The sequence below is a fragment of the Mangifera indica genome, chromosome 18, assembly GCF_011075055.1.
Source record: "Mangifera indica cultivar Alphonso chromosome 18, CATAS_Mindica_2.1, whole genome shotgun sequence".
In the NCBI taxonomy this organism is placed as follows: Eukaryota; Viridiplantae; Streptophyta; class Magnoliopsida; order Sapindales; family Anacardiaceae; genus Mangifera; species Mangifera indica.
Window position 1 is genome coordinate 6620981 of NC_058154.1, and position 72089 is coordinate 6693069.

Sequence of the window (72089 nt, forward strand, 5' to 3'; positions counted from 1 at the left end):
GGCTTCCAGGTATAGATGGCCTTTCAACAGAACAGAGAAAGAGGTTGACAATAGCTGTAGAGCTGGTTGCTAACCCCTCTATCATCTTCATGGATGAGCCAACATCTGGTCTTGATGCTAGAGCAGCTGCCATTGTCATGCGTACCGTGAGAAATACAGTGGATACGGGAAGAACTGTTGTGTGCACCATTCACCAGCCAAGCATAGACATTTTTGAAGCGTTTGATGATGTAATGCTAAATTTTTTATAGACTTTCCTTAGGGTTGTTTTATTCATCTATGATGATTGTATTTAACATGCAAGTGGGATTTATGCTTATTGCAGCTACTCTTGATGAAACGAGGTGGACAAGTCATTTATACTGGACCCCTTGGTCGCCATTCTCACAAACTCGTAGAATATTTTGAGGTGAATATTTCTGTTATGTTGTCTGGAAGATTGGTTCTGTTAACAGCCAACACACCGAAAACAGACTCTAATCATTTTAATTTCATGTCCCCTCACGTAATTTTCATTTTACTTTAGGAAAATTTCTTAAAGAGTTCTTGGATTCTTAATTGCACTGATGCCTAATATTTATTACCTGTTTCAGGCTATCCCAGGGGTTCCTAAAATTAAGGATGGATACAATCCAGCGACATGGATGCTTGAGGTCACTGCTCCTTCGGTTGAGGCTCAAATGGGTGTGGATTTTGCTGAAATCTATGCCAACTCCTCTTTATATCAGTAAGTTTGGGTGTCATAGTTTTACATTTATTTGACTTATTTCCACATAGATTAGAATTCCAAGCATTTTTCTGAATGATTTGACATACTTTCAGGAGGAATCAACAACTTATCACAGAGCTTAGCACTCCAGCTCCGGGATCCAGTGATCTCTTTTTCCCAACCAAATACTCACGATCCTTTTTTACTCAGTGCAAAGCTTGCTTCTGGAAACAATTTTGGTCTTACTGGAGACACCCTGAATATAATACCATCCGGTTTATACTTACGATATGTATTGGCCTTCTTTTTGGTCTCGTCTTCTGGGACAAAGGCCAGAAAACGTAAGTCAACTTTTCCCTTTTTTTTAATTAATTGGTTATGTAAAATGGGCCCCAAGAAAAACCATACATGATTTTTTCTAAAATTTTAGATAATTTTCATACAATTTAATTAACCAATGATAAAATCTCTTTGTTTAGCAATCAGTTGGATTCAGGTGTCTTGCTTGTTTAAAGAATGGATGAAAGCCTCCTCTCTTTTGCATAGCTATTCAATGTTTAACTCATCTAGATGAAAATATAGAAATTTGACATTTGCATGGACCTTGATTTATTTATTTACTTATTTTGTGCAGATCCAATCAGCAAGATTTGATAAACTTTTTAGGAGCTGTTTATGCTGCTATGACATTCCTCGGAGCTTCCAATGCTACCAGTGTGCAGTCTGTTGTTGATATCGAGAGGACAGTTTTTTACCGTGAAAGAGCAGCTGGGATGTATTCTGCGCTACCTTATGCATTTGGTCAAGTAAGAAATCTCATCTCTTTATAAGTTACATCTGTTTTGTCTCTTCCCTTTCTAATGGAACATAAAACAGGAGCTTATTGCTTTCAAACTAGAAAATGCAAATCAAATAATCGAGAGAAATTCCATTTTAAACCCAAACCTGGAAAGCATTTATGTACATTGTGTTGTTAGAAGGTAAAGTGCATTTGATGAAATATGAATAATTGAGTAAATAACTTTTCTCCAATTTTCCAGGTTCTCATAGAGATAATTTATGTGGTAGTTCAAACTATCATCTACACTCTTATCCTCTACTCCATGATTGGATTCGAGTGGCAGGTGGATAAATTCTTCATGTTCTTCTACTTCATATTCATGTGCTTTATCTACTTCACATTGTATGGGATGATGGTTGTGGCATTGACTCCGGGCCACCAAATCGCTGCCATTCTTATGTCCTTCTTCCTAAGTTTGTGGAACTTGTTCTCTGGTTTTCTGATTCCTCGAGCGGTATGTGACTTAAAACTAAATAAATTTTCTGCTTTGAGATACCTATCAACTTCAATGCAAGGATTGTACATCCAAATTCTTTTCAATATTTTTAACTCATTCACAGTTTTCCCATAACATTAAGATTTGCTTCAGAAACATTTATCATGTGTGAATTATAACTAGCTTGAAATTCTAGTACTTTTCATTTATGTTCAGCATATTTCTATTTCAATATCATTTACCTCTTGCATAAAAATTCACAAAAACTCCTCACATATGTTGCAGCAACTTCCTGTGTGGTCAAGGTGGTACTACTGGCTTTCTCCTGTTGCTTGGACCATCAATGGCCTTGTGACTTCTCAGTTGGGTGACAATGGTGAGACTGTAATTCTTCCAGCAGGAACTTCAACAACAGTGAAACAATACCTCAAAGACAATTGGGGATATGACTATGATTTCCTTCCTGTGGTTGTGGTTGTCCATATGGCATGGGTTCTTGTTTTCTTCTTTGTGTTTGCCTATGGCATCAAGTTCCTCAACTTCCAGAGGAGATGACGATCTTCAATCTCGAATCTCTTGCACTTGTATGTTAGTTTTTAGAGTTGTATACATAAAACATTAAAATTTTTTTCATGTAATTAGTGTGCTATGGGGAAGCAAGAATTTTCCTGTATTATTATCTGTTTTTCAATTTTATTCTTTATTCCTGATTTTTTTTTAAGTATGTGGCTGTAATTATAAATCTATCTTTACCCTGACAGGGCCTTGTTGCCAAGGAAAAGGCAAAAGTTCAGAGAATTCGACTTTTGATGGAAATCTGTGGTGATAAACTTCTGATCTTCTATGTTAGCAGTCTAATGCTTATTGTGTTGTTCATTGTATTAATGTTTTCAGTGCCAGACCTCTAACATCAACTTAGTGAAGGGGGTGATTCAATTCAACAAGTGGTCAAACCAAACTATTTAAAATATTATTTAAAATAATTTTGTATAATTAATTTGTAAAAATATAATTCAAGTTGATTTAATATATAAATAAATTTGGTCTAATGACACACACACTATTAATTGTTGAGGTGCAAACATTTCTTTAAATTTTTTATATTGATGTCAACTCTCGAGTTTGATTGGGCTAAACTCTTAGGCAAATCATAATCTAGGATGGTTCTAACAGTTGAATCGTGATTCATCCCGGTCCAACTTCCAATCTAGTTTTAAGGCAAGCTTGGAGCTTGGGTTTCGACTAGTTTAAATCCATTCATTATATAAAATAAGATAGCTTTCATAACAATTTTTATTGTATCTCTATATGTATACTAAGGATCCATTTGGGACATGTGATTGGATTGGATTTGGATTTGATAGGATATGTTATCATAGGATTGGAATGGAGTATTAATAGTTTTGTCTTGTATTTGATATTAGGATTTGACTATAAATAATCATATTCTATATTTGCTATTATTGATGCAATTTCTCATCATCAACTGATGTATGCAATTTAGAGTATTATACAAGACAAACTATGAAAGCATGAATTAGAATATGAGAAGACTTGAGTTGGTCTACTATGAGTTTGTAAGAGGATAAGTTGAGATAAAAAGGAGAATAAATGCGACACATGATTTTTTATATGGTTAGACCCGATGATCAAATACTTACGTTTATGATATTTCCATTAATTTAAGTGTAGTACGAGAATATTACAAGTTGGCGCTTATAGTTGTAGTGTTTAGTGTAACAATGTTTTTCTCTTTTGTTTTTCTTTGTTGTCTCTCTCTTTCCCTTTACTTCTCCTTACTTTGTCTATTTATATACAAGACTTTTAGAGGGAAAAGTACATTTGAAACTCCCTTAAATTAAGATCTTAATATGCATTTCGAATTTAAATGAAAGAGAAATATGCTTAAATCCATAACATCTTATTATAGGAAAAGTTAAAGTCTTGCCGGATAAGCGTTATGAGGATGTTATGTTGTTGAATTTGGATGGATCTTTTTCTTGATAAGATTATAATTGTGCTCTTGACTTCCTTCACTTCATGAGTTGTAGAGTTAGTTGCATGGTCGCTAGCCACTTGTTGAGATGTTTGTGCTTTAAATAGGATTTCATTGAGTTACAAATTTTGGGCCAGAGTATTGCTTAGTCGCTATCTGTTGGTTGTCGTTGTTGGTTGCACTTTGAGGGTTGACTTTGGGGTGAGATTTTTATCGTACAACAACTATTCCTTGTGCAAAAAAGACTTCAAGAATCCTCTACCAAGTGGAGCTCTTATTATATGTTTTAGATTACACAAGTTGGTGTTGTCATAATTCCATATACCTTAAGTATAAAAGAAGACTTGGAATTTTGATTTCCCATAAGGTTTTTTTCTTAACTTTCCTTTGAAAATGTCTTGTAAGTTGTTATTAGTCTTTTCCTTTAGAATCATATGAAGGGAAGAAGTTTAGAGTCTGAGACTTCTATGGAAGAGGAAGAAATTGTTAATATATGCTCTATGTAACACCCCTCTCCAAAAACATATCTCTACATGGAATAAGACCTGAAAGACATGTATGACTTGACTTTTTAATTTTAAAACCAAGAAATCAAGGCATGGTAATAAATACTTAAATGTGCAAAAAGGTGAAACTCATAATATTAACTGAAAGCCTCATATATTGATTTCGTAAAATAAAAGAAATGTTTAAAACTCGATTTGAATAGTCATTGTGCATAAACAATTATAAAACTGTAACTTAATGTCATAAATACATAAATATAAAAAGATCTAAAAAATGACTATTATACCCTTTGCCCTTGCGTAGCTGTTCTACTGGACCGCTAGCTTTTCTTTATGCCTTATTACTCACCTCTACTTGTAAAATAACATAAAAGGAGTGCGTGAGTGAAAACACTTAATAAGTCGGTAATCTCTTAGCACCTTGAATAATAAGTAAATATGATAAACCTGAGATTCCATTTGTGAATTTGGATATGATCATAACTCGACACCTTTGTGCCCTGACATAGGCCATCCATAAATATTACAAAAGCCTAAGTTAAAATTGACATATCTGATGCCCTAGTGAGAATGTAAGACACTTGGCATGTCACTATCTATTGTGCCTTAAACATATTCCATACAGCTTATTGGGTTAGCTAACTGGGATATCTTGGTCACACGGGAAGATTTGGTCATAGTCCCTCTCTTACCACATATGCTAGTTATAAAACTACTGTTTAAACCATCTTGGATGACCCCTACCATGGGTACGTATGTGATATATCTCGGTAACCACATGAAGAAATATTTGAAAGCCACAATCCTTTACCATGCACACCTGAGCTGAATTAAACTGAGTGGCTATGCGTCTTGGCATTGAGTACATAATGCATCTCATGAGTATCCAACCTTATTGCTTTCATGTACATTGCCATTTTTGCACATAGTTGGTGGCTATTTAGATGTGTACCACTCTTCTTAACTTTTCTGAATTTTGACCTTGATCCAATTCGGTTAGGGTTTTGTGTCATCTTGTTTTTCTTGTAAGGTTTCTTATTCTTTTCTTTACTTTTTCTTTCCCTTTCCTTGCACTTGTACAAAGGGCAAAATAATCTTTTACTGCCTACACGGGTATGTGCCTAATGTACATCGCTGTGTCCATTTATTTAAACACATTGTCCATTTTTGAAAAGTCACATATAAGTGTGTGTCCTATACCACATGACCGTGTGTGCCCTTCCTTAGAACGAGCACGTGAAAATTATGAAATTTTCTATTTTTCTTGAAGGACAAACGAATATGTAAGAGACCATACATAGCTGTGTGTCACAATCTGAAAATTGGAACGTCTACGACTTCTACATTTTCTAGCTAACTTAAGCAATCCTACACATAATAAAAGTCTCAAACCTCATTTTTAAGCATCCTAAATTGATTCATATAATTGTAAAAACATAAACATGATCAACACAATAAATCCTAACCATTATCACCCTCAATCTAACTGGATTAACTTAATATCATAACCCTAGAGCATTCAACTGTATAGCTATGTTTATAAACATTAATGACCATTTTCCTTAAACTAAAATCACATATACAGACACAAAATCTCCCATCATATGTTCTTCATCATCAAAATGCTACTTCTTATATTTAACATCATACTAAATTCATAACAATAAGATCACACGATTCACACATATTTATCATACAAAAGTTCACCATAACTATATTAAAACAATCATAACTTTACCATTCAGCATCATAGTGCTCATATTTCCAATAATCCGTTCTTTAAATAAACAAGAATAGGGCAAACTTTAGAGTGGTATAGTCTTCATATGGCTGTGGTGTTTTGACGACCAATAACTTTCTCTGGTGAGCAAAGATCTCTCTTTATTCTCCTTTTTTTGGGTGTATGATTGGAGGTGTAAAATAATAAGGAGAATTAGGTTAAATGCTCTTTTTATTTTACCTCATTGATGCGACACACGGGTATGTATCTATAGTACACGGGTGTGTGTTATGCTATCTAACAACGGAAATCTTCTGATTTCGTTGTGATTTTAATCTTATCTCAAATTCAAATTTTTATTGATGATGCACAACTGTATATACCATTACACACGTGCATGCATCATTCTGGAAAACATTTATTAACTTAATTTAAATAAGGAAAAAGATTAGAATATGCTTGGGCTTTCCTGCGGATATTACAATCCTCCCCCCTTATATGAATTTAGTCTTTGAAATTCACTCAAAATGTTATGGAAATCGTTGCCTCATCTTTTGCTTGACTTCCCATGTAACCTCTTTAACTCTATGATTCCTCCATAAAACTTTGACTAAAGGAATCTGTCTACGTCTGAGCTCTTTAACTTATTAGTCTAAAATCTAAACTAGACACTCTTTATACACCAAATTTTACTTGTGCTTAACATCCTTAACTTTGAGCACATAGTTTGGGTCACTAATATATTTATACGACAATGATACATGAAACATGTTATGAATGTGATCCATACTCATTGGTAATGCAAGTCAATAGGTAACCTTACCCATAAGCTCTAAGACCTCGAATGGTCTCACAAATCTCAGTACTAACTTACCTTTCTTGTAGAATCTCATAACATGCTTATAGAGGGCTAATCTAACAAACACTTTATCACCCATATTAAATTCAAGATCATGCCTCTTTTGGTCTGAATAACTCTTCTAACAGTCTTTATCTTGCCTTATCCTCTCCTTTATTAATCTAACATCTTTAATCATCCTTTGGGTCATCTCTGATCTCCTATCTCATCCTATTACAATGGTTATCTACATCTTCTGCCATATAAAACCTGATCTTAATAGTTACCTGGTAATTATTGTTGTATGTAAACTTTATTAATAGCAACATTTATCCAAGTCATTCCTCTATCTAGCAACAAACCTTCAATATATCTTCAATCAATTAGTTAAGTCTTTCAGTTTGACTATCTTTTTGAGGATGATAAGCTATACTGAATACTAACCATATACCTAGGGACCTTTGCATACTCTTTCAGAAAGCTGAGACAAACCTGGTGTCTTAATCTAAAACTATCATCCTAGGTACCCCATGAAGCCTGAATATCTTTTTAGCATACATCTGACCTAGCTGATCTGTAATGAATTTTTCGACTTGCTTAACTAATCAACTATGACCTACAAGACATTATATCCTCTTCTGACACTCAACAATCTAACCACAAAGTCCATTAAGATATATTCCTATTCTTATTCTGGAATACTAAGTGGCTATAAAGCCTTGATGGTCTTTGATATTCAACTTTAACTTATTGACACACTAGACATTTAACCATTGAATTTGCTTTATCTTTCTTTATACCAAACCATCAGAAAGATCTCTTCAAATCATGATGTATCTTTACATTCTCGGGATGGGTAGCGTAAAAGGAACTATACACCTCAGTGAGGATCTTGTCTTTCAAACTTTAATATCAGAGAACACACGCTCAACCTCTAAATCTCAAAATACCATTTACAACATTGAAATCTATCTTGGTACCCTTGACAACTATCTACGTTACTTGAACGCATCAATTATTTGATACCTAGGCCATACAAATCTCATCTAAAAAGGTTGACTGAATTTGAAGGCTTGCTAACTACTTCGTAATTATCTCAATCTACTCTCTTACCAATTTCTATTGTAACTCTCGGTGAGTGGTAATTTGAGGTAGAATTACTTTCCTGTTCAGGGCATCTATAACTACATTAGTTTTACTTAGGTGGTACTTAATCTCATGCTCATAGTCCTTTATTAGTTCTTGACATTGGCTTTGCCTCATATTAAGCTCCTTTTAGGTAAAGAAATACTTTAGACTCTTGTGAATTGTGTATATGTTACTCTTGACCCCATACAAATAGTATTGTCATATTTTAAGAGTAAACATCATGACTACCAACTCAATGTCATGTGTTGGGTACTTGGTCTCATAATCCTTCAACTGGTGGGAGGCATAAGCTATAACTTTACTTTTTTGCATCAATACTACTTGTAAAACCCCTTTCTAGGTACATATCCCTAATGAGAATATATTAGAAGAGATGTGCATAATTGGACTATTTGAAAACTTTAATGCATGATCATAATTATAAAACCTGTAAAAATGTGATGCAATGAAAACATTTTATTAAGTAATGTTTATAAAACCCCAAATGTTTGAAAATACTGACAATAATAATAATGATAATAAAACAGTACTAGTAGTAATGAAAAATATAAGGCTGATAATTGTATAATGAAAGCCTATTCATCGTATAACTACTTGCTAGATCGCTAGATCCCTACTCGTTCCACTACTCACTTCTATTTGCAAAACATACAAAAGAAAACACATGGGTAAAACTTAGTAAGTGGAGACCTTTTGACATCCATGGTTATTAAACTATCTAATAGTAAAAGTCACGTTCCATTTGTAAGCTAACTATTGTCACACTATAACACCTCGATGCCTTGACATAAGTCATCCGTGAAAACTATAAAGGCCCAAGCTAGAAGCGACATATTTGATACCTTAGTGAAAGCTACTAGGGTGTTTCAAGCATATGCCAAATAACCTATTGGGTTATCTAACTAGGACACTTTGATCATATGAAAAAATCTCTAATAGAAGCTTTTTCCCTTACCATATAGACTGATCAGAACTACTGACTAACCATCTAGAGATAACCCTTACCTCAGGTAAATATGTGGTGCATCCTGCTGATCGCGTGAGGAATATCTAAAAGCCACATTCTTACTATGCACACCTGAATTGAACTGAACTGGATAGGTATGCGCCTCAATGTCGAGTACATGATGCATCTCATGGGTATCCAACCCTATTACTATCACAAATATTGTCACTTACATGCATAACTAGTGACTATTTATTTGTGTGACACTAGCTTTAATGTTGCTAATTTTTTGACTTAGATTTGACTCAGTTTGAGTTTGTGTCATCATCCACATAGTCGAGCACCTCATCTATGTCTCTTTTGAATTTGTTATCATCTATAGCTCATTATTCTTCTCATATAATGTATGATCATAATTATAAAATGTGCATAAAGGTAATGCAATGAAAACACTTTATTAAGCAATGTTTATAAAACCTCAAATGTCTGAAAATACTGACAGTAATAATAAAGACAATAAAACAACACTAGTAGTGATAAAAAATATAAGACTGATAATTGCATAATAAAAGACTTTCTCCTTGTACAGCTACTTGTTGGATTGCTGGATCTCTACTCGCCCTTTTACTTACCTCTACCTATAAAACATACAAAAGAAAACACGTGAGTAAAACTCAGTAAGTAGAGACCTTTCAACATCCATGGCTATTAAACTATTTGGCAGTAAAATTCGTGTTTTATTTATAAGCTAACTATTATCACACTATAACACTTTGGTACCTTGACATGGATCATTCATAAAAACTACAAAAACCCAAGTTGGAATTGACATATTTGATACCCTAATGAAAACTGCTAGGATGCCTTATGCACATGCTAAATGACCTATTGGGCTATCTAATTGGGACACCTTGATCATACAAGGAAATCTCTGATAACAACTTTTTCCCTTACCATATAAATTGATTGGAACTATTGACTAATCATTTGAAGATGACCCTTTCCTCAAGTGCATATGTAGTTCATCCCACTAGTCACGTGAAAAATATCTAAAAGTCGTGTCCTTATGATGCACACCTAAACTGAATTGGGTGGTTATGCGCGTTAGCACTAAGTGCATGATGCATCTCATATGTATCTAGCCCTGTTGCTCTCACAAATATCATCACTTATGCATATAGCTAGTGACTATTTATTTGTGTGATATTAGCCTTAAAGTTGTTGACTTTTTGACTTAGATTCGACTCAATCTGAGTTTATGCCATCGTCCATATAGTCGGGCATCTCATATATGTCTCTCTTGAATTTTTTATCCTCTACTAGCTCATTATTCTTCTCATATAACTTTCCCCTCTTATACACATAGCCTAGAGGTATAATCATTTTTTGACTTTGTTTAGGAATGCATGGTCATATGCTTCTCAACCCATACCCGTGTGCCTTTCGAACTATATACACAGGCCTGTGACACTCTGCACTCGATCGTGTATAAAGTAGATGCACACAAAGAGTTAACTTGGACACACTCCCATGTACTTAGATCCACGTGTCCTCTAGTGCATGTCATTCACTTTTGGAAAGCCATACATGGGCATGTGTCCCATACCACACGATTGTGCATTTCTTCCTTTAGAGTAAGCATGAGATCTTTAGACTTTCAAATTTTTTGGAAGGACATATAGACGTGTATGGTCTTATACATAGTCGTGTGTCACAATTTGAAAATCGCACCCTAGGGTTTTTATGCCTTTTCGAATACAATCTTAGTGATACATACATAGACAATACATAACAATAATCTCTAAGCATCCTAGACATATTATTTTCACTATTTTTTAACCATAACACACATACACGAAATCTCATGATATCAAATCTAAAAATAAAGATATTTCAAGCCAAAACATATATTCATCACATAATTTAGAAACTAGCATGCTTATAACTTGTTCTATTCATAATCATATCTAAATCACCCTATATTGTGTATTTAACAGAAAAAAATGTCGTAGAAATCGTGACCAAGCAAGGGAAGCCATTCCACTTACTTGGATTCTGACAACAAAGTCTCTCTTGTATGACAATTGTAATTTTGATAATTGGTAGCAGGGGCTCCCTGGGTAACCGCAAATTCTTTTCTCAACTTCTCTCACTTTTGAGTGGTTGGGAAGCAAAACAAATATGAGAAAATCAAAGTTGATCATGTTTTATTTTTATCTCTAGGATGTGATACACGCACATGTATGGACCATACACGGTCGTGTGTCTAGTTACATAACTAAGACAACTTCTTATTTTACTGCTATCACAATCTGATCACTTATTGATTTTTGTTGACTATACAAGGTCATGTATATCACCATACACATGCATGTACTCTGAAATTTATAGAAATCATCAAATTTAAAACTTGGAAAAAGACTTAAATGTCATTGGGCTTACCTGTAGGCGCTATGCTACTCCCAATCTTTGGTGTAAGGCATTTATAAAAAAGATTATATTTTTTGCCTTCTACTGGTAGAGCTAATATAGGAGCTAATGTCAACCTTCTCTTTAATTTATGGAAACTCTACTCGTAGGCATTAGACCACCTAAAAAGAACATCTTTGTAAGTTAGCTTTAGGAGAGGTTGGGCTAACTTGGTAAAACCATCAACAAACCGCCTTTAGTAACTTGCTAACCTAAGAAAACTCCTAACTTTCTTAGTTGTCTTGGGTCTTTGCCACTCCAATACAACTTCTACATTACTAGGGTTTATCGAGATGCTATTTGTTGAGAGTACGTGTCTAAGAAAAACCACTCTGTCTAGCCAAAACTCATACTTAAAAAACTTAGCATACAACTGCCTCTCTCTTTATCTTTATAGCACAAACCTCAGATGTGACACATACTTGTTTCAAGTCCTGAAGTATACTAGGATGTCGTCAATGAAAACCACTATAAACTTGTCTAAACAATCTTAGAACACTCTGTTTATAAGGTTCATAATCATTGTTGAGGCATTAGTCAACATGATGAGCATAAAGATAAACTCATAATGCCCATATCTAGTTCTGAAAGTAGTATTAGGTATATCTTGTATGATAACCCAAACCTAATGATAACCTAACCTTAGGTTGATCTTAGAGAACACTAATGCACTATTGAGTTGATCAAACAAGTCATTTATCCTTGGGAATGGATACTTATTCTTCGTTGTTACTTTGTTTAACTTTCGATAGTCGATGCACATTCTCAGCGATCCATCTTTCTCTTTCACAAATAAAATTAGTGCACCTTATAACAAGTGCTCATTTTGATAAAACCACTATCTAGTAGCTTTGACAATTGTTTCTTTAACTCTTATAGTTTAGTTGGGGCTATTCTATATGGTGCCTTAGAAATGGGCACTTTGCCTAGGGCTAGCTCAATACTAAACTCCATCTCTCTCTTGAGGGCTAACCTTAGGAGACTGTCAAGGATAACATTTGGAAATTCTTGTACTATTGGAATTTCCTTCATATTTAAGATTGCCTGATCTGACTAGTTCACTATTTACACCAAATATGCTATCCACCATTTACTCAGCATTTTTTTGGTCTTGACATTATTGATTATAACGTTGAAACTTGACTCTTTTTGAAGGTATATTGTTCTCCATTATCTAAGTTAAATCGAACCTTTTTCTTTCTACAGTTTATCTCTACCCTATATCTACTCAAGAAGTCTAACCAAGTATTACATCAAAATCTAACATGTCCATCACAATAAGTCTATGACTAACTCTTGGCCTCTTAGAGAAATCATGTTTCTAATTAACATGTGACTACTATGAATTTTGTCTCTATTGATTTACAAGACTACTATGGGCTCTAACCCTATTCTCTCTACTATGCCACTTGCATTGAAACAATGTGTAACACCAAAGTCAGCTAATGTATGCGAAGGACAAGAATGAATATTAATTGACTAGTCACTACTATTAGGCTGGCTTCAACCTAAGTCTGAGTAGCTACATACACTTGGGTTTACCCTTCCTTAACTATTTGCTCTACTAGGGCTAGTGCTACTGTGATTGTGCATATTTTAAAATTGAATGATCTAAGTATTATGAATGCTATTACAAATAAAAAATCTTGAGAAGAAATCAACTCAAGTTACTTTGACACTATCGATTAGGTCATATAGAAGATAATAGGATAATGAGATTGAAACAAATATAATTTTGAATTCACTAAATTCTGAACCCTATCCAACTTGTGAATCCTATTTTCAAAGAAAAATAACCAAATCGCCTTTTAAAAATAAAGGGGAAAAATCTAAAGAACTACTAGAACTAATACATTCAGATGTATGCAGACCATTTAATGAAATGGTAAGAGGTGGTTTCCAATGCTTTAGCACATTTACTGATGATTATTCAAGGTATGAGTATGTGTATTTAATAAAATAGAAATATGAATCTTTTGACATGTTTAGGGAATTCAAGAATGAAGTGGAGAAATAATCTAAAAAAATATTAATGCCTTGTGATCAGATCATGGAGGCGAATATTTGAATAAGGAATTTCAAGATTATTTAAAGAAAAATGGAATCATATCTCAAATGACTTATCCACATGCACCATAACATAATGGTGTATCAGAAAGAAGGAATCATACCTTATTGGATATGGTATCGTTATGCGTATTTTGGATAGAACATTGTCAAAATTCATTTAGAAAACACCATATGAGATATGGAATTGCAAGCCTCCCAGTATTAATTATCTTAAAAATTGGGGATATCCAATTATATTGAATTAGTTAAAACTGATAAGCTAGATGTCAAGTCTAAAAGGGATCAGTTCATAGAATATCGTAAAGATTGTTTAAAATATTATTTTTACTTCCCAGTTGATCAAAGAATTTCAATCAATATAAATTCACATTTCTTGGAGAAAAAGTTCTTACAAGAAAGAGATGTAGGAAGAAGAATAGAGCTCAAAGAAAAGTTTGAAGAGCCTCAAATCAAACAGGCTAAGTCAAAAGAATCCTTTCAATAACCTCTACATATGATGTACCAATTTTAATTCAAAAATCTTCTAGAGTATTGAGAGCTTCAATCAGAGGTGAATTTCTTCATGAGTAGGATTTTGAATACTTCTTAGTGGGAGAAATAGATTATGATAATGATACTAGAAGTTTTGAGAAAACTATAATGGATAGTGATTCAGACAAACAGTTAAAAGTAATGAATTATGAAAAAGAATCCATGCATGCTAATCAAGCATGGACACTTATTGATCTATTAGAAGGAATTGTTCCAATAGGTTGTAAGTGGATCTTCAAGAGAAAGACTGGCAAGGATAGACAGGTAGAGACATACAAAGCTTGGTTGGTAGTAAAAGACTACACTAAAAAACAAGGGTTAGATTACAAGGAAATATTTTACCATAGCTATGATTAAATCCATTTGGATATTGCTAGCCATTGCTGCATGTCATGACTTTGAGATTTGGCAAATGGATGTCAAAACATCGTTCCTCAATATATTCATTGAGGGAAATATATATATGGAATAACCCATTGATTTTGTATCCATTATTGAAAGACATAAGATATGCAAGTTGCATTGATCTATTTATGGATTGAAATAAGCTTCAAGCAGCTAGAACATCTGATTCAATGAAATAATCAAATTGTTTGGTTTCATTAAAAATTCGGATGAACCTTATGTTTACAAATAGGTTGAGCATCATACGATTACGTTTCCCATATTGTATGTAGATGACATAATTATGATGGATAATGATATTACCATAAAGAATGAGGTCAAGATCTAGTTATTTAGAACTTTCTCAATGAAAAATTTAGAAGATGCTACATATTTTCATAGAATTTGTATCTATAGAGATAGAATGAAAATAACAATTAGATTATCCCAAAAATTGTATCTAGAAAAATTACTAAAGAGGTTTAACGTGAAAAACTCGAAAAGAGAACTTTTGCCTTTTACTCATGGTCTTCATCTTTGTAAAGATATGAGTCCAAAAACCGATGAAGAGCAACAACGGATGCATAATGTGCCTTATACATTAGCTATAGGCAGACTTGTGTATGTAATGCTATGTACAAGACTTGATATAACATATGTTGTAAGTATTACGAGTGCATATTAGGCTAATCCAGGGAAAGAATATTGGTCAACTATAAAATCAACCTTAAGTACTTTAGAAGAACTAAGGATCTAATATTGAGTGATGAATGTTTAGAGTTAAATATTTAAGGATACTTAGATTCTGATTTCTAGTTAGACATCAATGATAGAAAGTCTACAAAAGAGTTCCAAATAATCAACCATAGTTGACTCTACTATAGAGGCTGAATATATCACTATTTCAAAAGTAGCAAAAGAGGTTGTGTGGATGTGCAAGTTTGTATCTAAACTTAGTGTGGCTCCAAATAGGACTTATCTGGTAATCATATTTTGTGATAATATTGGTTCTATTGCATAGGCAAAACAACTAATGGAATGTCAGAAGTCTAAACATATTCAATAGAAATATCACATTTTGAGAGAATTCATTAGAACTGGAGAGATATTGATACAAAAGGCACCATCAATAGAAAATGTTGCTGACCCACTGACTAAGGTAATGACATTGAAGTCGTTGGACTATCATCTTGAGAAGATAGGTATGAGATACAACAATGAATGATTGTAGTGTAAATAGAAGTTTTGTTAATGTATGTCATAGGAACCATTCATGTTGTCAGTTTTAAGGCATTTTATCTTGTATAGATATGTATAATAATTATTAATAAAAAAAAAGTTCTTTTGTTCATATACATGAATTGGTTCCTTTACTTGCATTTATATAAAACATGTATGTGAACTATTCAGATAATTCATTTAACATATAAAACTAAATTATCAAATTGTTCCCTATGGACACGGTATAAATTGGTTAATAATATCACATAGTAGACATATTGAATGCCTACATTGAATATCATGAGATGATATTAGTGTGAGTGATAATGATGGTTATGTCATTAGGGTATTAATATGGACTAGTAGTTAATGAATTGTTTTCAAATGTGACCAATAATGATAGGTCATGTAGTCATTAAATCATAGTCAATGATTTATCATATGATTGTACTAGTGTATAAAGTAATCCTTTGACTTAAGATATGATGGTCGGATCTGATACAGATGCATATGGTTCATATGGTGTATAAATATAAGATTAATCATATTTTGTATGAAAGGCCATGTTGGTTATACTTTGATTGTATGCAAAGATGAATGATGATTAACACAAAATCCATTGATTCAAAAATATTACATTTAGGATATTTGCTAATTTGATTTAGATCTAAGTTACTGAACGAATGTTGATAAATATTGGAAACTAAAATCTCTGACCAAAGTATAATGTGATCATATGAAGAATGTTTGTAATGACGTGTTCCGAATATATTGATCAATAATTTGTAGATATTGAAATTAAGGTTTCTGAAATCAATTAGGATTAGACAATGGAATGATCTTACCTATATGAAACGTACAATTAGGAATTAGGTTCAGTGGAGTATTTCTTCATTGTAGTTTAAAGGTTATGACATATTGTTAGATGTTTACCATAGTTATTGAGTTTCTAGATACATTTTCAGTTTAAAAAAGGGCTTATCGATATACTACAGTGAGCCTAAAGGGTCATATCAATAAACCAAACATTTAGAGAGAGAGAATTAATTATTCAAAGTTGGTTAGCACTTTTCAAAGGATACTAAAAATTAAAATCATATAAAATGTTATATTGGTACAAAAGTAATATTTTAAAAGTTAAGATGTTAGTAAGATATAATTAGGATGGCTAACGTATATTTGATATACATGAATGGTTGTAGTTCAAATTAAGAATTTACAAGGACCAAATGACAAGTAGATATTTTTTAACTAACCGCCTAATATATAAAAATGGTTTTAGTTTATTTTAAGCCATGCAAGTTCATTTGAACTAAACCATCTCTATCACTAGAAATCAAACACTCCCCCTTCTCTGTACGTCTTGGCCAAGAGAGATTTTTGGCTTGGTTGGTGCAACATTTTAGAGGTCATGCAATTGGAAAACTTGTCTTCATCATCTCCATCAAAGAAAGATTCTAAGAGTAGGTAATGTTCTAATCTTTTCTATGTTTCCTTTTTCAATGCATTGATTCTTGCTTAATACTTGCTTGCTTGTCATTTTTACATCATTCTCTTCCTCATTTTCTTACAAAAACACCAAATGGTTTTTATAATGAATTTTCACATTTGCTAGTAGGTGGTTCATGTATGGTTACCATTGTATTTGTTGTTATTATACACCTCCTTCAATAGGGTAGTGGTGGCATTCACCATGTTGTCTTATCTTACATAGGCATGCCATCATTCTTCCGTGAATCTCTACAATCTTGATGTGGGTTTCTATGTTCATTCCCAACTTAATCTTTAATTTAGCTTTTTGCTTATTATGTCTAAAGTTATACTAAAGGTGAGGAAGTCACTTAAGATGGATTTTAAGGCTCTTCTTGGAAGTTCGACATTTCTTTAGACTTCTATATTTCTTGCAAAGGTAACTTGATAGTAAAATTTTTTTACCTTGTGAAATTTCCTTACTTATGTAACTTCTACCAAACCCTTATTCTTTGTGTTTATAGGATACCAAGTTTATTCTTTTATTTGATGAAGTAATTGTCTAAAATTTAGGAAGTTCTTAGACTCACAAGAAGGATTCCACTTACAAAGGATAGTTTAGGAGATTCTAATCAAGGTTGCTATAGATCATACCTTGTCTAGTTCATCTCAAGAAGGATTGCAGAAGGAAATGTTGATGCATCATAGGCCTACATTGAGAGCTTGCTTGTTTTTAAAAAATTGGTAAAGGGTTCCCAAGGTTTCATCTAGAGAGTGCCTCTAAACTAAAGGAAGAGTTAAAGAATAAGAGATTTATTGCTTTCTTTGTGATCTTATAGTTTTTTATAACTTAACTTACTTCAGATTAAAAGAAATTTAGGCTTTATTGAAGAAACATGCTACTTAGTCTAATAGATTAACTTGCTTTAGTCACTTCTATACTTGTATAGTAATAATAGTCACATGTGTATTTATAAACTAAATATTTTTGCACTTGTACTAAGATTTGATGAAATAATATTTATTTATTTTTGTCTGTCTTTTTTTGTAGCCATACTTGTAAGGCTTCATCTGTACATATTTTATGTGATGACCGAGTAAAATACTAAAGATAAAAACCGTTTGAATAAGAATAAACTACACTGGGTAGTGAAAAATCATTGATATTTTGGGACATCCCTTGTGCTTAAGAAAGAATAATAATGCATTGCTTTTTAAGATCATGATTGAAGGTAATACCTTTTTAAAAATATGGTTTCTTGTTATGTAGTCATAGAATGACTGTTGCTATGTTGAGGTATGGAGTATACCTTTTTATTCGTTTGTTTGCTCAATAAAACTAGTACCATATGGTGTATAGATGTTCATCATTGAATATCTCATGCCACATATTTAAAGATGTTTTGCAAGTTATGGTTGGAATGTTGTTGGCATGAATTATTGTTAGACATTACAAGTACATAAGAATTTTCTCATCCTTGAAACTAGTCTATAAAGCAAAGGTGCTACCCTTAGGGCATGAATAGGGATTTAGACGACCTGATGTCCTTTAGGTGAAGAGTGTTTCATAAATCAAGTATAAATCTTTAACCTTCAAACATGAGTTACCCTTGTCTATTATTACTTGAACATCAAACTTTAGTCACCTTAACCATTAGATGTGATGTTATTTCGTATGTGATTATACTACATTTAGAAACCTTCTCTAGAAAGGCTTTGTAAGGGTATTAAAGTTACAAGTTTGGTGTCTTTCATTGGTTAGCTTATAAAAGAATTGCATTTGGAGACCTCTTGATTTGAATGTTGCTTAAGATAGTTATTAATTTAATTTTGAGCTTAGTGACATAGGACACCTTACTTATTGTACTCCAATATCACACAACTATGAAGTGACAAAATCGAATAAGAATGGGACATTCTATAATATCCCCTCTACCTCCTCCCCTTCCCTTTGATGGTTTTGTCCCTCGGGGTAAAATGTTATTTTCTTAATCAACCACAAGCAACAATGGTAATTAAATACATGCTTATAAAATCCAATTCAAAGTGACCTCAATCATGCTTTAATTATTATGGAAATTGACAATCATAAATCCCAACTATCAATATCTAAAGAAACAATCAATGAATTAATGTGAATAAAACAAAAAAATAAAATAAAAGTAAAATTCCACAATAATCCATATCATAAATAAACGCAGACTATCTAATTCAATCAATGAGTCCATCCACTACATTTAACTCCATGATTGACCGAGTACCTTATCATTGTCACCTCCATGTCTCTCATATGCATAATTAAAAGAAAAGGGTGATTGACAAACACTCGGTAAGCAGGAGTGATTTATCTTACATCAATTAATCAAATATTTTCACTTTTTATTATTATATGCATATTAGGTTTTCTTTTCCTTTATAATTCTAAGGCTGATCGAAACACGATTGATTAAAGGAATCAATACCCTAATCATGTGACTAAGTGTTAAGTCTCTTTTAGTCTTGGTCATCCTATGATGTTTGGCAATTAATAGACTCGCGATCTTGGTAAATAAATCTATGGATCCTAATTGACATGTTATCTATGTTATGCTAAGTCTTAAGTGTAAAAACGTGTTTTGACAGCTTAAAGAGCTTACATGCTATTTAATATGTTACATCTTAGTATTACTAAGCGATATGAGATGCACATAGATGCCTAACATCTCTTCTATGTTTTACCGATGTGGGATTTGCTTAAGGTTGTTACAATCACCCTCTTTTACAGGACTTTATGTCTTTATTGAGATTTGTCTCACCATCGCTCAAGAGGATACATGAAGTGTCATTGATACCATTTGAAATATTATGAAACTTGGTAGAGTCAAAGAAGACATATAAATGGATCACAAAAGAAAAAAAAAATTAGCTTAAAAAAGAGATATAAAAACATTTCTAATATCAATTTTTTCCACAGATCATGCATATTGCTAACTATTTTTCAACTTTGATAGCTCAAGCTTCTAGTAATTTTAATGAAATCTATAAAAGTTATAAAATTATGAAATTTTGTAGAATTAAACTAAATAATGGTTTAAATAAAAATTTTCAATTTAAAATGATTTAAACGAACTTTCTAGAAACTAATTTCTCTCATAAGTCACTAATATTGCCAAAAAATCTCCAAGTTTAACACTTGATCTTACATGAATTTTAATAAATCATTTATAATTTGTAAAATTACAAAATTTTTTAGTATCAAACTAGGCATAATAATTTATTTACAAAAAATATTCAAATAAAAAATGATTTGAAAAGCTCTATAAAAAATAGTTTTTTTTTTTAAAGTCACGAACATTGCAAAAAAAATGTTTAGATTTAATAGTTTAAGATTCTAGAAAATTTTATGAAATTTTTATAATTTATAAAATCATGAAAAAGTTATAAAAGGTTTAATAGCATGTTGTGATACCTTAAATAAAATTTTTGAAAATTTTATAATACTATAAACTAGTAATTTAAATTTATAAAGTCAGTGTATATAAAAAAGAGAAATTAAATTAAATGCCTCCCTTACATTAGGTTAAGCAAAAGTGTTATATTTTCAAAATCTTAAGCAAAAATACCCCATTTTCAAGGGTCTCAGAAAAAATCCCCTAAAATATTTTAAAATGTCAATAATACCCTTCATCACTTTTATATAAACGCTCACCTTCATACATTTCTCACACCATTAAAATTTTTATTTTTCACTCAATATCTAACATTGTGGATTCGTTTGGAAGGAAGAAAATTCATGTTTCTGAGTTTGAATAGAAAAAATGGGTCCATAATAACAAGGTATTTATACGAATCTTAATTCAAAACTTAATTTATTCATTAAATCAAGTTCGTATATTTTATTTATATAATGACATAGGGAGTATTTGGATATTTGATTATATATGAGGGGTTAAATAAAAAATTCAAAAAAAAAGGAAGTATTTTGATATCTGACAATGCATGAGGGTGTTAAATGAAATTTTAAATAATTGAAGGGGTATTTTTAAATTAACTATAAGGGTGTTAAATGGAAGCATTTTAAAATGCCAAGTTTGAGGGGGCATTTTTATATTATAAGAATATCAAGTTCCTGTATATTAGAAAATATAGGGGGCATTTTGATTTTTGATAATATATGAGGGGGTTAAAAAATGTAAGAAAAAATTAGGGATATTTTGAAATTAGACAAAATATGAGGGTGCTAAAATATATACCAAAATTAAAGGGGCATTTAGATATTATAAGAATATCAAGTTCATATATGTTAGAAAAATATATAGGGTATTTCGATATTTAATAATATATGAGGTGGCTAAAAATACAAGAAAAATATATAAGACATTTTGATATCAAACAATGCATGATGGGAACATTTTGATATCAGACAATGTTTGAGGGTGTTAACTGAAATGTAAGAGAATTAGAGGAGACATTTGTTATTTCTAATAAATGAGGGGGTTAAATAAAACAATAAAAAAATTAAGGGGATTATTTGATAATGGTAAAGTTTAATGTGAATTTTTTTGATAAATATTATTTTTTTCCAATCTTGTTCATTATAAGATTGATTATTGAAATGACGGGTTATCTTGCTGTTTATTTCAATAAGAACTTTAGGAGTCATATACAATGATCCTCCATTTGCATAGATCTAGGACCCCTGCGACCCAATGGGCACAGTCAAAATTAATCGGTATGAACATCTGTAAACATTGAGAAATTATAATGGAGACACGTGTTGTATGTAAATAAATTATAATAGAAACACACATATACAATACTTGGTTGATCGTTCCCTGTGGTTTGTAAAATAAACCCCACATATAATCCATCTCCACTATCTTCGTGAAGAGCTCTGACCACTTGTATTCACTGTCATATGCTATGTCGATATGCCCTATGAAGAATGTGTGGGCCGTCGTCTAACTGTGTGGACAACAACGTGTTGTTTGTGTCGGTGTCAATGTAATAATGCTAAGAAGGAATCTATAAGAAAACATGAATTGGATATAGAATATTAATTGTTTTATGTTTTCATAAATATATAAAACATTTAAACGAAGTTAATGGATATAGACCACTTACATCGTCGGTTAACCATTGACGCAACTAAACAATGGTGTGCCAAAAAGTGGCTTTGGACTTGGCTCTTATGCAATAGGCCTCATGGTTGTCTAATGCTCCAGTTTCATCGTACCATTTGAGGAAATCTTCCTCATGCTTTGCAGTAGAGGAGATAATTGTCCAAATCTATCATTTTACCCTTGATTTGAGAAGATTTGTATATAGAGTACGTATGAGCATACCCTTTTTGATAACCTTACCATAAGCAATTAATGTTAGCTTCTTTACATAAATTTGTTAATTAAAAAATTTATCTTAATTAACGCACTTGATGAAATGGGTTAATGTTATCTTCTTGACGTATGAAGGAGGAGGTTTGACAAGAGAAACTTTCATTGTTATTAAGTCAACCATTTGTACCCTTGGGATGGACTGGAGAAGTAATTTAATATTACCAATGATCAATATATAAAATTAAATATATATTTAATTATGGATATACCTCATCTTGATCTCCATGTGGCATAACATAAAGTAGCTTGTCTTTCTATGAACTAATGTCAATGGCCCATTTCCTCACTTTGGGGAGGTCAACAATTAACCATAATCGTTCATTTTGAAAAGACGAAAAAACAATTTACTACCCTGTTAGATTTAACTGTATTCAACTAACTGAATAAGAACAATCTACTACCCTCCACAATTGGGAACGGTGTACGTGAAGAACTCTCAATTGATTCTTCTTCATGGCTAGTACCTTATACAAATATTAATAATAATTTGTTCAATGATATTTTATATAAAATATAGTAACAACAAATAATTATTGATCTCGACTGGGGGAGGTGATAAAATCATAAGGGCAATGGTTGAGGGCCTCTTAATAATGTCGTAAGTACCTTGTAAAAAGTAAATATACATGTTAGACAAATGAGTAAATAAAATTTATAGAACATATAAATAAGACGTGACTTTTTCACCTGATCGATTGTATCTGGCTGGGTACATATCATGATGTCCTTTAAATGACTTATTCGATCTTCCGAACGAGACATCTAGTCTCGCAAGACATATATATGGTCTTATAAACTAGAAATCTCACTCAATATCATATTACCCTAATGGGCCAATGTAGTATCAAAGAGAGACAAAATAGGTGATGTAGTCGATGGGCACTCATATGCGGGGTGCTTAATAGCAAGGGCATGAACACCATGAAGAGTAATGGGCTCGATAGCTGGGTCTCAATAGTTGGACATGTAGTTTGCTTGGTAATTGGGGCCTAAACATTAATTGATGTCTCAAGGCTAGGGCCTTGAATGCACATAGGTGGCATAATGAGAGAAACTTCATCCCTTACTAAGGAGGGCATGGAGGAGGATAAAGATGATTGGGGATCTGACATACCTATGTACGCAATGATGTTAGCATACCATATAGCCTCCTCAATCGGTGGTGGTTGGAATGAGAAAGTAACATCATCTTATTCATTCAAATATATAATTAAACATATTTAAATTAATCAATTAGTCAATCAACTAATCAATTACCCAGTGAATATAATTCCCATATGATTTCATCCAAAGATATCTCATATACACCACTTGAACATTTGTGGAGACACATCAATAACAATGAAGTCCACCCAATTGTACAAGGTGTCAATCATCTTGTAGATCTAAAATTACAATGTTAACATCAATGTTTAATTTCCATTAATAATTTGTTTCCCTAGCAATCAGCATAAATAATTTACAATTATACAATTACTTGGAATGCGAACGGAAACCCGTAGATATCATATTTATGTATATCTATCATCTGGCTAGAACAAATCCTTTCACTTGCTTGAGACATTGATTTGTATGTCATATCCACATCGATACACCTCATAAGTGCAAATTGAAACTATCTAAGTGATTAATCAACTGGAGATCCTCTATAGATACCTTTTTTCTTTTGTCATTCTCCAGTAACACTACATGAAAACAATACAATAGGGTCATTTTAATGACGTCGATATCATTATCCCCTTATGGCTCATTAAGAAAACTTGTTTCAAATCATAATATTGCACCTTTTGACATCCCAAAAAATAGGTCTCTCGAATTCTATCTTTGAAACCTTATGAAATATATGATGCAATGGTAGTGATCTGACTAAATGGTAGCCTGGTCATAAATGCAAACTCAAATGAGCTGAACCTCATGTCAACCCATTAATGTTGAACCAAAAATCAATCTCCCAAAACCCCAATACAACTATCACAACATGAAGGGGTGCACCAGCGCTCCATTAAATCTCGTATTTGGTAATTGAAGCAAGTGTCCAAAACATGTCCTCTCAAACAACCTCAACTATGCTTGTGTCAATTTAGATTTAATCTTAGACATTGCATTACATTATACACATGAAGTCACTTCTATTTGAAAGTGTTAAGGGTAAAATTGTCGTTTTCTTTGTATTATTAAAAATAAACTTAAATTTGACTTAATTTTCCCCCCTAAACTCTAAAAACTAACAATTTTCCCTAACCCAAGTTTTAAACAATAACATTTTTCCCTCTAGGGTTTTTAATTTTTCATATTCAATTTTTTGGCGCTGTTTCTTCATCTTCGGTGACCTCCAGGCGATGCCTCTTCCTCTTCGATGCGGTCTCCTTTTGGTGGCTCTCCTGGGAGTGGTCGTTGATGAAGACGAGTCGTATCCATTGAGACAAAGACGAGGTCTTCGTCGATGAGACTTCGTCTCGATGAAGACGACTCGTCTTCGTGGACGACCACTTCCAGGAGAGCTATCGGAAGAAGACCATATCGGAGAGGAAGAGATGTTGTCTAGAGGTCATCGGAGAGGAAGAAACAACACTAAAAAATTGAATCTGAAAATTGGAAACCCTAGGGGGGAAAATGTTGTTTTTAAAACTTGGGTTGTGGTGAAATGATTTGTTTTTAGGGTTTAGGGGGGAAAATGATATAACTAACAAATTCAGTTAATTTTAACAGCCTATGGGTGGGTAAATGTGATTTTTAAAGTTAACGGGGGACACTGAGAATGCGCATACTTTGGGTGGGAAACAATCCTTTGGCCATATAGCAATAAACTTCCATGAACGATCGTTCCACTTCATAGATCATGATCATCGGTAAGCCTTCTCAGCCAAATTCCAGACTCCAAATAATAAAATAATGTCCAATTCAAAGCCAAGAACGGTATGTTGCATAGGCGATATTCATGGATACATAACAAAGCTCCAAAATCTGTGGACAAATCTTGAAACCCTTATCGACCCATCAGACTTCAACTCTGCTCTCATCATTTTCTTGGGCGATTACTGTGACCGCGGACCAAACACGCGAGAAGTCATAGACTTCTTACTTTCACTGCCCTCAAAATACCCCAGCCAAAAACATGTCTTTCTGTCCGGAAACCATGACCTGGCGTTTGCAGCATTCGTCGGAGTGCTTTCGGAGCCGGTAAATGGGGCGGATTTCAAAGAGGGGTGGAAGGAATATGAACAAAATGAAGAGAGAGAAGGTTGGTTTAAGGGTGAGGGATATGAGAGAATGCATTTGCAAGGAAGGAGATGGGGTGGGCATATTATGTTTAAGTTTAATTCTGTTAAGGGGACTGAATATAAGGGCTCTATTTATGATGCTGCTCCAACTTTTGAGTCTTATGGGGTTCCTCATGGCTCTGCTGGTATGATTTTAATCAGTCAGTTTTTCGTTGAATTTGAGAAATGGTTTTGTTGCTAATGGGATTTAATCTCTGTGATTTGAGTACTTGTGTTTAGTTTTTAGAAGATGTTGAATTTGAGAACTGATTGTAGTTTCATACCTATGTTTAGTTTTAAGAAAATTTATGATTATCTCTCTTTGGTAAAGGGCTTCTTGTGTTTTAAATTAAGGGTTTCGAATTGCTCATGTTGTGTTTGATAGATTAATTTGGTTGATGAATGTGAATCCTGGTAATTCAATGCACAAAAATTATGCAATTTCGCTAGTATCATTTTTTGTCTTTATTGTTGAGAATTTGGGAATTAATTTTATTGCTATTGTGTTTGATTTGGGGCATGATTATGTCATTGGGTATGGTGTTTGTTTTCTGTTGATAAATTGTTGCTTCTTTGATGCTTAAGAAATTGTTCTTTTGACAAGTATTGCTATGTTCTTGTTCTTGTATAGTGTAGTTGGATGCTTAATACTGTTTTATTCTTAATTTTGGAGTTCCTTTGAAGGTTTAATTTTCTTTGTCTTTTGTTCTTATTAGAATTGATACTGGTTTTTTAATCCTAAGAATTATGATTTTGCTATGGTTATTTTCAATTGAAAGAATACTTATTATGTGCAGATTTGGTTAAGGCGGTACCTGATGACCATAAAAAATTTCTGGCCAATATGGTTTGGGTTCATGAAGAGGTATTGCTTCTTCTATCTGCCATTTTTGTCATTCATGAGTATGATAAGTTAAGTATGTGTGCCCGGAAGTTATACCACTCGTGTTCCAAAATGTTATGTACCTAGTCATAACTTAATGTAATTTTGTATTTTCTGTGTTTCGTTGAACAAAAGAATGCAAACTGCTTGAGGCTTTCTTGATGTGAAACATCAAATGAGAGATTCATTAAGTTTGTTTCTTTTTTCCAGGATGATGTCTGTGTAGAGTCTGAGGACGGAATTAAACACTGTAAATTAATTGCTGTCCATGCTGGTCTAGAGAAAGAAAAAAATGTTGATGAGCAATTGATGTTTTTGAAAGCCAGGGACACTGGAGTGTCCAAGGTAGAAGCTCTAAGCGGGAGGAAAAATGTGTGGGAGATACCGAAGGTAATGACTCAGTGCCTTATATTAATATGCATGTGCTTTAATTGAACTTTCATCTGCTGAGTTAATTGTGGTCTTTGGTTGGCCTTTGGTCAGACATTTAATAGGAAACATTTTAGGCCTAATAACGTGAAATGACTATATTTATCTGACAGGAACTAACTGAGAAACCAGTCATTGTGGTCAGTGGTCACCATGGCAAACTACACGTTGAGGGCGGTCGACTTATTATTGATGAAGGTGGTGGATATGAAGATAGGCCAGTGGCTGCAATAGTGCTTCCCTCAATGAAGATTCTCCGTGATACTGATAATTTGGTGAAATAGCTTTGACTCTGATGATGATGATCATATAATGAAGCAACTTTATACTTGGACATTAGCAAAAGCATGCTGCCATTTGTGTTTTCATACTGGAATACATCAACTGCATGCACAACAGGACTGTGTATGCTAACCGCTGTTATGCTTTTACTTAAATCATGATACTTGTTTTGAATTTAATGTTGTGGGCTTTTGGAGAGGAAACTTTAAATTGTATAATTTATCATATCAAATTGAATGAATAAGTTTATATAATTTATTTGTACATATAGTATTACTCTTGTTAAAACAGAACAAACTCTTTTCCGATTGTGATATAATGTTGGATTTGGATATGTGAAGAATGTTGGTTGGTTTTCGAGAAATTAAATTAAATGCCTTATTCTACCCCCATCTAAGCAAAAATGTCCTATTTTTCATCTCCTAAGTGAAAATTCCCCATTTTCAAAGTTTTAAGCAAAAATACCCAAATTTTTTTATAAAATGTCAAAACTATCCTTCATCACTTTTATATAAACTTTCACTCTTATACCATTCTCACATCATTTAAACTTTTGCTCTTACTTTTATTTTTATTTAATATCTAATACTGTGGGTTTGTTTGAAAGGAAAAAAATTTGTATTTTTGAAAATCAATTTGTGAGAAAAAGGTATTTATATGACTTTTAACCCAAACTTAATTTTATTTGTTAAATAAGTTCTTATCTTATATTAGGGGGTCAAAAAAATAATAGAAAAATATGAGGACATTTTGATATTAAACAATGTGTGAAGGTTTTAAATGAAATGTTAGAAAAATATAGGGGTATTTCGATACAAGATAATATATGAGGGTGTTACAAAGATATTAGATAAATATAGAGGGTTAAACAAAATGTTAAAAAAATATAGAGGTATTTTGATACAAGACAATATATGAGGGTGTTAAATGAAATATTAGATAAATATAGGAGTTAAATAAAATGTTAGAAAAATATGAAGGGTATTTTAATAGCAAAAGACATTTTGATAAAATATTCGGACATTTTGATACAAAACAATACTTGAGGGTGTTAAATGGTATATTAGATAAATAAAGGGGTATTTTAAAATTAAATAAAATATGAGGGTACTAAAAAAATATGTTGACAAAGAGAAGACATTTTGATATTATAAGAATATCAAGTTCATATATGTTATGAAAATATAAGATGCATTTTGATATTATATAATATATTAGGGAGTAAAATGAAATATTAAAAAAATATAAGGATCATTTGGATAGTAATCAATATATGAAATAAATATTTTGGTTTCACATAATGTATAGGGGTGTTTAATGAAATGTTGAAAAATTAAAAGTGACATATTGATATTCGACCATATATAAGGAGATTAAATGAAGTTATAGAAAAAATATAGTGGTCATTTTGATATTGGTAAATGTTTATTGTGAAATTTTTATGATAAATATTTAATTTTTTACCAAAATTTTCAATTGTAAGAGTGATAATTAAAATAGCTGGTTATGCAACTATTTGTTTCCTATGAGAATGGATCCAACATGATCAGAACACAATGAAGTATATTGGAAGTTTTAAGAAATTGGTTAAAATTCCCTTTGGAACAACACTTGAATGATTTACTCAACTTTTGAGTGAACATTGTGATATTGATCCGATTTGAAACTACATTCAGCTATGTATAAAACCAAAAAGAATCAAGCTCGACTCCTCTGTAAAGATCGAAAATGATGAAGATGTGCAAGATCATATTGACATGTCATAATACTTCAAGGAATGTATTCTTGTTTTTGTTACATGTATCGTAATTGAAGGACAAAAAGAAGAAAAAGAAATTGGTGATAACAATGATAGTGAAGTGAAAAAGGAATTGCTGGAAAAGACTTGATTGATTTCTATAATGATGCTTTCTATATTGTTGCTGAATGGGTTCATGTAGACAAAGAGAGGGTTCCAAATTGGGTTGACTTTGAGAAGATCGAGATAACTGATGCTTTTTTTGATGAGGCATACTTCGGGCATATGTTGCATGTTAACTATGATAAAATTAATCTCCAACTTGAAGATTATATTGTGAGTGGTGGGAATTATTCTGGACCATTTTTGGTAATGTCCTTATTGATCCATTTAAGTGGCTACTCGATTTTCCTCCTCAGCTTTCAACATCATCAAATGGTGCAGGATCGAACTAAGATGGGAATACTGTAAAAATTGGTAACATTTTTAATGATAAAAAACACCAAATTACAAATGTTTGGTATCAGGTTATAAGTAGTGGTGGATACATGAACATTGTGGACTTTCATGAAATGACTTGTACATGCAAGAAGTTTCAACTTTCACGTATTCCATGCAAACATGTGGTTGTTGTTGCAAGACATATGAGGCTCACAAATGTGTATGCATGGGTTCATCATTTCTTCACCACCAATTACTACCATGCAATGTATGCGAAACCTGTCAATTTACTCGATACCCAATTTGAATGGTTACTTACCACCAAAGAAAGAGTTATTTTACCCCTTATTTTAGATTGTCATCTATCGGGTCACCCTTCAAATCAAAATTGACGTCCTTCACAGGGTAAAATCATTATACCTAAGATTTGTATTTGATGTACTCAACTAAGACATGTCTGAACACAATGCAAAAGCCTAGCTCTGGTTCCAAGCTTTGTCCTATCAGGTTCATTAAAAAGAGATAAATGATAGAAATCTTCACAATCTTCTATTTAGTTTGATTAATGTATGATTTAAGTATTTGTTAAAATGAGTTGTAATCAATTTAGCTTGATTAATATTTGATTTAAGTACTTGTTCATATGAGATGTAATCTATTTAGTGTGAATAATGTTTTACTTATTTACTTGTTGGAATGAGTATTATTTATGTAATCCATTGAATATTATATCAGTATTATTTATATTCCAAACATGTATTCATATTATTAGAGTTTTGATTCATACTTTATCAGTATAGTTGTAATAAAACTGAAACAAAAATGAAATCGAACGCACAACCAATAAACTATCATAAATAAATATATACATAACAACTAAAAAAATCATATAAATAACCAATGATAAATTCAAATGTACATTCGCGATCTACTCATTGTAGTAGAAATATAATTGTGAAGCCAAATGCTAACGCATCGAGGTGGATGACTCGTGGAAGAAATCTAGGCTCTGTGAAAGTGCTAGACACTTGAAGAAGCTCAACATAAAAATACCGCAGTTATTAGAATCCTTGTCTTACTAGGGGACACCTTCCGCTGGATGTAATACCAAATTATCCTTTTATGGTGTACGCCTAATAGTGGTCTGAAAACTCGTCCCCACCAATAATGTCGAGATGAATGTGGTGTAGGGCCACATCTGCCACATAAACCGATCAATACTACCTATGTATGCTATCTCAGAGTCATATATGGTGATCAACCAATCATGCAAATCTAAGACTTCGATAACCTAATGGGTATAATCGAAGTTTATAGGGAAGAAAACCTATAAATATTTATAAATTATAATGGACGCACATGTTGTATATAAGTAAATTATAATGGAAACATGTATATACAATACCCTATCGACCTCCCCCTATGGTTTGTAAAATAAACCAAGGGTGTAATCCACCTCCACTATCTTTGTGAATAGCTTGGGTCACTCGTACTCACTTGGTGGTATGGTACTCCAACTCTCGTATATCATCCCGATATGCCCCACAAAAAAACCATGGACTGTTGTCTAAATTTGTGGGATGATAGTTTGCTAATCATGTTGGTGCTAATGTAATAGTGCCAAGAAAGAATCAACATGCTAAAATGGATATAGGACATGAATTGTATTTTGTTTTGATGAATTTATAAAACATTTAACCAAAGTCAATAGATGTAGACCACTTTCATCGTCAGTCAGTCATTTACATAGCTCGATAACTGTGTGCCAAAAAACAGCTTTAGACTACGCTTCTATGTAATAAACATCATGGTTGTCAAATGCTATAGCTCTGGTGTACCACATGAGGAAATATTCCTCATGCTTTATAGCAAAAGATGGAATGGTCTAAATTAGTCGTTTCACCCTCAGTTTGATTTGATTTGTATAAGGAGTTTGAACGATTAGATCCTTTCAGATCACCCTACCATGAGTAATCCATACCATCTAGAAAATTACAAAAAATTTTTGATTCATTAATTCATCTTAATTAACAAATACAATGAAATTGGTTGTTGTTACCTTCTTGACGTACGACGGAGGCGGTTTGACGGAAAAATCCTCTTTTATTGTCAAATCAACCATATGTACCCCCGAGATGGACTAAAGAAGTAATTTAATATTATCAATAATAAATATATATGAAAATATACAAATTATAATGGACATATCTCATCTTGCTCTCCCTGTGAAATAACATAAGTAATTCGTCCCCTTGTGAACTAATATGAATGACCTCTTTGCACGCGGTGGGGATCTCAGTAATTAACCACAATCGTTCATCCTAAAAAGAAGGAAAATCAATTTAATATACACAATAATATTTAATTACATTCAATTGATTGAACAACAACAATTTACCTTACCTTTCCGATCGAGGAAGGTGTATATGGAAAACTCTCAATCAATACCCCCTTATGGCCAGTACCTTCTACAAATATCAATAACAAATTGTTCAATAACATTTCATATAAAATATGCTAACAAAAATTAATTAAAAACCTCAGGTGGTAGAGGTGATGAAATCGAAGGGCCAACCGATATCCCTTCATAGCCAGTACCCTGTATGAGTATTAATAACAAATTATTCAATGATATTTCATATAAAATATACTAACAACAATTAATTACAAACCTCAGGTGCGGGAGGTAATGGAATCAAAGGGCCAATGGGTGAAGACATCCCAATGTTGTCATGAGTACTGTACGAAGTTAATATACATGTTAGACAAATAGGTAAATACAATTTATAGAACAAATAAATAAGATGAGGTTTTGTCATTTGATTGATTATATCTAGTTGTGTATGTGTCACAATGTACTCCAAACGACTCATATGATCCTTTAATCGAGATATTTGAGAAGACATCTACTCTTGCAAGATAGACATTCAATCCTGTAAAGAAGAAATCTCACCCATATCATATTGCCCTAGTAAGCTAATACAACATCTAAGAGGGACAAAACAGGTGATATAGTTGATGGGTAATCATACATGGGGTGTTTGGTAGTAGGGTCCTAAATGCCATAAAGATGTGTGGTCTCAATGGATGAGGTTCAATGATAAGACATATAATATGCGTGGTAACAAGGGCTTGAACATTGATAGGTGTCTCAAGACTAGGGGCTTGAACATTGACAGGTGTCTCAGGATTAAGGGCTTGAATGTCCATATGTGGTATTGTCGGAGAAGCTTCATCTCTTATCGAAGAGGATGACAATGATTGGGGATCCAACATACCTGTATAGGCAACAATGTCAACACATCATTATGTAGCCTCCTCAATTAGTGATGGTTAAAGTGAGAAATTAACATCATCGTACTCATTCAAATACATAATTAACATATTTGCATTAATCAATAAATCAATTAACAATTACATACTTTGTCACTGGTGAATATAATTCCCATATGACTTTAACCAAGAACATCTCTTGTATACCACTTGAACATCCGGGATGTAACATCTGTAGGTGTGCTTGAAGTTATTTTGGTCTTTTTAGTATTTTTCCTATATGAGGTTGTGTTTGAGAGACTTTTTTGTGATTTGTGACATACATGACTGTGTATGATGTGGCAAAGATGGAAAAATGGTCTTTCAACATATCATGTGTTTTGATCAAGTTTGGCTAGGGTACACGCCTGTGTAATTGAGATACACGACTGAGTCTAGTCAGCAAATTTTGAATGCTGGGATAATGTTATGTTCTGTAGGAATCTTACTATGTGGTTTTAATGTTTGATAACTAGTGTACACACCTGTGTGCTTAGCATACATGCTCGTGTACGTCTATTTAATCTAAAAATAAAAAAGTCACAGAAGAGGCAATTTTCATTTTTTTTTTCAAAATCCTTTTAGCCAAACATGAGAGAAAGGAGGATTAGGGTGTGCTAGAATTACTTTTCACTAGGAGAAAAGATTTTGGGAGTCGTTCAAGCCGCGAGAAGACTAGTGTCACCATTTTATCAAGGTAAGTAGCATAACTCCTTGTGATGTTTATGTATTGGGTGTTATTGATGGTTTCCAGTTGAATAAAAACATGATTCTTGATGGTTTAGGTTAGTTGTATATATATACTGACAGTGGAAGTAAGGGTTGATTGGGTTTTTACATGATTGTGGTCTTATTTGTAGTTAAAATTGTTATATCTTGGTTTAGTAATGATTTCCCTTATATATGGTTGTTTGATTTAATGTTAATTGATTGTTTGGGTTGGTAGAAGGATAGAAAACTCACTGAAGTTGGTATATGGAGGAATAAGTTTTTGATGTGTAGTATAGAATGGGATAGACATATTGGGTATATGTTGTGCCATGTTGATGATGGATAATTTGTTGATTCATGTGTGTAGCACAGAATAACACCGTATGGTAAGATATGGTCTTTTTAAAAGTGTTTTGGTAGTATTTAGAAGTATGAAAAATGTAAGAGACATAGTGGTAGAATTCTAGAAATTTTGGAATTTTAATGACACATGCCCATGTTTATTTGGGAATATTCACCCATGTAAGTTAGGTACAGGGGGGTGTAGAATTGGGAATGGACACATGCCCCTGTGGTAAAAGACACATGGTCGTATGTTCTATACCAAGGATACACTCCCATATGTTTTAGTCTTAAGCTATGTAGATTGGGTAATACATGCCCGTGTGGTTTTAGGAAAATTTGGAAATGTAATCTCTTAAAAGGGATTCATAATGTATGAAGCTTTGCTATGAATATATGGATTAAAGAAATGACAAACCTACCTCTCTGAAGGCTATTGATGGAAGAAAGTTAATGATAAGACCCTAATGAGAATTGTTGGTAATAGAAATTTTATAAGGGTCTACCCAAATACGTGGATGTGGAACGTACTTGACTAAATCCTATTCGGATTGAAAAATTCAAGATGGTGTATAATAATGTTATATGCCACCAAACTGTGAGTAAAGTGGTAGTAAAAGTAGTAAGGCTAATGAGTCTATGTGATTCCATACTGATGATGGGTGTTGTAGCATTTGGTATGCATGTGTGGAGATGAGAAAGGTCTAGAGCCCTACCATATGAATAATATCATCTCAATAGCCCAAGTCTGATCAACATGTATATGAATGGCATATAAGAATGGCATTTGAAATGTCATAAGCTTTTACATGATGTTTGGGACTTTAATATACACCATAAAGGTTTGTCATTTAAAATGACACCCCGTTATAGGAATATGATGCTAAACGTTGAGATAATCCAAATGGATATCTAAGATGTTGGAGAATACATCCGTGAATTGTCTTACAAAACAAATAACACCACTGCATATATTACTTTTGTTATTTATTGAGTGCGAATCCACTCACATGCTTTCTATATGATTTTGTAGATAAAGTTCTGGAGTAGTAGGGTGGTAGTGGGGAGACTAGTGGTACGACTCATTTCAATGCATGAGCATTAGGGACTTCGATGTTATTCATGAACCATTATTTACATTTTTATGGATTCTTTATATTTATTAATGCATATGGATTTGACTGTTAATGATTTGGATTGACTTGTATGAGCTTAGACTTACATTTAGATGTTTTCATTATAGTGTTTCATTCTAGTATGCTTTTGCAATAGTAGGTATGATTTGGATGATTTGTATTTAATGATTGAGTTAGCATACTATAGAAGTCTGTTAGGTTATGTCTCTCAAGGTACATATTCCAGATAGAGGTAAGTGTTATAAGAAGGGTGTTACATTTATAGTTTTGTGCTTGATTTCAAGATGAGGAGATCTAAGAGATTAATTGGTAATGATGAGATCGATGAGATTCTAGTTCTAGAGGAGAGCCAAAATGTAGCTCAAGGACCCATGTCAAGTGTAGTTGTAACACCTCATATAGATTATCAATAAATCTGAAGGATTATACATGAGGTTATTCAAGCTAATCATGAAACTTCTAAGAGTATAAGTCACCTTATGCCAATACAACCATTGGCTGAGTAGGACCCTTCTATTTATGATATGTCACCCAGAAAAAAGTAAGTGGGTGAGGGCTTACAAAGACAAAGGTAATAAGAAGACATAGGGGTTAGATTCACCCAATTTACATCTTAATAGGTAGACACCAACCTTCAGAGTTTCATAGGACAGACAAGGATACTATGTCAATAAAAGATTGGCTAGAGGCTATAGAGGAGGCAATAAAGCTATTTGAGATGTCAAATATGGAAAAGATTTGATATGCCAGTTACTTGATGAGAGGCGATACCAAGGTATAGTGGAGAGCCTTCAGAGATACTCAACAAACTGACATTATGGCATAGGCTAGTTTCAAAAAGGCCTTTAAAAAGGAGTTTCTAGGAGTTGATATACAGTATGTCAAGGCAAAAGAGTACCTCAGATTGAGACAAAAGAATATGACAATCAAAGAGTTCTTTGCCAAGGTGAACTCTTTAGCCCGATATGCCCTGGGTGTAACTAGTATCTATAAAGGGAAGATAAAGATCTTTATCAATAAGCTTAGAACTAATATTGCCAAAGATGTGCAAACGAGAGATAACCCTCCCAGATCCTATACTAACACAATAGGTAGAGCTTAAAGATCAAAAGCCATGGGATTGAGAATGGCTAGAAAGAGAGGAGAAAGATGCAAATTTGTTCCACTGATTCAGAGTCATGACCTATACAACCTTGGGGGTAGTCATGTAGGAAACATTCATGACAATCATGACATTAGGGGCAACAAAAATAGTCAATAAAGATCCTTGTATGTAAAAGATGTGATTATAGATACACTAGTAAGTGTGTAATTGCTCAGAGGATTTGTTTCAAATGTAGACAACTAGGACAGTTTACCTGAGAGTGTACTGCTATAGTAATAACCCCGATATGGTAGACAACTAGGGGAAGAGGATAGACTAGAGTCTATGCAATGACTCAGACTTATGTTAAGGCTAGCCCGTCTACTATGACTAGTCAATTAATTTTTTACCCTTGCCCTTTATATATATTGATAGATTCTGGTGCTACTCACAACTTTATTACTTAAGGGATTGTAAAAAGGCAAGGGTTAGAGCTTACCATAATGTCTAATATTACTATAAAGATGTTAGACAGAGATAAAATTCAAAGTAACCAAATGTTATTGAGTGAGACCATGTTCTTAAGAGGTCAAGAGATGGTGGTAGACTTGGTAATGTTTGACATGTCAGACTTCGATATAATGTTAGACATGGATTTCTTTAGCCACTATGAAACTTAGACAAATTACAAGAAAAAGAAAGTTCAGTTCCAGTTAGAAAATGGTGAAGAATTCTAATTTGGTTAAAGTCGAGTATTGAGCATAATGATTAGTAACCTGAAAGCCAGAAAAATGTTATTGAAAGGGTGTTCTAGGTACCTAGGTCATATGGTAAACTAGCCGATAGAAACCGCCCTGAGTTTATAATCCACCCAGTGTTGTGTGAATTTTGTGATATGTTCCTAGATGAGTTACCTGGATTGGCACCAATGAGAGAGGTAGAGTTCAGTATAGAGTTGGCCCTAGGGACAATACCTATTTCCAAGGCCCTATATAGAATGGCACTAATAGAGTTTCAAGAGTTGAAGAAACAGTTACAGGAGTTATTAAACAGTGGATTTATATGACCGAGTCATTTGCCATGAGGCATACCAATCCTTTTTGTGAAAAAGAAGAATGGTTGATATGTATGTGTATTAACGATGGGGAATTAAATAAGGTCACCATTAAGAACAAGTATTTACTGCCACAGATCGATGATTTATTTGATCAACTAAAGAGTGCTTTGGTATTTCAAAGATTGATTTGAGGTTAAAGTACCATCAGGTTAGGGTAGTCGAAAAAGATGTTCCAAAGACAATCTTCCGAAGAAGATATAAACATATGAATTTGTAGTGATGCCCTTTGGTCTGATGGATACACTAGCAATCTTCATGGATTTAAATTGTGGTATTTATTGATAATATATTAGTCTACTCCATGTCTCGTAAAGAGCATGAAAGACATTTGAGATTTGTGTTATAGAGAATACGTGATAAACAGTTGTATGCCAAGTTCTCAAAATATGAATTCTGGTTGGATCATGTTGCTTTTTTAGGGCTTTAAAGAGGTGAAGAATTTTTTGGGATTGACAGGTTATTATAAACGCTTTATGGAAGGTTTCACTAAGTTAGCTTGATCACTGATTGAGTTAACTAGGAACAATGACCCTTTTTAGGTGGTATGATGCCTGTAATAGGAGCTTCTTAGAATTAAAGAATAAATTGACCTCAACACTAGTTTTATCCATACCCACAGAAAGAGAAGAGTATCATTTGAACATAGATGCCTCTCATCAGGGTTTAAGAGTGGTGCTTATAGAAAAAAAGAAAGTGATAGCCTATACCTCTAGACAACTAAACAATTATGAGGTTTGGTGTTCTACTCATGATTTAGAGCTAGCTACGATAGTTTTTGCTTTGAAAAATTGGCAATATTATTTGTATGGAGTTTAATGTAATATCTACATGGATCATAGGAGTTTGAAGTACTTCTTCACCCAAAGAGAGCTAAACATGAGATAGAGGAGATGGTTAGAACTGGTTAAAGATTATGATTATGACATTTAGTACTATTCTGGAAAAGCAAATGTGGTGGTAGATGTCTTGATTAGGAAAGTGATGTTATCACAAATTATAACTTGTCGAGAGGTTCAAAGGGGATAGAGAAAGACTAGATTGAGATAGTTATGGAAATGTCGACTGATCTGAAGATTCGATCAATGTTATTGAATGAAATTTGTGAAGCTTAGTTATCAGATGAATAATATATCCAAATGAGGAAAAAAATTGTTGAAAGTGTAGTATCTAATTTTAATTTCACTAAAAAGGTGTTAAGATTTATGGATCGTTTGTGTGTTCCTAAGGTGTTAGACTTGAGGCATAAGATCCTATTTGAGGCTCATAATTCCCTTTACACTGCTTACTCTAAGAGTGTGCAGATGTACCAAGACTTAAAGAAGACATGTTGGTAGATCGACATGAAAAAAGATGTGACAGACTTTGTGGCAAAATGTTTAGTATGTCAGTAGGTTAAGGTTGAACATCAGAGACTGTCTGGATTATTGCAACCTTTGATCATTCCTGAATAGAAGTGGAAACATATCTCTATGGACTTTGTGGTCAGTCTACTGAGAGTTTGAGGTGGATACAATGCCTTTTGGGTCATAATAGACCAATTAACCAAGTTAGCACATAGTACCCTATTAAAGAGGGTACCAATACATATTAGTTAGGTTAGATATATGTTAAAAAGATTGTGAGATTGCACAAAGTACCTAAAACCGTTATTTAAAATAGAGATGCAAGATTTGTCTTAACTTTTTGACAAAGTTTGTAGAGATCGATGGGTACCAGATTGGTATTTAACACTACTTATCACCTTTAAATTGATAGGTAGATTAAAAGAGTGAATTAGGTGACAGATGATATGTTGAAAGCTTGTTGCTTAGATCAAAGAGTGAGTTGGGTTGAGGTGTTGCCACTAATGGAATTCACTTATAATAATCATTATCAAACAACCATCTGGATGGCCCTATATGAAGCACTTTATGGGAAAAAATGTCGATCACTATTATTTTAAAAGGAGATTAGTGAAAAGGATACAATGGCAAAATCCTTAGGGTCGAAAATGACTGGAAAAATGATCAAAAATGTAAGGTTGATTCGAGAAAGGATGAAACGAACCCAATATCATTAGAAACGTCATGCAGACCAAATGAAGTGAGATTTGGAGTTTGTTGTGCATGACAAGGTCTTTATAAAAAATGCCCCTTACTGCCATGTGATGAGATTCAGGCAGAAAGGTAAGCTAGCACCAAGGTTTGTAAGGCCTTATAAGATCTTGGAGACTTGCTTTGCTGACGAGTATCGATAGGATACATAATGTATTTCATGTGTCATTATTACATAAGTATATTTATGCCGACTCGTGTTAGAGCTTAGAGATGATTTGGTCTATGAAGAGATACTAGTTTAGGTTCTTAAAAGACGAGTCAAACAGCTCAAGAACAAACCAATTCCTTTGGTTAAGGTTTTTTGGAGGAATCATCGAGTAGAGGAGGCCATTTGGGAGGTAGAGTAGGATATAAGGCAGAAATTCATATAACTATTCGAGTGAATTTCAAGGATGAAATTCATTTAAGGGGGGAGAAATGTAACATCCGCATGTGTGTTTAAGGTTATTTTTGTCTTTTTAGTATTTTTCCTGTGTTAAGTTGTGCTTGAGAGACTTTTATGTGATTTGTGGCATGTACGGCCATGTATGGGAGGCCACACGCCTATGTATGATATGACAAAGATAGCAAAATGGTATTTTTGCATATCGTGTGTTTTAATCAAGTTTGGTCAAGTTACACGCCTGTGTAAGTGGGATACACGGTCGTATCTAGTCAGTAAATTTTAAATGCGATATGGTTATGTTCCGTGGGAATCTCGCGATATGGTTTTAATGTTTGATAACCAGTGTACATGCTTGTGTGCTTAGAAAACACACCTGTGTACGCCTGTTCAATCTAAAAATAAAAACAGATGCAAAAGAGGTAGTTCTCATCTTTTTTTCAAAATCCTTTCAACCAAACATGAGAGAAGGGAGGATTGGAGAATGCTAGAGTCACTTTTTGCTAGGAGAAAAACTTTTGGGGGTCATTCAAGCCAAGGGAAGACTAGTGTTATCGTTTTATCAAAGTAAGCAGTATAACTCCTTGTGATATTTATGTATTGGGTGTTACTAACGGTTTCGAATTAAATGAAATCATGATTCTTGATGGTTTAGGTTAGTTATATATATATATAAATAGTAGAAGTAAGGGTTAATTGAGTTTTTACATGATTGTGGTCTTATTTGTAGTTAAAATTGTTAGATCTAAGTTTAGTAATGATTTCCTCTATGCATGGTTGTTTGATTTATTGTTAATGGATTGTTTGGGTTGGTAGAAGGGTATAAAACTCACTGAAATTGGTATGTGAATGAATGAGCTTTTAATGTATAGTGTCGTATTGGATAGGCATATTAGGTATGTGTTATGCCATGTTGATGATGGGTAATTTGTTGATTCATGTGTGTAACACAAAATAAAACTATATGTTAAGATGTGGTTATGAAATATATCTCTTTTTGGAATTGTTCTGGTAGTATTTGGAAGTGTGAAAAATGTAGAAGATATAGAATCAGAATTATGGAAATTCTAGAATTTCAATGACACATGCCCGTGTGTATTTGGGAATATTCACCCGTGTAAGTTGGGTACATGGGTTATGGAAGTGGGAATGGGCACACATTCATGTGGTATGAGACATATGGTAGTGTGTCCTACACCAAAGATAGACTCCCAAATGTTTTTGTCTCAGGCCATGTAGATTAGGTAATGCATGCCTATGTGTAAAAGGTACTTACCTGTGTAGTTTTAGGGAAATTTGGAAACGTAATCTCTTGAAAGGGATTTAGAATGTATAATGTTTTGCTATAAATATACAGATTAGAGAAATGACAAACCTACCCCTATGAAGGCTATTGATGGAAGAAAGTTAATGATAACACCCTAATGAGAGTTGTTGGTAATGGAAATTTCATAAAGGTGTGCTTGACTACATGGATGACAACACATACCTAACTAAATCCTATTATGATCGAAAATTTTGAGATGGTGTACAATAATGTTACAGACCACCAAACCGTGTGTAAAGTGGTAGTGAAAGCAATAGGGAATCTATATGATTCCATACCAAAGAAAGTCGTCATAGCATTTAGAATGCTTGTGCAAAGACGGGAGAGGTTCAAAGGCCTATCGTATGAGTAATATTGTCTCAACAACCTAAGTCTGAATGACATGTGTGTGAATGACATATAAGAATGACAATTGGGATGTCATAAACTTTCACATGATGTATGGGATATCGATGTATGCTGTAAGGGTTAGTCATTCGGAATGACACCCTATTATAGGTATATGATGCTAAGTGCTAAGATAATTTAGACAGACATCTAAGGTGCTAAAGAATACATCTGTGAATTCTCTTAGGAAGGAAATAACACTACTACATATATTATTTTTGTTATTTATTGAGTGCGAATCCATTCACGTCCTTTCTGTGTGATTTTGTAGGTAGGGTTTCGGAGTAGTAGGGTGGCGATAAAGAGACTAATGGCATAATTCATTTCAGAGCATGAGGATAGAGGACTTAGATGTTCTTCATTGTTATTCATAAACTATTTATTACATTTTTATGGATTCTTTATATGTATTAATGCATGTGGATTTGACTATTATTGATTTAGATTGATTTGTATGAACTCAAACTTATATTTAGATGCTTTCATTATAATGCTTCATTCTAGTATACTTTTGGGATAATGGGTCTGATTTGGATGGTTTGTACTTAATGATTAAGATAGAATACTATAGAAGTCTATCAAGTCATATCTCTTAAGGTGCATATTCTGGTTAAGGGTAAGTACCTTGAAAGAGGTGTTATAGGGGAGACGCATCAACAACAACTAAGTCCACCCAATTATACATGGTGTCAATCATCTTGTATATCCAATACGACAATGTAAAACATTAATGTTTATATTCAATTAATAATTTTTTCCTCTAACAATAAATATATATACTTAACAAATATACACTGCTTGGAATGCCAATGGGAACCTATAGATGTAATATTTACGTATGTCTAGCATTTGACCAAGTAGATCCTATCACTCACTTAGGACATCAACTTAAACATTATTTCCCACACCGAAACATTCGATGGATAGGAATTAAATCCATCCAAGTGATCGACCAACTAAGGATACTCTACAGATACCTTCTTTTATCTGTCATTCCCCAGTAACACTATATGTAAGCAATACAATAGGGCCATTTTGATGATGTCGATATCATCATCCCCCCATGGCCTTGTGAGGAAAACTCACTCTAAATCATGATATTGCACCTTTTAACATCCCCAAAAATAGGTCTCTTGAATCTTATCTTCAAATCCTCGTGGAATATATGATGAGAGAGTAATAATTCGACATAATGATAATCCGGTCACAAGTTGAAACTCAAATGGGCTGAATCTCACGTTAACTTAGTTAATCTTGAACCAAAACTTATTTATCCCTATTCCTCAATACAATTATTGTAACATGAATGAGTGTACCAATACTCACTAAATCAAGTATCTGGTAATCGAAGCAGATACCCAAAGTAAGTCCTCTCAAACAATCGCAACTGTATCTGGGTTAACGTAGATTTAATCTTAGAGATTACAATTCACTGAATATGAGAGGTAACCGCTACTTGAAAGGGTCATACCTCGTCGGGGATTCATAATTTGCTTTCCTCACATTTTCTTTTATGGTAAATATCTTGTAAAAAAATAAATTAATATTATGTCAAAGTTAATAAGAATTTTATAAAAAACAGACATAAAATTGAAGGCAAAAATTAAAAAACGGAGTTGAAATTCAAAAACTACAAATTAGAAAATTCTAAAATGATAAAAACCATCAAATCGATTTAAAATTTGAAAAATACATGTATAAAAACCTAGTAATCACAAAAAAATTAAAAAAACTTGAAATTCAAAAACTACACATTAAAAAACCTTAAAATAAAAAAATAAAAAAGGGATTTGAAATTTGAAAAATACACGTAAAAAAACCCTAAAATAACAAAAATAAAAAACCAATTTGAAATTTGAAAACAATATGTTGAAAAACCCTAAAATGACAAATATAAAAAAATAGATTCAAAATTCAAAAAATACACTTCAAAAAACCTATAAATGACAAAAATAAAAAACATACCTGAAATTTGAAAATTACATGTCAAAAAACTTTACAATGAAAAAAAATATACTTGAAATTTCAAAACTACATATTGAAAAACCCTAAAATGGTAAATATAAAAAAATGGACTAAAAATTCGAAAACTACACATTGAAAAACTTTAAAATGACAAAAATAAAAAAAATCGATTTGAAATTTGAAAACTATACGTAGAAAAACCGTAAAATGACAAATATAAAATAAGTATCAAAAATTCGAAAACTACATGTTGAAAAATCCTAAAATGACAAACATAAAAAAATCAATATGAAATTCCAAAACTACACATCTAATTATCCTAGAATCACAAAAATAAAAAAATTGATTAAAAATTCAAAAACCACACATTAGAAAACTCAAGAATGGCAGATATCAGAAAATCGATTTGAAATTTAAAAACTACACTCCAAAAAACCTAGGACTCAAAAAATGAAGAAAGGATCTGAAATTCGAAAACTATAGGTTAAAAAACCTTAAAATGACAAAATTGAAAAATAGACTTAAAATTCGAAAACTACAAGTAAAAAAATCATAAAATGACAAAAATAAATAAACCAATTTGAAATAAAAAAACTACAAGTTAAAAAACTCTAAAATGACAAATATAAAAAACTAGAGCGAAAATTCAAAAACTACATGTAAAACAAAAATAAAAAAATCAATCTAAAATTTTAAAACTATATGTCCAATTATCCTAGAAAACCAAAAAATCGGCTTAAAATTTGAAAATTACAAGTCAAAAAACCCTAAAATGTAAAAACGGAAATAAAATTCAAAAACCATAATAAAACCATAGATTTATATAAAATATCAATGTACCCCTTAACATTTTCTTACTCTTCCCAGGTCCTAAATGTTTAGAAATATCAATTTTCCCCCTAATCAATTTCTCTGCCTCTCATAAGTTCAAAATGTTTAAAAACTCATAATTCCCCTTGAGGGATCTCATAGGTATCACTATTTAAAAAATCAACATTTCCCCTTTCCCTTGTGCTTCTCCATGGGATACTATTCCAAAATTTCCAATTTCTTCCCGCCCCTAGGATTTCCTTGTAAACCCCCTAGTGTAACTACTATTTAGAAAATCGTATTTGCCCTTTTGCCTTGTGTCGTTGATTCAACCCGAGAGATATTTCTCAAATCTAGGATTCCTCGGGTTTGCCACTATCCCTTGGGGTGAAGTTCTGACTTCAAAATGGGTTAAATTTTCAACCAACATTGTAGTTTCTAGTTACCATTTCAACACCAAATGATTGTACACGTACTTAAACAAAATAACCTTAAACTAATTCATCCTAAACAAGCAAAAATCAAGCCACAAAATTAGTTGTTTAAATTCAAAAACCCTAAACTAAAAGTGCCTAAAATCTTACTTTAATATGTCAAATCTAAACATAAAAATGATTCAAACAAGATAAAGGATAGTTTACTCACTTTGCTTGTCATTTTCGTGATCAAAGAACTTCAAAAAATCTGTCACTTCGTGGAAGACCTGTGGAAACTAATTTTGTGCGCAATGGATTAGGAAAAAATTTGGGTGAGGAAATGAATTTTTTTTTGGTTTATATATGATGGCATTTCGGTTATTTTAGTTAAATTAGGCATTTTTGCTTAAGTCCAAAAAAATTGGGTAATTTTACTTAAAATCCCTTATGTTTAGGGTAATTAATTTAATATCCATTACTTTTCTCCTCGCATATTTATCTTTTGCCTTTAGCAATACTAACTGATATGATACAAAGAAAACCTCTTTTAGAAGACTACCTCAAAATTACTTTTAGATATGACAATTTTACTAACGAATAAGGGTAAAATAGTAATTTTACTATATATTAATTTTAAATAAAAAACTTTCTATTTGACCAAAATATTTTAAACATGACAATTTAAACCTTAAAAAACACTGTGTCATTTTATTCAATTCTGTGGGAGTGTAATGTCACTTTTAAAAGTATTAGGGGGTAAACAATATTTTAAAAATTTTCAAAAACCACCAAGCTTTATTAAATTTCAAATAACCTTCTGAAAAGTTTCATAAAGACCTTTGGTACTTTCAGAAATTACAATTAATCTATAATATATCATTATACAAAAAAGACACTTCTATCTATAAGAAGAAAAAAATAAAAGTTGAAGTTAAAAAATAAAAAATAAATGACTTATTATATAATTTGAATATTTAAAAAGTTATTTTTAATTTTCTTAATTTTGGGTTACATGATAATTTTAAAAAAATAAAATATTAGGGATAAAATGGTAATTTCATTGATAATACTATTGTTTCATTAAATGAGTTTATTTTTAGGGAAATTAAAATAATTGCCCCAAAGATAAGGGGGCAAAACGAAATTACCCCTGTATTTTACCATTAAACAAAACTGCCCCAAAATTGTGAAGAGATGAAAATGCCCCTCCAATCAAAATCGGTCATAACCACGCGCATCATCGCCAAACACACGAAATCAGAAATTTTGAATTCGCGTTTTCGCGCACTCGGCAACTCCGATTTCATCTGGCGATTTTTGTGACGTTTCCGGCCTTGAAGATGGACAAAAAGGTTAGTAAAACAACCCTTGTCATCTCTTTATGCATTTCAATTCACGATTTGAGTGATTTGATATGAAATTTGAGTGTTTAGCGTTAGGGTTCCGATTTGAAATTTTGGAAGAAAATGCTTGATTTTTTGGTGATTTTAATAAATTATCTTAGGGCTTTTGTGTTAGATTATATGTAGAGTTGATTGTTGTTGAAATGAAATTTGAAAAACAAAGTTTAGGAGGTGAAATATGGCCACATGAATTCCGCAGTCACCACGTGAATGGCGCAGTGACCACATGAATTCATGTGGTGAGAATTGTTGAAGACGAGGTTGTTTTTTGCACTTTTGAAACTTCGTGGACTACACGATATCATGTGGTTGGGGGTGAAAATACGTTTTTTCATCGTGTGTTGGGGCAGAGTATAAATTGGAAAAGTTGGTTGACAAGCGAAATTACGATCAACCCCCTGAATTCGTGTGGTTGGGTGGGGGCAAAATATAGTTTTTCAGAGTTATCCACCACGATATTTCATGTGGTTGGAATTAGGGGGGCATAATACAATTATATATAATTTTAGGGCTTGTTTGATATTTTTCATATGAGGGGCAAATTGAAATTTTGTCTATCTTAAGGTTTTTTAACGTGTAGAATTCGAATTTGATATCTGTTTTTTTGAATAAGGCCTCTATGTATAGAATTGAACAATTTATAACATAAATTTGATATAAATTTAATATAATTGTAATTTAATTTTCATACAGGGAGCTGGACAAAAGAGGAAAAAGGACGAAGGCAGGGATGAAATGCGATTTCCTCCCGAAAAACACTTTAAGGCTCAAGTTACTACACGTGGATATAAAGATGTGGGAGCCGTGATAAAAAAATTATTAATAGAGAGGCAATTACAAATTTTTCGATGTACCTATTTCGGACACTTCCTGGACTTGAAGGATAGTCGATTTAGTGGGGTTCTAATACATTCCTTCATCTTTCGAGTGATAAATAAGGGGGCCTCGCAAGAAAAGTTATGGTTTCAAGTTAATGATGTGGATGTCAAATTTAGTACGTATGAGTTTGCTATTATGACAGGCATTCGATTCAATCATATGGTAGATATCGACCCCTATATTCCATCGAAGGCTACAGATCGGATCCTCCAGACATATTTTCACGGGTGTAAATCAGTTACATATGCTGATCTGAGCCGTGTTTTCTAGCAAAGACCTTGGGGGGAGGATGACACTGATGTAGTGAAGTTAGCATTGTTATTTTATCTTCACATGGGGTTGCTAATGAGTGATTTGAGAAAAACAATTCTCCAGAAGATATTACAATTAGCTGATCATCTTAATGGGTTTAATGCATACCCATGGGGAGTAAGAGCGTGGCAGATGACATATCGCTTTATATGCGATAATATCTCCCGAATTTCTATAGATTTCGGCTCGAAAAAGAAAAAGGAAAACTAGCTTAAGCAGTATGAAATCATGGGATTTCCATTAGCGTTTCAGGTAGTTATGGTATTTATTAATTTAAACAAAAAATTTGTGTTTAAAATAAAATTAGTTTAATATGATTGTAAATATATACAATAATCGATTTATGTTGATATTACAGTTTTGGATATATGAGACATTGGACTCGTTATATCGATGGACGGATATGTTGCCAATTGTAGGAGCCACCTAGATGTTGAGATGGCACACGAAGGATATTCCGGGATGGGATTCTATCTTAACTATCTTCACTGGAGATACAATAAGTACTAATTTATTAAGCATTAACATATATATAAGATATAGTAATAAAAAGTACTGAAAATAAATATTTTGTAGGATGATGTTAATTTTCTGATAGATTTATCTTCGGTTGAGAGAGATACAGATTGGTATGAGGATATCATCCGATATACAGGGGTGTCAGATAGTCAATCTTCTTCGGCCTCAAGAGATGCATCATCGAGTTCTCCTGACATTAGTTCTCTGATCATTGCTCCTCCTTCTATTGATGCTTATACTCAGCCCTTTCCCACCAACTCTTGCCCAATTAGCGACCTTGTTATGACCCCTATCGAGGAGCACATATCACCAGATCCCGTGCCTATGCCCCCTACTACTGAGCACATATAAGATGATCTTCCTGTCACTAGACCAGATTTCTCCATTCATCACTTCGATGCTGCATTGGCTCGATTGGAAAATCTTATCTTAGATCAACTTATTGGGTTAGAGGCTAAGATGGAGGATAGGTTTAGTCACATTAAGGGTAGGATGACTCTTATAGAGGATAAACTGAGTCATATAGTGGATATGACGACTCATACAAAGGCCGACCGATCTCATCACCATACAGATATTTTTGGACAGGTAAAAAAGTTAATACTTTACTAGAAATTTCATCTATTTATATACGCAATCATATAAACCTTATAATAATTGTACATGCTATTAGAATCTTCTTGGGATGATGGTGACAAACTATCGACAGGCGCTCTGACATTCCCGTCTCCACCTGTTGTTGATGTGAGTGCTAATTGCTTCGAGTATATTAAGAATGATACTTTTGAAATAAATTTTAATCTATTGAAATTATACTCGTGCCCATCGATCGAAACCTACCTCACACAGGTATGCAGCTGCATCAGGGTGCATACGGGCCAGTGACTTCATGACTTATTAGAATTCATACTCTGTGCACGCCTTAGCTGCTTTCCAATACATCTATACGACTTTGACATTCTTTTTGTACTTGGACCGCATGTTACAATAGAGGTGGTGACAACAATAACTGTGGTGCACACTAGGAAATACTTCAGCCATTGTAAAAAATATGCTGACATGTCGATCTGAAATGACGGCTAAATGAGGTACCTCACCAATACAATCCCTCAGCTTTGTTAAAAACCAACACCATGTGTCATAATCTTCCCTAGGACCAATCTAAAAGTAAGTGGATATATCTGATTATTCCTATCCAATGCAACAATAATAAATAGTTGACCCAGATATCTACCCTTTAAGAAAACAACATCAATACAAATAACTGGTAAAATATGTTGCTTGAATGCACGAATACTATAACCGAATGCCATGTAAAAGTATTTAAATCGATCCTGCTCATCTGTTAGTGTATGTGTCACCCTTCCCGGATTACAACGTTATAAATTAAAGCAATACTCTGACAGCAACATAAACGACTCTTCTGGTGTCCCCCTCAATGATTGAAGCACCCAATTTCTTGCCCGCCATGCTTGTGCGTATGATATATCAATTTTATATTGGTCAACGATATCAGTAATGATCTCTTTTGGTCGATAAACACGATCAACTAATATGAATTTGGTCTTCAAAATTTGTCCTAAAGCTCGAGCACCTGCTTGCCTATGATGAGGTAATATCTGATCTCTGCAACATGTGTGACGGCTATCCATACGACGTAATTCAAAACTATCACTTTCTTTCACCCTAACTGCCTGTGCACGCTATTTACATTCTTCGTTACGACATTTAACCACCTATCTAATCGTGTCTGATTTGTTCACTAAAAATTGATATCCCTTACGAAGGGCGTCTTGATATATCGCATCAATGACATGTTGTTTACTTGGAAATAATGTACCAACTTTTGGAGAATCACTATCGGTCGATACTTTTGAGCTTGTGGATGTAGATGGTTGATCAGAAAAATGTGGTAACCAATGAAATATATCAGTATGAACATTCCCACCAATAGGATTTGTTTCTGGAAAACAACTTGTACCTCCAATATCTTTATTAACATAGGTCTTCTCTTCAACCTCTGAATCTTTGATTGGAATATCATATACAACATTTCCATCAAATTCACTCCACTCTGAAAAAGTTGCTTCGTACCCATTAAGAAATTCTTTTGTGCGATACAATGCATCAACATTAACTTCATTTATATATGCAAAATCTTCCTCTAAAAATTCTTGTTTCGGATTGATCTCGATATTTTGAATCTCGATATTTTGAATCTCTTCTACACCAATAGTTTGATTTTCTGGATAACTGCTCGACTCACCACCTTGTAAATCTTCATCTGCTTGTTGAGCCTTATAACTATCATCATTAACTATAGTTATAACAAAAACTGGAACACATTCTTTGAAGATATTAGATAGACCGTTAAGAACCTCAACATCTTCATCATTCGAAATTTCTACCAAAATGTTGTCATCGAGATGCTTCGGTTTCATGCTTAACTGAATGTTAAATATCCTTCGATCTATATTACACTTGTCGCTCACTATTTGGATTAATTCTTCGAATGATGTGTGTTCTAGAATTTTAATCAATTTCCTATTACCTCCAACATATTTTATAACATTGTCACCCTTTTCTATCCATTTCCCCCCATATCTAATTGAAGCATATCCAACCATTTAGATTAATCCTACATTAAAATATATAATCAACATAAATAATACGAATGAAAATACTATTTACAGATGTCTATTGCACAATTATACTTATTCCATAATTCAATTATATTTTGTGACTATTTAAATATATCATGTTTTGGTATTACCCTTTTAAAAAAAAAATTTAATTTAGAAGGGTAGTTTTGGTATTTAAGGGGATATTTGGGGCATTTTCGTTTAAATACAATAATATAAGGGTATTTTTGGTTAAACCCCAAAATTTGGGGTAAATTTGTATATTGCCCAAATAAAATATATAATCAATATAAATAATACGACTGAAAATACTATTTACAGATGTCTATTACACAATTATACCTATTCCATAATTCAATTTGACAGAATAATATTATTAAACATAACCTATTTAATTTTTATTATTTTACTTATTGCACACAACTATATATAAAATATCACATATAATTGCATTATTAATAAAATAATAACGATTGAAGTAATATCATGTTTCCTATACTACTATAATATTTACAACATAACCTATCTAATTTTTATTATTTTACTTATTGCACACAACTATAATTTATTATATAAAATATGACATATAATTGCATTATTAATAAAATAATAATAATTGAAGTAATGATAGGGATAAATATCTCAAAATGACGAACTTTTCTCTTCTCGCCCGAAATCCTGAACATGAACTTCTTTTCTCTCTTCAGAATCTCTTCAGATATGTTAAAAATGAAGGAAGATATGTGGTTTATATAGAAATAGAGGAAGGGTAGTTTTGGTATTATTTTGGGGCATTTTTGTTTAAATGCCTTAAATTAAAAGTATTTTGTTTAAACCCCAACATTAGGGGTAAATTTGTTTATTACCCTTAAAAATTTTTTTTCTAATTTAGAAGGGTAGTTTTGGTATTTAAGGGGATATTTGAGACATTTTCGTTTAAACACTTTAATATAAGGGTTTTTTTGCTTAAACCCCAAATTTTGGGGTAAATTTTATATTACCCCAATAAAAGGGGTAATTATTTTAATTTCCCTTATTTTTGGGTGGAAAATTATTGATTATAGTAAATTTTAAAAAACGTTATTTATGCCAATTAGTGGTGTAAAAATGTTTTAAGGATAAACCCCCCCCCCCCCCCCAAAAAAAAAAAAAAAACAGAATAAGAAGAGTATATATTAATCAAATATTAAGAAAGTATAATTAAAAATTTAATGGATTAAATTTAGAAGTGGGCTTAAACATATTAAAAATTCTTCTCATAAGAAATATTTTTAATAATAATTTAAAAATCGTTGTGAAACTTAATTTTTTAATTATTTGATTGCCTTTAAAAGTGTAAAGAAAGGAACTAATTCCTTGGGTTAATTTTCCAAGAATTTTAACTCGATCTAAATGTATTTAATTAATATATACCATACATAGTTGAAATTAATCTTTCGTCCAAATAGAAATTCAAATTGGTGAGCCAATATGTATCCAAATAATTATAATTTTCAACAACTATTTTGCTAACTATCAAAATTATAGATTTTTATGTATCAAGTGATAAACAAACTCAAAATAGTCAAAAATGCCTTGAGAGAGCTTAATATAAATGGTAGATACTTGAGCTCTAGGGAGAACTTCTGAGTTTGATTCTCTTTCATACTTACGAAAGCCTCTAATTAATTACTTACAAAAAAAAAGTTTAATAAAAATGAATTTCAGTGTATCTCCAAGAGGGTTAAGAAAGCTAGACTTGCTCTTGATGAGTTAATGTTACAACATAAGCTATATGCACAGTGAAAGCTTAGATAAGTCTGAGATGTTTATGTAGCTTGAGATGCATCATGCTAAACATATCATAAAATCATTACGAGGGGGTATGTGAGTATATACTTCTTACAATGCCTATAGTTGGGCATATTTGTAGTAGGACACCGTATCTACATAGGCACTTGCTCGTAGTAGAGCACAGTTATACTTATAGTTCGATAGTCCAATAGTGATGTAGGCAAGTGGATTGTGCAACGAATGCTCACATGACCAATGTGTTGAATCCTTGTACCGGTCTAGTCTAATTAGCCTAATATACAATTATAGTTATAGTATGTTAGTGTTTTCACTCAAGAATGACATCATCACACCAGTTTAAGATTCAAAGTGATTTTATAATGATCGAGTGGGACACATTTAGCTTTGAGAGATAAGTTATGTAGCCTAGAGGTTCCTTAGTTTATAGATATAAGATATGAGACCTATGTTATCCTAATGGGAGTTAGAGATATGCTCTGAATGACTAAGTTATGATGGGTCGAACCAAGGGTAATTTGGAGATTATGTAAAAAAAAGTAGTAGAGTCTCCTACTTACTGAGTGACTTTTCACTCGTTCCCCTTCTTGTCATGTATACATGTACAAGTAATTGTGATGGTTGCAGGGTGAATAGTGGTCAGGGAACTTAGTTCTGGCATGATAACATGCTTGTCTTTTGCACTTTCTCACAACAATTATGGTTAATGATAAATATCAAAGGTATTATCATAATTTCAACAAAAATAAGAACAAATCAATAACTGACATTTATACAAGTGTTCATGACAGGTTCATAATTTTATTTAAAAAAATAAACTAGTAATTCTTAGTAAAACCAAATAGTTTTTATTAACAAAAGTGGACGCAAGGTAGGTAAATTAACTTTTTAAACATAAGGGATAAGAAATGTTATTTCATGAAAGTTCAGGTGGGAAATAGTAATTTGACCCAATGAAAAATACATACTAAAGGAGAAAGTAAACAATTGCCTATCTTGAAATTCATTTATTTATCCAAGACCAAAAGACTTGTTCCCACCTAAGGTTTAGTGCAAATATAAACTCTTATTTGTGAGGTTATAAATACCCAAATACTTACTTATTATCAAACTTTTGTTAAAATCTTCTGTTAGAGTTAAGGGTAAAACTGTCATTTTATCAATAATATTATAAAAAATATAATTTTATCTTATTTTCTTTCATAGGTTTTGAAAATTGATAATTTCATGCTAATCTAAACTTTTCCAGCGTTTAAAAGTGACTTTTCCCCTCACATCCCTAAGGTTTTTTTCTTTCCTCTCTAGCCATAATCTCTGATGATGACGACTTCCTCTTTCCACCATTTTTCTTTTGTTTAACCGTCTCTCACTACTGGAATAGTTCAACCGTCTCTCCGTGCAATGAAGAGATGGAGTCAATTCATCTGCATCTCTTCGTCGATGAAGATAGACGAGGACAAACTCGTCAACGAAGTCATCTTTGTCTTTTCCTCAATGAAGAGACTCTTTGTTACATGGAGAGTAGGCCGAATAATTTTGATAGTGAGAGACGACCGAATAAAAGAAAAACTATGGGAAGAGTTAGTCGTTGGAGATAGAGTGGTGGCCAAAGAGGGGAAAAAAAAACTAGAGGTGTGGGTGGGAGGAATAGTCACTTTTTAAAATTGAAAAAGTTTAAGTAGAGGTAAAATTACTAGTTTTTTAAATTTTGGGGGGAGAATGAGATAAAATTATATACTTTTTTAATATTATGGTTAAAATGATAAATTTGCCCTTACATATAACATAAAAGTTTAATAAAAATTAAATAACAGATAAATATTTGAATTTTTGAAATTTCGTATGTGTGAGTTTGAAATTGGAGTATTCCTTGGGTGGGAATAAGTCCTTGGTCCTTTTATAGAGATAAACTCCCGTGAACAACAGTTTCATTTCATAAATCTTGTTCATCAGTCAACCTTCTCAAGTCTCAACCAAATTTCAGACTTCATATAATAAAATAATGTCCAATTCAAAGCCAAGAACAGTATGTTGCATAGGCGATATTCATGGTTACATGACAAAGCTCCAAAATCTGTGGACAAATCTTGAAACCTTTATCGACCCATCAGACTTCAACTCTGCTCTCATCATTTTCTTGGGTGATTACTGTGACCGCGGACCAAGCACGCGACAAGTCATAGACTTCTTGCTTTCACTGACCACAAAGTACCCCAGCCAAAAACATGTCTTTCTGTCTGGAAACCATGACTTGGCGTTTGCAGGATTCGTCGGAGTGCTTCCGGAGCCGAGAAATGGGGCGGATTTTAAAAAGGGGTGGAAGGAATATGAACAAAATGAAGAGAGAGAAGGTTGGTTTAAGGGTGAGAGATATGAGAGAATGCATTTGCAAGGAAGGAGATGGGGTGGGCATACTAAGGATAAGTTTAATTCTGTTAAAGGGACTGAGTATAAGGGCTCTATTTATAGTGCTGCTCCAACTTTTGAGTCTTATGGGGTTCCTCATGGCTCTGCTGGTATGATTCTAATCAGTCAGTTTTTTGTTAAATTTGAGAAATGATTTTGTTGCTAATGGGATTTAATCTATGTGATTTGAGTACTCGTGTTTAGTTTTGAGAAAATGTTGAATTTTAGAACTGATTGTAATTTGATTACCTATGTTTAGTTTTAAGAAAATTTGTGATTATCTCTCTTTGGTAAAGGGCTTCTTGTGTTTAAATTTAGGGTTTCTAATTGCTTATGTTGGGTTTGATAGATTAATTTTTTGGATGAATGTGATTCTTGGTAATTCAATGCATAAAAATTGTGTTGTTTCGCTAGTATCATTTTTTCTTTTTATTGTTGAGAATTTGGGAATTAATTTTATTGCTATTGTGTTTGATTTGAGGCATGATTATGTCATTGGGTATGGCGTTTGTTATTTGTTGATAAATGGTAGCTTTGTGTGACTCTGATAGTTACTAGTTGTTCATTTGTCTTTGATAAATATGATTCATAATTTATTAGATGCAAATGGAATGCTTTTGCTTGATGAATGTGATTTTTAATGCTTTGATGCCTAATAAATTGTTCTTTTTTTCTTGTTCTTGTTCATGTAGTATGATGCTTAATAGTGTTTAATTCCTGATTTTGGAGTTCCCTTGAGGGTTTATTTTTCTTTGTATTTTATTCTTATTACAATTAATACTGGCTTTATAATCTTGAGAAGTATGATTTTGCTATGGCTATTTTTAATTGAAAGAATACTTTTTGTGTATAGATTTGGTTAAGGCGGTTCCTGATGACCACAAAAAATTTCTTGCCAATATGGTTTGGGCCCACGAAGAGGTAACGCTTGTTCTATCTGCCACTTTTGCAGTCATGACTATGATAAGTAATGTATGTATGCTTCTTAGTCATACCACTCTTGTTCCAAAATGTTATGTACCTAGTTGTAAATTATGTAATTTCGTATTTTCTGTGTTTCATTGAACAAAAAAAATTCAAATTGCTTTTTTGATGTGAAACATTAAATGAGAGATTCATTGGGTCTGTTTCTTTTTCCAGGATGATGTCTGTGTAGAGTCTGAGAATGGAATTAAACAATGTAAATTAATTGCTGTCCATGCTGGTCTAGAGAAAGATAAAAATGTTGATGAGCAATTGATGTTTTTGAAAGCCAGGGACACTGGAGTGTCCAAGGTAGAAGCTCTAAGCGGGAGGAAAAATGTGTGGGATATACCGGAGGTAATGACTCAGTGCCTCGTATTATTATGCATGTGCTTTAACTGAACTTTCGTATTCTGAGTTACTTAATTGTGGTCTTTGTTTGGCCTTTGGTCAGACATTTAATAGGAGACATTTTAGACCTAATAACGTGAAACGGAGCCTGAATGTATGATGTATTTTATCTGACAGGAACTAACTGAGAAACCTGTCATTGTGGTAAGTGGTCACCATGGAAAACTTCACGTTGAGGGCCTTCGACTTATTATTGATGAAGGTGGTGGATATGAACATAAGCCAGTGGCTGCAATTGTGCTTCCGTCAATGAAGATTGTCCGTGATACTGATAATTTGGTGAAATAGCTTTGACTCTGATGAATTATCATATAATGAAACAACTTAATACTTATTTTTTTTTCAAATATTTGGAATATATCTACTGCATGCATGCATAGCAAGGCTCTGTATGTTAACCGCTATTATGCTTTGAATTATATCATGATACTTGTTTTGTCTCCCACTTACACATTATGAGAGATCTAAACTAAATACTTAAATACAAAAATATCATATAATAATATTTTTCGTACTTGTAAATTTATAGTGCGACTTCCAGAGCATATTATTGTGAATTTGTTAGAAATAACATAATTATTTTAACCCAATAAAATAATAATTAATCATTAGTCTCACTATACTTTAGATTTATTTGATAATACCAATATCTCTAATACCACAAAATAATTGTATTATTTCCTTATGTATCTATGATCAAATTATATCTCACATATAATTGATAAGATCAGTTGGCCAATAGATACACGTAATGAATAAGTCTTTCTCTTTTATTCGAAATTCTTAATTTAAATTTAACTGTTTTTCTAGTCAAGCTAAAAGAGCAAACATTAAGAATAAATATAATATAAAATAACAATAAAGACTCTTAAGGGTACCAACATGAGGTAAGTGTCATGAAGTCTTACACAGTCAGAAAGTAGATATTCATTTACTCACCACTTTTATTGGTTAACTATGCACACATGATATGAAATATGTGCTACAATGTATATTCTTCATAAATGTCATATATTAACACTGTACAGATCTGAGTTCAATTATTATCCGTAGCGCCTAACTGGAGTTCTTAAATATTTTCAAACTTGTAAGTATTTATTAAAAACTTAAATGTGATATTCACAGGTTTTTTGGACTTGGAGAATCCAAAGTGGTCATTGTAAAATATATCTATCAATGAGTTTATCTTGACTAATCATCAATGGGACATTTTGACTTTAATAATTCTTTTCTCAATAAATATGTTTCAGTTTTGTTAGGTGTCTCAATGTCAAAGACGATTGCTCGTGTGAGTAAGCCAATCTATCACTTGTATGACACTTCAAATTTGTTGAACTTCCTATATATAGTGAAAAACCAAGAATTTTAGGATGCAAATTCAAAACAAAATAAATTTGAATTAATGGTTTTCAATGTTGTGTCTCAAGTACAATATATGAGGTCAAAAACTTATTAATTACAATCTATGCAACCAACAAATTTAACATGTGCAAGATATACATCTCTTGGAATAAGTTTGGTTAAAGGATCAACAACCATGTAATGCTTAGAAATATATTGTATGCTCACTACCCTCTCAACATTGATATCTCTTATAAAATTGTATCTAATATCAATATGTTTGGTTCTACTATAAAATTTGAGATCTTTTGTAAAAACTAATGCAACTTGATTATTGTAATGGACAACTATTGCTTCAATAATATTGTCATAGATACCTAAATTTATAAATAATCTTTTTAACCAAACAGTTTCTTGCATAATCACTGAACATGCTATAAACTTAGCTTTTATGGTGGATAGCACTCTACATGTCTATATCTTACTACTCCAAGATATGATAACCTTATGGAGTAAGAATGCATAATCAAAAGTGGATTTTGAGTTGGTTTGAATCACCTCCCTAGTCGGCATTTGAATAACTATCCATACGCAAATCTGATTCTTGATAACGCAAGTAAATATCTACAATGCATTTTAGATATTTCAATATCCTCTTGACAACCTTCTAGTGCTTTTTCCTGGGTTCAACTGATATTGACTAACTAACTCGATAACAAAACAAATGTCTGGGCGTGTACATATCATAACATACGTAAGACTTCTAATGACATGTGAATAGGGAACTAGAGACATTTCATTTCTCTCATCTTGAGTCTTAGGACACATTTCTTAGCTTAACAATTTGCCTTTTGACATAAGAGTATCGGGTTTGTAGTTTGTTTTATTTCATCTCTTCTTCCAATGTATTTTGTCATTTTTCTTTATTAGAGGATGAAAGAGCTTCATTTATTGTTTTAGGTTCTTCATTATCTTGAGGAGTGGTAATAAAAATCTCATTTTCAATTTTGGAACATTATTTAGGTATTTACGGATGACTACTCCTATGAAATTGAGGATTATCACTTCTACTATCTAAAATAGGTTGGAGCTCAATCTCATTGCTTTCATTTGGTTAAGATAGATGAGACAATTTCTTATTACTCCTACTGTTTGGAATAGGTAAAGGTATTAACTCTTGAGACTTAACTAATGGTTGTTGAAACGTACTTACTCCTTATTCTTCTTTCATCTCATATAGATGAAGACCTTTATCAATATTACCCTTATTAGGAAAAAACATTTACTATAAATGTAACATCTCTAGATTCAATTTTAGTTATTCTTCCATCGAAATCCTCTCCAATGAGTGTGTATCCTTTAGAGTGTTTAGAGTATCTTATAAAGATACATTTTTTTCCTCTTGTTCCCAGTTTTCTGAACTTATGGGAAGAGTCATGGATGAATGTAATTGACCACTAAGGTCATAATTGATTTAAATTAGAGTTTTTACCTGTCTATAACTCATAAGGATTGGAAGCAACTGATTTAGAATACAGACGGTTAAGTATATAGGCAACAGTTAACATCGCATCTCTTAAATAATGTATTGGAAGATTTGCTGTGCCATCGTTGACCTAACAATTTCTAATAGAGTTTTATTTCTCATTTCCACTATATCGTTTTGTTGTGGAGTTCTTGGAATTGTTAGTTGTCTTACTATTTTTTTCCATTACATGGTTTCTTGAACTCTTCTAATAAGTATTCACGATATCGGTCAGCTCTTAAAACTTTTATACTTTTGTCTAATTGATTTTCAGTCTTATTTATATAATGTCTAAGGCAATTTATTGCTTTTAACTTATGGGAAATCAAATAGACATGACCGAATTGAGTATAGTCATATATAAGAGTAATGAAATATGGGCACCATGGCTTGCCTTAACACTCATAGGACCATAGATGTTCGAGTGTGTAAGTTGTAAAGGAATTTCATCTTTTATAGCTTTGCCAAATGGTTTTCTAGTAGTTTTTCCAACTACGCAATGTTCACATGTAGGTAGTTCAAGTTTTGTGATAGGTCTAAATAAACCTTCACCGGTCAATCTATTCATTTTGTCTTGGCCAGTATGCCCTAATCTAGCATATCATGTATTTGAATCTACATATACACTTTTAGGAATAACAAATAAAAAAAATACTAATATTATCATCATCATAATAAATGGTGTCCAACACCATAAAACTATTAAATATAAAACCATATCTATAGAAATTAGTACCATTATAAATTCTAACAAGGTTTCCACAGAAATTCAAATTATATCTTAGATTTAGAAAAACAAGCACCAAGACCAAATTTTATCGAATATTTGGAGCATATAGAAAGGTATAAAGTTTGACCACCTCATAAAAATAATTTGCACGTGTCAATCCCTTTTACTTCAACCCTCAAGTTGTTGCCTATATAAATCCATCTTGTTTCCTTCAAAATTTTACAAAATTCCACAAAAGCTCATTTGTCATGAGTTACATGATTTGTGGCTCTTAAGTCTATAGTTTATAGAGGATAAGATAACTCAAGGTAGAGTAAGATAATACCTTTTTCGACTCTGTGCATTCACGGATGAAATGACCCTTCATGCAACAATTATAACATATCATTTTGGTTTTGTCTCTCTTTCTTGCACGTTTACCTCTCTTTTGTTTGAATTGCTTGTTCTTGTTCTTTGGGCCTTGCTAAACCTCTTCCCTTTTCTTAGACTTTTTCCATTTATGTTTTAAGTTAGAAAACCTCTTAGAACTAGACTCTACAACATATGGATGAGCTCCTGGTTCAGCTGCCTTAAGACGCTCGTCCTCTAGCTCAATATGGTGAGCAATGTCAAAAAAAGTCTTTTTATTCTCATTATGGGTCATATTCATTTTCATGTTCTCCCAACTATTGGGAAGGGATCGTATTACTACTTGAACCTATTTTTTATCTATTAGGTTGTGCCCAGCTGACTTCAGCTCTATTATTATATTTGACATATCCCTAAGATGTTATTTTATCAATTTGTTAGGGATTTTCTTATATGTGTCAAATTTGATGGTCAATTGCCTCAGTTTGGAGATAATAATTCTTCCAAACTTTTCCTTCAAAGCTATCTACATGGTTGTGGAGTTTGATGTGTGTATAAAATACACATAAATAGAGTTATAATAGTATGTTTAGAAAGTGAATTTTGGTCCATTTTGTCAAATTCCTTAAGTTTTATTTAATTTGATGGCTTGATCTTATTTTATACTTTGAATTATATTCTTAGATGTTTTGGAGAAATTCAAGCCCTTTCAAAGTGAAGATTGAAATTTAAAAAAAAACATAAGAAAACTTTATATAGGGAGGCAAAGGTCAATTATGGACAATCTTATGGCCATAATTAATGCCCATAATTACTGGGCATAAATAATATTTAACAAAAACAAAAAATAGGGTTAAGTGGTAGCATATAAAAAGAAAGTTATGTCTTCTCCACTTTCCCATCATCAAAATAGAACAGCCTAAAGAATTTTTAAAGAGAGAAAACTCCAAGAAACAAGTAGAAGAGTGAAGATTCAAAATTAAAGATAGAAAACCTAAGAGAATCAACATTTGAAGACCTTAGAGTTTTTCCTATCTTTCTTAATATCTGCTTTTATTGATTAAAAATATCTCTCTTCAACTTTATCTTATAGTTTGAACTTTATAGCCATGAATAGTTAATTTCTTTTGCTAGAGTTTATGAGGAATCTATAGATTCTCAAAAATTATGTAATTGGTTTTGATTATAATTAATGATGATGAATGTTTGATTTAGTAATTGTGATTTTAACTTCTTGCTTGGTGTTGGGCCTAATACCATGCTTGTTTGTAGATTGAAGTATGATATTGAGAAATACATACTTAATTAGTTCATGCCTTTGTTGAACTTAGGGTTTTATTTAGAGATAAATATCAATCATTTGTGGATAAATTGATTGTCATAGAAATTAACGGGTTTGATGAACATCATAGCACGAAAGTAGATAAACTTTTAATTTTAACATAACTAATTAACCTTGAGAGATGAATTGGGTAAAATAGGGTAATCAATTATCAACAATTCATTTTTTCATTGATTTTAATTGAATTTTTTATTGATTTTTGAGTAAGTGATAGTGAAATCATAAACCCTAGGCTTCTTTATATTTGTATTTTACTTTTAATTTGTTAGGTGTTTATTTATTTTGTTAATTTTACCTTGTTAATTTACATTTTAATTAATTTTAATTCAATTTCACTCATTTAGAATTTTAATGTTCTAGCTAATTTAGAATACAAAACGAATTGGTACTTGACAACCAATCCTTGTAAATTAACAATCATCATTGGGTATTACTGATACTTGTACATTAGATCATCATTCATTGAGTTGATCAAGATTCCATGCACAATGGAGTTTTTCTTCTTCTATGCATGATATGCGTCCATATCATGTTTTTGTTAAACATTATTCAGATTCTGCTCCTCACCCAACTAAGGCTCTTCCATAACTTGATTCATGGCCTCTTGGTCATTTTGGACATAGTTCATCTTGCTTATAAGGCCTTTTACTCATTTTGGACATAGTGCATCTTTAAATGTCATATGTTATAGTTATCTTTATTTAGTTTCTCACCCTTATTCAAATCAACTATAATATTCTTAGATGTCACGGTTAATCAAACTACAAAAAACATATTAGACACAAAATTAACTAATGCAGTTATATACACATTAATTGTCATAATCATACATTAAAATTTAAAATATCTCACATAAGATATAGAATTAAAAGTTCACTATATTCCCAATAATCTTCTATAATTCAAATGTTTAATATTTTAAAATTCAAGTCAATTGCACCAATAATAATTTTAGATGAGAATTTCATTAAATTCTACCAATATTATAATCCTCATATTTGACATTTATAATATGTGATACAAAAATAAAAAATTTGCATCAATATTATGATCATCCTTTAGAACTCTTTGAGTCGTTTTATCTATGATAAAGTCTTTATATTGTTTATGATAGTTCACATGCCTTGTGCTTCGTTGACTTGGGAAAAATAATAAAACAGTAGATTTTCTCACATTTATGACAATGCGTTGATTTTTTTAATTTGTAATCTATCCACATAATCTCAAAAAGTTTTTGTATTCTTATCCTGAACAAGATCATATATCATGAGAGTCTAATGGTCATGCATAAACATAAGAAAACTATATATCATTTATTTTTCAATTAAGAGTATATGACTTTCTTTTAAGTCAATATTTATGATATATAGCCTAACATGTACCATTAGACTGTCAGATGGTCTCATCTTATATTACCTTTTATGATGGTCCTTTGTTATCTTGTTTGTATGATTTAGAAACATGTGTTTTGAAACACTATTACGAGTTTGCATGAACTAAAATGAGGTCTTATATGTTTTTATGTGTCGCAGGACCCATTGGATTTATTTCACATGTCAATTCGAGCATAAACTCAATGTCACACATCGATAGAAAGGTTTCACACGCTCTTATGCACCAAAACAAGGCCCTATGCATTTTTACTAGTCAGAACAAGGCCCTACACACTATTAAAGTGTCGAAAACAGTGTCTTACATACCATCACACATTGGGACTGGACCTCATGTGCCATCATGCATTGACAACAAGCCTTTAAGTGTTAAGTATACTAAGCATGCATTTATGGTGCATATTGGGATTAGGCCAAGTTCGGCTAACCTATTAACCTCATTGGGTTAGATTATTAACAGTGACCCAATCGGGTCAACTCTGATACCAATGTTGGATAATTCATCACAAAATTTTGTTAATCAAGAATATAGCGAACATACTCGAGTTTGATTCCTTTGCTTGAATTGATCTAAAGCAATCCAAAATTATTTATTTCCATAACTTACCTTTGTACTTTGTTTTTTGGATTTTATGAAGTTTTGTGTAACTTTGGGAGGTTTTGTAAAACACTCTGTATTTGGTATTCTTGGGGGAAAATAAAACTTTTGCATTAAGTTTTTAATGTAGTAGTTTTGAGACATTTTATATGTACCTAACTGCAGACGACTTTCATCCTCCAACTGACTTCAACTATCTATTAGTAGTTTATATAAACGAGTTAGGTCGACCTGTCATACGTGGACCTAAAATCTAGTATTTTGAATTTCATGTTGTGGGCTTTTGAATAATTAGGAAAGGAAACTTTAAATTGGAGTACATCAATTATATGAATAAGTTTGTGCATTTTATTTGCATATGTAGTATCAAACTGGAACAAGCTCTTTTTGTGGCGATATCATGTTAGATTTGGAATACATAATAGAGGTTGGTTACTTTTCAACTTGTAGTACCATATATGCCTTTTTCCATGACCAATATTACCTAATATGATACAAAGAAAACCACTTTCAAAAAATGCCCCAAAATTTCTTCAAATTCAATTTTATGCTAGTAAGTTGAGTCTGGCCTCATTGCCATTGTTATTAAATTTCTTTTTCTGTTTTCATCATAACCCTAATTTTATTTTAAATTAATAACAAAAGGAAATAAGTTTTATTATTGCATGAAGTTCTTTGAAGTTATTTTTATATATATTTTATTATGTTTACTTTCTTTTATTATATAATTTATTATTTATAAATATAAGTAGAGCTACAAATTTATAAAATTTAAAGTAAATAACATTTTTCCACCTTAACTCAAACTCGGCTAAAATAAATTAAAAGTGCACAAGAAAAGTAATAATTTTACTATTTATTAACTTTAAATAAAAAAATTTCTATCAGACCAAACGTTTTAAGCATAACAATTTAAACTTAAAAAAAAATTGCTGCATTTTATTCAATTCTTTGAGATGTAATTACCATTCTAAAAACTATTAGGCCGTAAATTGATATTTTGTAATTGGGCCATTATCGAAATTGGTCCAGGCATGACACCTAATGGTGCCATGACTTGCTTCACGGCTAGATCATTACTTGCTTCTTTGGTGCCAAGCACCAATTGAGTTATCACGGTTAGACCAAAATTGGTCCAATTGTGACCTTTCCTTTGGTGCAAAGTCTCTTCCCCTAGTACCTACATTAACGACATTTTTTCCAAACGAGTATTCTGGCTTTTCTAGTGATAAGAAATCTAGAAAATTTTGTTCTTGGCAAGCCTCCATCGGGGTGAGAAAATACGACACATAAACCATACTCACTCCAATGGATCGACTTTCAGCCTTAATTTAACCTGCATAAAATAACAAAACTCAAATAAAACAATCAGAAATTGTCACCTAATTATCTAAGATACATTTATGTTGTTCATAAAACTCTACAAATCAAGGGACAACACGATTGCAAAAGGAAATAAGTTTTATTATTGCATGAAGTTCTTTGAAGTTATTTTTATATATATTTTATTATGTTTACTTTCTTTTATTATATAATTTATTATTTATAAATATAAGTAGAGCTACATATTTGTAAAATTTAAAGTAAATAACATTTTTCCACCTTAACTCAAACTCTGCTAAAATAAATTAATAGTGCACAAGAAAAATAATAATTTTACTATTTATTAACTTTAAATAAAAAAATTTCTATTAGACCAAACGTTTTAAGCACAACAATTTAAACTTTAAAAAAAATTGCTGTATTTTATTCAATTCTTTGAGATGTAATTACCATTTTAAAAACTATTAGGTGGTAAATTGATATTTTGTAATTGGGCCATTATCGAAATTGGTCTAGTCATGACACCTAACGGTGCCATGACTTGCTTCACGGCTAGATCATTACTTGCTTCTTTGGTGCCAAGCACCAATTGAGTTATCACGGTTAGACCAAAATTGGTCCAATTGTGACCTTTCCTTTGGTGCAAAGTCTCTTCCCCTAGTACCTACATTAACGACATTTTTTCCAAAAGAGTATTCTGGATTTTCTAGTGATAAGAAATCTAGAAAATTTTGTTCTTGGCAAGCCTCCATCGAGGTGAGAAAATACGACACATAAACCATACTCACTCCAACGGATCGACTTTCAGCCTTAATTTTACCTGCATAAAATAACAAAACTCAAATAAAACAATCAGAAATTGTCACCTAATTATCTAAGATACATTTATGTTGTTCATAAAACTCTACAAATTAGGGGACAACACGATTGCAAAAGGAAATAAGTTTTATTATTGCATGAAGTTCTTTGAAGTTATTTTTATATATATTTTATTATGTCTACTTTCTTTTATTATATAATTTATTATTTATAAATATAAGTAGAGCTTCATATTTATAAAATTTAAAGTAAATAATATTTTTCCACCTTAACTCAAACTCTGCTAAAATAAATTAATAGTGCGCAAGAAAAATAATAATTTTATTATTTATTAACTTTAAATAAAAAAATTTCTGTCAGACCAAACGTTTTAAGCATAACAATTTAAACTTAAAAAAAAAATTGTTGTATTTTATTCAATTCTTCGAGATGTAATTACCATTTTAAAAACTATTAGGTGGTAAATTGATATTTTGTAATTGGGCCATTATCGAAATTGGTCCAGTCATGACACCTAATGGTGCCATGACTTGCTTCACGACTAGATCATTACTTGCTTCTTTGGTGCCAAGCACCAATTGAGTTATCACGGTTAGACCAAAATTGGTGCAATTGTGACCTTCCCTTTGGTGCAAAGTCTCTTCCCCTAGTACCTAAATTAACGACATTTTTTTCCAAACGAGTATTCTGGATTTTCTAGTGATAAGAAATCTAGAAAATTTTGTTCTTGGCAAGCCTCCATCGGGGTGAGAAAATACGACACATAAACCATACTCACTCCAATGGATCGACTTTCAGCCTTAATTTAACCTCCATAAAATAACAAAACTCAAATAAAACAATCAGAAATTGTCACCTAATTATCTAAGATACATTTATGTTGTTCATAAAACTCTACAAATCAAGGGACAACACGATTGCAAAAGGAAATAAGTTTTATTATTGCATGAAGTTCTTTGAAGTTATTTTTATATATATTTTATTATGTTTACTTTCTTTTATTATATAATTTATTATTTATAAATATAAGTAGAGCTTCATATTTATAAAATTTAAAGTAAATAATATTTTTCCACCTTAACTCAAACTCTGCTAAAATAAATTAATAGTGCGCAAGAAAAATAATAATTTTATTATTTATTAACTTTAAATAAAAAAATTTCTGTCAGACCAAACGTTTTAAGCATAACAATTTAAACTTAAAAAAAAAATTGTTGTATTTTATTCAATTCTTCGAGATGTAATTACCATTTTAAAAACTATTAGGTGGTAAATTGATATTTTGTAATTGGGCCATTATCGAAATTGGTCCAGTCATGACACCTAATGGTGCCATGACTTGCTTCACGACTAGATCATTACTTGCTTCTTTGGTGCCAAGCACCAATTGAGTTATCACGGTTAGACCAAAATTGGTCCAATTGTGACCTTCCCTTTGGTGCAAAGTCTCTTCCCCTAGTACCTAAATTAACGACATTTTTTTCCAAACGAGTATTCTGGATTTTCTAGTGATAAGAAATCTAGAAAATTTTGTTCTTGGCAAGCCTCCATCGGGGTGAGAAAATACGACACATAAACCATACTCACTCCAATGGATCGACTTTCAGCCTTAATTTAACCTGCATAAAATAACAAAACTCAAATAAAACAATCAGAAATTGTCACCTAATTATCTAAGATACATTTATGTTGTTCATAAAACTCTACAAATCAAGGGACAACACGATTGCAAAAGGAAATAAGTTTTATTATTGCATGAAGTTCTTTGAAGTTATTTTTATATATATTTTATTATGTTTACTTTCTTTTATTATATAATTTATTATTTATAAATATAAGTAGAGCTACATGTTTATAAAATTTAAAGTAAATAACATTTTTCCACCTTAACTCAAACTCTGCTAAAATAAATTAATAGTGCACAAGAAAAATAATAATTTTACTATTTATTAACTTTAAATAAAAAAATTTCTGTCAGACCAAACGTTTTAAGCATAACAATTTAAACTTAAAAAAAAAATTGCTGTATTTTATTCAATTCTTTGAGATGTAATTACCATTTTAAAAACTATTAGGTGGTAAATTGATATTTTGTAATTGGGTCATTATCGAAATTGGTCCAGTCATGACACCTAATGGTGCCATGACTTGCTTCACGACTAGATCATTACTTGCTTCTTCGGTGCCAAGCACCAATTGAGTTATCACGGTTAGACCAAAATTGGTCCAATTGTGACCTTCCCTTTGGTGCAAAGTCTCTTCCCCTAGTACCTACATTAACGACATTTTTTTCCAAACGAGTATTCTGGATTTTCTAGTGATAAGAAATCTAGAAAATTTTGTTCTTGGCAAGCCTCCATCGGGGTGAGAAAATACGACACATAAACCATACTCACTCCAATGGATCGACTTTCAGCCTTAATTTAACCTGCATAAAATAACAAAACTCAAATAAAACAATCAGAAATTGTCACCTAATTATCTAAGATACATTTATGTTGTTCATAAAACTCTACAAATTAGGGGACAACACGATTGCAAAAGGAAATAAGTTTTATTATTGCATGAAGTTCTTTGAAGTTATTTTTATATATATTTTATTATGTTTACTTTCTTTTATTATATAATTTATTATTTATAAATATAAGTAGAGCTTCATATTTATAAAATTTAAAGTAAATAATATTTTTCCACCTTAACTCAAACTCTGCTAAAATAAATTAATAGTGCGCAAGAAAAATAATAATTTTATTATTTATTAACTTTAAATAAAAAAATTTCTGTCAGACCAAACGTTTTAAGCATAACAATTTAAACTTAAAAAAAAAATTGTTGTATTTTATTCAATTCTTCGAGATGTAATTACCATTTTAAAAACTATTAGGTGGTAAATTGATATTTTGTAATTGGGCCATTATCGAAATTGGTCCAGTCATGACACCTAATGGTGCCATGACTTGCTTCACGACTAGATCATTACTTGCTTCTTTGGTGCCAAGCACCAATTGAGTTATCACGGTTAGACCAAAATTGGTCCAATTGTGACCTTCCCTTTGGTGCAAAGTCTCTTCCCCTAGTACCTAAATTAACGACATTTTTTTCCAAACGAGTATTCTGGATTTTCTAGTGATAAGAAATCTAGAAAATTTTGTTCTTGGCAAGCCTCCATCGGGGTGAGAAAATACGACGCATAAACCATACTCACTCCAATGGATCGACTTTCAGCCTTAATTTAACCTGCATAAAATAACAAAACTCAAATAAAACAATCAGAAATTGTCACCTAATTATCTAAGATACATTTATGTTGTTCATAAAACTCTACAAATCAAGGGACAACACGATTGCAAAAGGAAATAAGTTTTATTATTGCATGAAGTTCTTTGAAGTTATTTTTATATATATTTTATTATGTTTACTTTCTTTTATTATATAATTTATTATTTATAAATATAAGTAGAGCTACATGTTTATAAAATTTAAAGTAAATAACATTTTTCCACCTTAACTCAAACTCTGCTAAAATAAATTAATAGTGCACAAGAAAAATAATAATTTTACTATTTATTAACTTTAAATAAAAAAATTTCTGTCAGACCAAACGTTTTAAGCATAACAATTTAAACTTAAAAAAAAAATTGCTGTATTTTATTCAATTCTTTGAGATGTAATTACCATTTTAAAAACTATTAGGTGGTAAATTGATATTTTGTAATTGGGTCATTATCGAAATTGGTCCAGTCATGACACCTAATGGTGCCATGACTTGCTTCACGACTAGATCATTACTTGCTTCTTTGGTGCCAAGCACCAATTGAGTTATCACGGTTAGACCAAAATTGGTCCAATTGTGACCTTCCCTTTGGTGCAAAGTCTCTTCCCCTAGTACCTACATTAACGACATTTTTTTCCAAACGAGTATTCTGGATTTTCTAGTGATAAGAAATCTAGAAAATTTTGTTCTTGGCAAGCCTCCATCGGGGTGAGAAAATACGACACATAAACCATACTCACTCCAATGGATCGACTTTCAGCCTTAATTTAACCTGCATAAAATAACAAAACTCAAATAAAACAATCAGAAATTGTCACCTAATTATCTAAGATACATTTATGTTGTTCATAAAACTCTACAAATTAGGGGACAACACGATTGCAAAAGGAAATAAGTTTTATTATTGCATGAAGTTCTTTGAAGTTATTTTTATATATATTTTATTATGTTTACTTTCTTTTATTATATAATTTATTATTTATAAATATAAGTAGAGCTTCATATTTATAAAATTTAAAGTAAATAATATTTTTCCACCTTAACTCAAACTCTGCTAAAATAAATTAATAGTGCGCAAGAAAAATAATAATTTTATTATTTATTAACTTTAAATAAAAAAATTTCTGTCAGACCAAACGTTTTAAGCATAACAATTTAAACTTAAAAAAAAAATTGTTGTATTTTATTCAATTCTTCGAGATGTAATTACCATTTTAAAAACTATTAGGTGGTAAATTGATATTTTGTAATTGGGCCATTATCGAAATTGGTCCAGTCATGACACCTAATGGTGCCATGACTTGCTTCACGACTAGATCATTACTTGCTTCTTTGGTGCCAAGCACCAATTGAGTTATCACGGTTAGACCAAAATTGGTCCAATTGTGACCTTCCCTTTGGTGCAAAGTCTCTTCCCCTAGTACCTAAATTAACGACATTTTTTTCCAAACGAGTATTCTGGATTTTCTAGTGATAAGAAATCTAGAAAATTTTGTTCTTGGCAAGCCTCCATCGGGGTGAGAAAATACGACGCATAAACCATACTCACTCCAATGGATCGACTTTCAGCCTTAATTTAACCTGCATAAAATAACAAAACTCAAATAAAACAATCAGAAATTGTCACCTAATTATCTAAGATACATTTATGTTGTTCATAAAACTCTACAAATCAAGGGACAACACGATTGCAAAAGGAAATAAGTTTTATTATTGCATGAAGTTCTTTGAAGTTATTTTTATATATATTTTATTATGTTTACTTTCTTTTATTATATAATTTATTATTTATAAATATAAGTAGAGCTACATGTTTATAAAATTTAAAGTAAATAACATTTTTCCACCTTAACTCAAACTCTGCTAAAATAAATTAATAGTGCACAAGAAAAATAATAATTTTACTATTTATTAACTTTAAATAAAAAAATTTCTGTCAGACCAAACGTTTTAAGCATAACAATTTAAACTTAAAAAAAAAATTGCTGTATTTTATTCAATTCTTTGAGATGTAATTACCATTTTAAAAACTATTAGGTGGTAAATTGATATTTTGTAATTGGGTCATTATCGAAATTGGTCCAGTCATGACACCTAATGGTGCCATGACTTGCTTCACGACTAGATCATTACTTGCTTCTTTGGTGCCAAGCACCAATTGAGTTATCACGGTTAGACCAAAATTGGTCCAATTGTGACCTTCCCTTTGGTGCAAAGTCTCTTCCCTAGTACCTACATTAACGACATTTTTTTCCAAACGAGTATTCTGGATTTTCTAGTGATAAGAAATCTAGAAAATTTTGTTCTTGGCAAGCCTCCATCGGGGTGAGAAAATACGACACATAAACCATACTCACTCCAATGGATCGACTTTCAGCCTTAATTTAACCTGCATAAAATAACAAAACTCAAATAAAACAATCAGAAATTGTCACCTAATTATCTAAGATACATTTATGTTGTTCATAAAACTCTACAAATTAGGGGACAACACGATTGCAAAAGGAAATAAGTTTTATTATTGCATGAAGTTCTTTGAAGTTATTTTTATATATATTTTATTATGTTTACTTTCTTTTATTATATAATTTATTATTTATAAATATAAGTAGAGCTTCATATTTATAAAATTTAAAGTAAATAATATTTTTCCACCTTAACTCAAACTCTGCTAAAATAAATTAATAGTGCGCAAGAAAAATAATAATTTTATTATTTATTAACTTTAAATAAAAAAATTTCTGTCAGACCAAACGTTTTAAGCATAACAATTTAAACTTAAAAAAAAAATTGTTGTATTTTATTCAATTCTTCGAGATGTAATTACCATTTTAAAAACTATTAGGTGGTAAATTGATATTTTGTAATTGGGCCATTATCGAAATTGGTCCAGTCATGACACCTAATGGTGCCATGACTTGCTTCACGACTAGATCATTACTTGCTTCTTTGGTGCCAAGCACCAATTGAGTTATCACGGTTAGACCAAAATTGGTCCAATTGTGACCTTCCCTTTGGTGCAAAGTCTCTTCCCCTAGTACCTAAATTAACGACATTTTTTTCCAAACGAGTATTCTGGATTTTCTAGTGATAAGAAATCTAGAAAATTTTGTTCTTGGCAAGCCTCCATCGGGGTGAGAAAATACGACACATAAACCATACTCACTCCAATGGATCGACTTTCAGCCTTAATTTAACCTGCATAAAATAACAAAACTCAAATAAAACAATCAGAAATTGTCACCTAATTATCTAAGATACATTTATGTTGTTCATAAAACTCTACAAATCAA

General features: G+C 32.0%; 3 protein-coding genes across 5 annotated transcripts in view; all 3 read left to right on the forward strand.

The window, feature by feature from the left end:
* The window catches only part of LOC123201923 (ABC transporter G family member 34-like), a 10156-nt gene extending 7354 nt beyond the window's left edge, over nt 1-2802 (forward strand). For both annotated transcript variants that reach the window (XM_044617527.1, XM_044617528.1), the window contains 7 exons: nt 1-230; nt 326-409; nt 594-727; nt 823-1050; nt 1344-1515; nt 1750-2004; nt 2272-2802. The exon at nt 1-230 is cut by the window's left edge and continues 61 nt beyond it. In XM_044617527.1, coding sequence (XP_044473462.1) covers nt 1-230; nt 326-409; nt 594-727; nt 823-1050; nt 1344-1515; nt 1750-2004; nt 2272-2541 — 1373 coding nt within the window. In that variant the 3' untranslated portion in view covers nt 2542-2802. The remainder of the gene's footprint in view (nt 231-325; nt 410-593; nt 728-822; nt 1051-1343; nt 1516-1749; nt 2005-2271) is intronic.
* A 22657-nt stretch (nt 2803-25459) lies between these two features.
* On the forward strand, nt 25460-27781 carry LOC123202336 (tyrosine-protein phosphatase RLPH2-like). The gene is made up of 4 exons (XM_044618211.1): nt 25460-26067; nt 26719-26786; nt 27015-27194; nt 27347-27781. The coding sequence occupies exons 1-4, from the start codon at nt 25554-25556 to the stop codon at nt 27515-27517; spliced, it is 933 nt and encodes a 310-aa protein (XP_044474146.1). The 5' UTR covers nt 25460-25553; the 3' UTR covers nt 27518-27781.
* Nucleotides 27782-54250: 26469 nt separating this feature from the next.
* Nucleotides 54251-56550, forward strand: LOC123202337 (tyrosine-protein phosphatase RLPH2-like). 2 transcript variants are annotated; one of them, XM_044618212.1, is made up of 4 exons: nt 54251-54841; nt 55585-55703; nt 55872-56051; nt 56223-56550. In XM_044618212.1, exons 1-4 carry the CDS (start codon nt 54328-54330, stop codon nt 56391-56393), a joined length of 984 nt encoding a protein of 327 aa, XP_044474147.1. In that variant the 5' UTR covers nt 54251-54327; the 3' UTR covers nt 56394-56550. The 2 variants fall into 2 exon arrangements, with proteins under 2 accessions (XP_044474147.1, XP_044474149.1); XM_044618214.1 differs by having other exon boundaries at nt 54253-54841; nt 55585-55652.
* The last annotated feature ends 15539 nt before the right edge of the window (nt 56551-72089 follow it).

What these genes read in the sequence shown, in the direction of transcription:
- LOC123202337 (XM_044618212.1), top strand. Translation starts at nt 54,328, where the DNA reads ATGTCCAATTCAAAGCCAAGAACAGTATGTTGCATAGGCGATATTCAT. An exon ending in GGTTCCTCATGGCTCTGCTG is followed by an intron (nt 54,842 to 55,584) that starts GTATGATTCTAA and finishes TTTTGTGTATAG; the next exon opens with ATTTGGTTAAGGCGGTTCCT. An exon ending in ATGTGTGGGATATACCGGAG is followed by an intron (nt 56,052 to 56,222) that starts GTAATGACTCAG and finishes TTTATCTGACAG; the next exon opens with GAACTAACTGAGAAACCTGT.
- LOC123202336 (XM_044618211.1), top strand. Translation starts at nt 25,554, where the DNA reads ATGTCCAATTCAAAGCCAAGAACGGTATGTTGCATAGGCGATATTCAT. An exon ending in GGTTCCTCATGGCTCTGCTG is followed by an intron (nt 26,068 to 26,718) that starts GTATGATTTTAA and finishes TATTATGTGCAG; the next exon opens with ATTTGGTTAAGGCGGTACCT. An exon ending in ATGTGTGGGAGATACCGAAG is followed by an intron (nt 27,195 to 27,346) that starts GTAATGACTCAG and finishes TTTATCTGACAG; the next exon opens with GAACTAACTGAGAAACCAGT.